A 72,089-nucleotide genomic window follows, 5' to 3' on the forward strand; every position below is an offset into this window, starting at 1 on the left:
TATATATATATATATATATATATATATATATATATATATACATATATATATATAGCTTATTCAATCCTTACCTTGTCTACTTCCTCCTTAAAGTAAATATCAAGCAGCTTAAATGCGCAAAAACATTATGCCTTGTAATGGATTTAAATTAGTGTAATTTTGTTTTTGTTTTAATTTATGTTGATTGGATGTTTTTATAATAGCCACAAAATTCAATGAGCAGCTTGTTTTCATGTGTGACCATTTTTGTTGAATGTTTGAGCTTGTTGAATTTAATTTTTTTTTCTGCTTCATGACTAGGGAAGGTTGTTTGGATTTGGTCAAATAAGTAATTGCTGTGCATTTTTTTCCTTGCAAGTATATATACTGTATGCATATGTGTATATATGTACTGTATGTATAAGTATATAAATGTATAAGTATATGCATGTATATGTGTATATATGTATATCTCTGTAAGTATATCTATGTATATATGTATGGACTGTATATGTATTTTTCTTGAGTCATATTGTCATCATAGTAGAGTCTACGAGTATCTCTTATGTTTGACTGCCATCTACCGGTCCCACTTATCATTACACCATTTACCATATAAAACCGGGTTGTCGTCCAGAACAGAACACACCTGAGGTCAGTATGCCACCGTGACATTCACGGCGTTAAGTTTTTGTTTTTTAAGTCATTGGTAAAAACCTTGTGCAATCATGTTAGTACAGCTGGAAAGTCTAAATGTGATCAAAGAAACAACATAATTGGCTTTTCATAGGAACAGATGACTATCTGTAACATCGGAATTTGTGGATTTGATTAGACAGGCCACATCTGAGACCGGCCAACGTTTCTGAGGGTTATTTTTTTGCCCTCGTTAATCTAGACCAGGGGTCTGCAACCCGCGGCTTTAGAGCCACACAAGAAATAATACTCCCTGTCTGTCTCTCTCTTGGATAAAAATATTTGCTAAAGAGCACGTCTCACCCTCGATTTTTTGTGCTTTCGTATTCCGCCGTTCATGTTAATAAAAAAAAAAAATACATACAGTATTAGTCATTATCCCAAGTATGAGGGCTTCAGTTGTAATACACTTTTCCACCACTTGTGGCAGTACTGACAATCACAAACAGAGGAAAGTCATAGAGAAGTGTCTTTAGCGCAAAAAAATATGACTAAAGTGGTGAAGCTATATTTTCCTTAGCACTTTACTTTTATTGACAGTTTAGTTAAGAAACGTATGTATTATTAATTTAGTTTATTTTAGCACAACATAATACATATTGTATGTATGTATATTTTTTTCTAATCAGCCTGACCTAAGCCTAAGGTTTGATTGTAGTATTAATAATAATCTTTACGATTAACACATGCTTTTACATCATTTTACAAGGTCGTAAACCAAGTAGGTTAAATATTTTATTTGATTGAATATGACCAAAATCAGGAGTAAGATTACTAATTCAGTATCCCCCGGGTCCCTCTGTAGTGGAACAGTTGGTTAAGAACCCCTGTTATATACAATGACCCTGCAGAGGGAAATTAGCCTTTAGCCACAATATACAATTAAAATGTTTATATGGTCATTAATGTGCATTTATGTACAATAACAAAAGTAGTGGACCGGCAGTTGGGGACCACTGCATATACATATACACATATATATATATATATATATATACATATACTGTACATACATATATACATGGATATACTAATACATATATACATATACATACAAATACTGATACATATATACACACATATACATACAGTATATATACATATATACACATTTACATATTAATACATGTACATACATATACTGCACATACATATGTACATACATATATACTAATACATATATACACATATACATACATATACTGATACATATATATACATACATATATACACATATACATACGGTATATATACATGTATACACATATACATATACAGTATATACATATACTTATACATATATATATACATACATATATACACATATACATACAGTATATATACATATATACACATGTACATATTAATACATGTACATACATATACTGCACATACATATGTACATACATATATACTAATACATATATACACATATACTGATACATATATATACATACATATATACACATATACATACAGTTGATATACATGTATACACATATACATATACAGTATATACATATATATACATACATATACATACAGTATGTATACGTAAGGTATATATACATACATACACATGTACATATACATACACTTACTTAAACATATAGATAATTACGTATTTACATATATACATATAGTATATTTACATATATACATATACTTAAAATCATTTTTTTCCCTCAAAACTCGACAGAGCGCCTTATAACCCGGTGCGCCTAATATACGAATTCATTTTGGTTTTTCTTACCCACCTCGAAGCCATTTTATTTGGTACACGGCGTAGGGATAAGTGTGACCAGTAGATGGCAGCCACACATAAGAGATACGTGTAGACTGCACTAGGATGGCAATATGACTCAAGTAAACAACACTGACATTTTATAAGTTCCATTGAAAATATAGAACATTACACACGGCGCTCAAAAATCTATTCAAAGAGTTTTAGTACGACTTTGCTAAGCTATGAAGCCACACCGCTTGATGGATTGTACTGCGCCTCAACATTCGAGTATTAGTATGATGTGTGTATAAGGTAAGACATATTATCTGGTGTTTTGTTTCGCAATAGTATGCAAAAGTAACTTTTCTTAACTTCTGGTACCTGCTGATCTGTATTTGGGATCTGCATGAATCCTGAAAAATTGCGCGCACGTCCGCCTTTGTAGTCCGTGCGGATTCCTCTTTCTTTTTCTCTATCTTCTTGTTATGGGACATTCATGCTCCGCTGTTGCCATTTCTAATATAAAGTAGCATAAAGTTCTTACATATATCTGTCAGTAAACTCACCATGAACGCAATCAATCAATCAATGTTTATTTATATAGCCCCAAATCACAAATGTCTCAAAGGACTGCACAAATCATTACGACTACAACATCCTCGGAAGAACCCACAAAAGGGCAAGGAAAACTCACACCCAGTGGGCAGGGAGAATTCACATCCAGTGGGACGCCAGTGACAATGCTGACTATGAGAAACCTTGGAGAGGACCTCAGATGTGGGCAACCCCCCCCCCCTCTAGGGGACCGAAAGCAATGGATGTCGAGCGGGTCTAACATGATACTGTGAAAGTTCAATCCATAGTGGCTCCAAGACAGCAGTGAGAGTCCCGTCCACAGGAAACCATCTCAAGCGGATCAGCAGCGTAGAGATGTCCCCAACCGATACAGGCGAGCGGTCCATCCTGGGTCTCGACTCTGGACAGCCAGTACTTCATCCATGGTCATCGGACCGGACCCCCTCCACAAGGGAGGGGGGGACATAGGAGAAAGAAAAGAAGCGGCAGATCAACTGGTCTAAAAAGGAGGTCTATTTAAAGGCTAGAGTATACAGATGAGGTTTAAAGCGCTAAAACATACCGGTGTAGTGAGTTGGCATTATCCACCCAAGGAACTTTAGTTATCAGAGAGTTCCGGTCGGACCGTTTTTTCACAGGCCTTGTTGTTGTTTCCGGATGAGGAGCTGCTGCTCATTGTTGATTGAAGTAAAGTCTGGATGTATGAAAGTAGTCCTGACTAGACCCGCTCCCCGGTTATAACCCGGTGCGCCCTATGGTCCGGAAAATACGGTGGTTAAGCTCCGTAACTGAGCGTCGATCAAAACTTGGCATCGTCATAAAACCAGAATCCCTGATGCGGTTCTTGCATCTTATTGTGTTGTGTGGGCGTACGCCGTCCTCAATGGTGGTTTACTTAGTCTGGGGGCAAGCAATGAGTTCTGCACAAATCCCTAATGCAGGCTTAGTGTCCAAAACAATCCCAAAGTTGTATCTCACCCCTTTGACCCGCTTTTCTCCTCATTTCCTGTCATTACTGGCTCTTATAGCGAGCTCCCTTTGAAAGTACTTCACCTGCTTCCCGAGTCTTCTTCTGCTCAGAGAGCTTAAACAGTTAGAGGGTCTCCTGTTGTAGAAATGAGGAAGAGATCAAGGGAGGAAATGCCCCGGAGACCACGGAATGTCAGCCAGATGAATTCATTTTGCATCTTTTATTGCTGCCCCGCTGTCCGGGTGTGTGTGTGTTGTTCTATTTCTACCCTTTTTGAGACATCAACAAGGAAAAGTTTCGTCCATATGAGGACCGGTGAACAAGTTAGGACTGAAATCATGGTCCTAATACGGAAAAACTATTGCATCTGATAGAAAATGTGTCATTTGCACCCCCTGGTGGAGATATCTATCAAATGTAGGGGGGTCCCAAAGAAAAATGAATAACCGTGTCGGCTCCATGTGTTTGGGGGTCATTGTCCAGTTGGAACACCCAACCTCCGGGCTAAAGAATTTGGAAGTAATCCTCTTGCCACTGACAGTTTGTTTGTGTTTTAGTCTTTCCTCTGTTTGTGTGTTTAGTATTTCCAGTTTTTAGTTCCTGTCAGCGCTCCTATTTTGTCTGTTTCATGTTTTTTTTCCCCTCGGCTGCGGCTGATTGGCACCTGGCCACACCTGGTGTCAATCAGCCCGCTTCTATTTGGGCCTGTTTCTGTCCTGCAGTCAGTTGCTGGATTATTGTCATGTCAATGTCGGTCTTGTTTTGTCAATGCAGCGTTGCGGTGAAGTGAAGCGAAGTGAATTATATTTATATAGCGCTTTTCTCTAGTGACTCAAAGCGCTTTACATAGTGAAACCCAATATCTAAGTTACATTTAAACCAGTGTGGGTGGCACTGGGAGCAGGTGGGTAAAGTGTCTTGCCCAAGGACACAACGGCAGTGACTAGGATGGCGGAAGCGGGAATCGAACCTGCAACCCTCAAGTTGCTGGCACGGCCACTCTACCAACCGAGCTATACCGCCCCACTCTAGTGGTGATAGATGACTCCAGTTAGCGGCATTGCGCATATTACAAATTGATCAAAATAAATGTAAGCTTTATTTGATTGCGGTTTTTAGCTTTCTGCCTTTTGTTCCCTGCTTCCAAGTTCGTTTTCATATTTCATGTACGACTTCTGTTTCCTGCTCGAGACCTGCTACCTAGGCCTTTTTGTTTTCGCTAGCATCCGTGCTAAGATCCGTTTACTTTGTAGTTCCCATGCTCGCTCTTTTTGTTTGTTATCCGCCCACGTGCACGCTTTTTGTTTGTGCCCTTTATTCGTTTTTGTCTCAGTGTTCTAAATTAAATCATGTTTTCCTGCAAAATGCCTCCCTTCTTTTCTGCATCTTGGGGTTTGTCTACAACAATCTCTGACATTTTGCATTTGGGGGCGGCATGGCGTAGTCGGTAGAGCGGCCGTGCCAGAAACCTGAGGGTTGCAGGTTCGCTTCCCACATATTGAAGTGTCCTTGGGCAGGACACTTCACCCTTTGCCCCCGGTGCCGCTCACACTGGTGAATGAATGATTAATTAATGATTGGTGGTGGTTGGAGGGGCAGCTGCGGTTACAGATGTAGCTTACCACCACCAGGTGTGAATGAATGATGGGTTCCCACTTCTCTGTGAGCGCTTTGAGTATCTAACAATAGAAAAGCGCGATATAAATCTAATCCATTATTATTATTATTTTCATTGGCCCATTTACTTTCTCTAAAGCACCAGTTCCATTGGCAGCAAAACAGGCCCAGAGCATAATACTACCACCACCATGCTTGACAGTATGCATGGTGTTCCTGGATTAAAGGCCTCCGAACATATTGCTGGGTATTGTGGCCAAATAGCTCATCTGACATCACATGGTAAATGGTAAAGGGTTGTACTTGTATAGCGCCGTGGAGAGGCGGAACCGACGGGCCGACAGAACAGCAGGGCACGCGGTAGCCCAGCCAAGATGGCGGCGAGGAGGCGGAGAAGTCGAGTGGGCGGCGAGGCGAGATCAGGTGTGTGGATCGCGCACCTGGACACAATCAATGTATCTCCTCTCAGTGTATAAAAGGGGAGAAGGAGGAGAGATGGGGGCGGAAGGAGGTGGAGAACACGCAGTACTGCAGCGCACGAGAGACGACGACGACGCGCCGACTGAAGGACACGGAGCAGCGAGCAGTGAGAGCGCGACGGAAGCTGAAAAACGACCCGACCGGCAGACAAGCATATTGAAAAATAAAGCGAGTCAAACCTGCTAAAGCAAGATGTCCTTCCTTGGCGGTCGGTGGAACCCGAGCGACGACGGCGCGAGTCGTTCACAAGCGCTTTTCTACCTTGTTTAAGGAACCCGAAGCGCTTCGACACTATTCACACACTGATGGCGGGAGCTGCCGTGCACGCCGCTAACCAGGACCCATCAGAAGCAAAGGTGAAGTGCCTTGCTCAAGGACACAACGGACCTGACTAGGATGCTGGAAGGTGGGGATCGAACCAACTTTGTCATGCCGTCCCCATGGACAAAGATAAGACCTTCTGGAGCAAAGGTGTCGAACTCAAATGCAGAGTGGGCCAAAATGTAAAACTGAACAAAGCGGGGCCAAAGTTGAAGAATTGAACCTTTTAATAAGGACCCAAACAAGTTTTGCATTAAATATTGAACAAGCAAGGCTTGTATAACTTTATAGTGACATGCAAAATTGAGTTTCAAATAATAATGACTACAAAATATCAATGGCATATCTAAATTTAAATACAAATTAGATGCCTCTTTTCTATTTGCAGCCTCCTGAGGAAATTTGATCAAAATAAAGTTTTCCCACAGGCTAATAATAAATGTGCAAATAAAATATTAATAAGGAACGAATCAAACATTCCAGCCTTGAAGTAGCAAGAGAAAGTGCGTGAATAAAACGTTAATTATTGCTTGGTTTGCGACACTGATTTGCTTTAACACTGAATATGGAACAAACAGCGCTTATACACTTTAATAGTGCAAAATCAACTTTCACAAAACAAAACAAAAACCTCAATAGTGTATTAAATACAATTTTAACGACAAAATGAATGCCTCTTTTTTATTTGCAGCCTTCTGAGGTAAATATCAACATTAACGTTTCCCACAGGCGAATAAATTTGAAAATAAATTAACAATGAGGTGGGCGGGGTTTGCTGGTATTGTAACATCCCGGAAGAGTAGTGCTGCAAGGGGTTCTGTTCTGTTGTGTTGCGGTGCGGATCTTCTCCCGAAATGAGTGTGTCATTCTTGTTTGGTGTGGGTTCACAGTGTGGCGCGTATTTGGGACAGTGTTAAAGTTGTTTATCCGGCCACCCTCGGTGTGACCTGTATGGCTGTTGAGCAAGTATGCCTTGCATTCACTTGTGTGTGTGTGTTCAAGCTGCATATATTATGTAAGTCGGCCGGCACGCTGTTTGTGTGGAGGAAAAAGCGGACGTGTTGTAGAGGATGTTAAAGGACCCCGATATTGTTGTGCGGGTGGAAATCGAGAGAATGGTTGCCCCGGGAGATTTCCGGGAGGGGCCCTGAACTTTGGGAGTCTCCCAGGGGTGGCAAGTATGAGTATTAGCGGTGAATGCGGTGTTACAGTATAGTACCGGCGGGCCAGCTCTAATGTTAATGTGAAATTGGCTCAAGGGCCAAATAGTGAATTGTGAAGTGAATTATATTTATATAGCGCTTTTCTCTAGTGACTCAAAACGCTTTACATAGCGAAACCCAATACTCTAAGTTACATTTAAACCAGTGTGGGTGGCACTGGGAGCAGGTGGGTAAAGTGTCTTGCCCAAGGACACAACGGCAGTGACTAGGATGGCGGAAGTGGGAATCGAACCTGCAACCCCCAAGTTGCTGGCACGGCCACTCTACCAACCGAGCTATACCGCGGGCCAGAGTTTGACACCCATGTTCTGGAGGAAAGTTGTGAAAGAAAAATGGAGCCGTTTGGCCACAATACGTTTGGAGGAGGAAAGGTGAGGCCTTTAATCCCAGGAACACTATGCACACAGCCAAGCATGGTGGTGGTAGTACTTTTGATTTGGTCTTATTTCCAATGGACGTATAATAAATTCATAAAAGAACCAAACTTCATGAATGTTTTTTTTTTTGCGACCAACAAGTATGTGCTCCGATCACTAAAAAATAAGAGTTGTAGACATGACTGGAAACTCAAGACATTATGTTCTTTACAAGTCTATGTCAATTTGGACCACCACTGTACGCTTTTAAGGCCTACTGAAATGAGATGTTCTTATTTAAACGGGGACAGCAGCTCCATTCTATGTGTCATACTTCATCATTTCGCCATATTGCCGTATTTTTGATGAAAGGATTTAGTAGAGAACATCCACGATAAAGTTGGCAATAAAAAAAGCCTTGCCTGTACCGGAAGTAGCAGAAGATGTGCGCGTGACATCACGGGTTGTGGAGCTCCTCACATCCTCACATTGTTTACAATCATGGCCACCAGCAGCGAGAGCGATTCGGACCGAGAAAGCCACGATTTCCCCATTAATTTGAGCAAAGATGAAAGATTCGTGGATGAGGAAAGTGAGAGTGAAGGACTAGGGCGGAATAGCTCGGTTGGTAGAGTGGCCGTGCCAGCAACTTGAGGGTTGCAGGTTCGATTCCCGCTTCCGCCATCCTAGTCACTGCCGTTGTGTCCTTGGGCAAGACACTTTACCCACCTGCTCCCAGTGCCACCCATACTGGTTTAAATGTAACTTAGATATTGGGTGTCACTATGTAAAGCACTTTGAGTCACTTGAGAAAAGCGCTATATAAATATAATTCGCTTCACTTCACTAGGAAAAATAAAAATAAAAAACTAGACGGCAGAGCGATTCAAATGTTATTAGACACATTTACTAGGATAATTCTGGAAAATCCCTTATCTGCTTCTTGTGTTACTAGTGTTTTAGTGAGATTATATGGTCGTACCTGTACAACCTGAAGTCCGGAGGTGTGGTGACCGCCAGTGTCTCCGAGGGAAGCCACGATTCTCGATGAGGCGTAGGCGGTCGGGCTGAGATGTTTTTTTTTTTCCTTCCTCCACGGTGGAAGCATCCGACGGTCGGGGCGGCCGATTTTAGGAGGCAAGAGAGTCCGCCGCCAAATTGCAAAAGATTCAGCGACACAGATGTCCAGAATACTGTGGAATTATGCGGTGAAAAGAGCCGACTTATTACCACCTGCCGGTTGACATGTGGCAGGGAACCATGTTCGCTTGACCGCTCTGTTCCATATTAAAGCTTCACCGTCATCTTTCGGGAATGTAAACAAGGAAACACCGGCTGTGTTTGTGTTGCTAAAGGCGGCCGCAATACACCGCTCCCCACCTACAGCTTTCTTCTTTGACGTCTCCATTATTAATTGAACAAATTGCAAAAGATTCAGCGACACAGATTTCCAGAATAGTGTGGAATTATGCGATGAAAAGAGCCGACTTATTACCACCATTTTCTCACCGAAACCTGCCGGTTGACATGTGGCAGGGAACTATGTTCGCTTGACCGCTCTGTTCCATAGTAAAGCTTCACCGTCATCTTTCGGGAATGTAAACAAGGAAACACCGGCTGTGTTTGTGTTGCTAAAGGCGGCCGCAATGCACCGCTTCCCACCTACATCTTTCTTCTTTGACGTCTCCATTATTAATTGAACAAATTGCAAAAGATTCAGCGACACAGATGTCCAGAATACTGTGGAATTATTTTATACTTATGCTGGACCAAAATGTCCTCTACAATGCGTGACGTCATGCGCACAGCGTCATCATACCGCGACGTTTTAGCATGATACTTACGCGGGAAATTTAAAATTGCAATTTATTAAACTAAAGCGGCCGTATTGGCATGTGTTGCAATGTTAATATTTCATCATTGATATATAAACTATCAGACTGCGTGGTGGGTAGTAGTGTTAGCCTTAGTTTCCCGTCCGTTCGGCACGCTGTTTTTTTGTTTGTTTCTGTCTGTTTAGTACCGTGTAGTATTTATTAAATCATCCTACCTTTACGTCTTCGTCCGGAGGGTCGTTTGCATCCCTGGGAGGACAAAATCCTGCATCACCAGGCGTCCCAAGCGTGACGAATAGAAAATGATTTATTTAAGAATAAAACAGTCTTTGACAAAAACCAAAAGAGCTAGCATGGGAGCTAGAAAACACAAAGGGCCTTAGCATGGAAACTAAGGCCCTTTGTGTGGAACGGGGGGGGCTGGAACGGGTGCGATATAAGTCAGAGAGGAGTAAATAAATGTTTTATTTAGGTCATTGGTACAGTTTTTTCCGGACCGTAGGGCGCATAAAAGGGGCCTTTGTTATGAAATTTAAAATTGCAATTTAGTAAACTAAAGCGGCCGTATTGGCATGTGTTGCAATGTTAATATTTCATCATTGATATATAAACTATCAGACTGCGTGGTGGCTAGTAGTGTTAGCCTTAGTTTCCCGTGCGTTCGGCACGGTGTTTTTTTTGTTTGTTTCTGTCTGTTTAGTACCGTGTAGTATTTATTAAATCATCCTACCTTTACGTCTTCGTCCGGAGGGTCGTTTGCATCCCTGGGAGAACAAAATCCCGCATCATCATGCGTCCCAAGCGTGACGAATAGAAAATGATTTATTTAAGAATAAAACAGACTTTGACAAAAACCAAAAGAGCTAGCATGGGAGCTAGAAAACACAAAGGGCCTTAGCATGGAAACTAAGGCCCTTTGTGTGGAACGGGGGGGGGGGGGGGGGGGGGGGGAACGGGTGCGATATAAGTCAGAGAGGATTAAATAAATGTTTTATTTAGGTCATTGGTACAGTTTTTCCCGGACCGTAGGGCGCATAAAAGGGGCCTTTGCTATGAAATTTAAAATTGCAATTTAGTAAACTAACGCGGCCGTATTGGCATGTGTTGCAATGTTAATATTTCATCATTGATATATAAACTATCAGACTGCGTGGTCGCTAGTAGTGTTAGCCTTAGTTTCCCGTCCGTTCGGCACGCTGTTTTTTTGTTTGTTTCTGTCTGTTTAGTACCGTGTAGTATTTATTAAATCATCCTACCTTTACGTCTTCGTCCGGAGGGTCGTTTGCATCCCTGGGAGAACAAAATCCTGCATCACCAGGCTCTGTTAGTTTTGGACTTCCTTAGTTCCTGGTTGCACTTCCTTGTTTGTTTTGTTACCATAGTTATGTATGATTTTCACCTGCCTCGGTTTTTTGGGACACACCTGTATCCAATCAAGAGACTTTATTTAAGCCTGCCCTTTTTATCGCTCGTCCGGGGTTTCTTGTTTGCGGCAAGCAACAGTCTCGTTTATGTTTCTTGTTCCAGACTTCTGTGATAAGTTTTAGCCTTAGCTTCCCGTGCGTTCGGCACGCTGTTTTTTTGTTTGTTTCTGCATCACCATGCGTCCCAAGCGTGACGAATAGAAAATGATTTATTTAAGAATAAAACAGACTTTGACAAAAACCAAAAGAGCTAGCATGGGAGCTAGAAAACACAAAGGGCCTTAGCATGGAAACTAAGTCAGAGAGGAGTAAATAAATGTTTTATTTAGGTCATTGGTACAGTTTTTTCCGGACCGTAGGGCGCATAAAAGGGGCCTTTGTTATGAAATTTAAAATTGCAATTTAGTAAACTAAAGCGGCCGTATTGGCATGTGTTGCAATGTTAATATTTCATCATTGATATATAAACTATCAGACTGCGTGGTCGCTAGTAGTGGCTTTCAGTAGGCCTTTACAAGAACACAGAAAACAGTTTTCATCCCACACTGTAAATTCAAACACATTGTTTTTTGTTTCCCTCAAACTATTGTTGCCAGAACCCCCCCCCCCCCCCCCCCCCACACACCCCCCGCCCCTTGCCAGAGTGCATACCTGAAGCAACGACGCTGCCCAGAGTGTTGTCGTAAAACGGGCTTTTAAATCATCGCCTTTGCTGTCAGACATGCTGTACTCAGGTAACATCAAGCAACACATTCCCCCCAAAAAATGCTTCTTTTTTTTTTCCCCCAAGACACCTGTATACCTTATGTGGATAGCGCCATCAAAGTTGCAGTCTTTAAACGCCAACGCGGAATAAATCATCAATCAGCTGTAGGTTAGGAAAAGGACACGTTCCTGCTAGTCAAATAACAAAAATATTGTCCTCATTAGATCTAGTCGGGTAAATAAACACTCAAAACCAGGGAAGTTTGCATGTAAATGGTAAATAAAAACAACAGTAGGCAGCTATGTTTTATTAATATACCGTAGCTGCGTGTGTCAAATATGAGTCATTAAAAGCCTCCCGCCTCCTGGTGGTAGAGGGCGCTAGTGATCCTTCTTGCGACTACAAGTGACAAGTGAGTGTTTATTTTTTTCCTCTCGTTTGCACTTTTAACGTGGAGGATTATATATCTAAAATAAAACCGTTTTCTAAACTGGACTTTCAATGGAAGCAGGAGGTAATAAAGGAAGATCTCCAATCGAGACAGAGAGACTTTTAAAACTGAAGAAAGATATGGAAGACTTCCATAAACAAATTATCGATGCTTTTGATCAGAAGGATTTGCGCATGGACTTCATTTATAAGTGAAGTAAAGTGATATTTATATAGCGCTTTTCTCAAGTGACTCAAAGCGTTTTACATAGTGACACCCAATATCTAAGTTACATTTAAACCAGTGTGGGTGGCACTGGGAGCAGGTGGGTAAAGTGTCTTGCCCGAGGACACAACGGCTGTAACTAGGATGGCACAAGCGGGAATCGAACCTGCAACCCTCAAGTTGCTGGCACGGCCGCTCTACCAACCGAGCCATGCCGCCCCCGTATTTATAAGTAAAGGTAAGACCATAACAACGTTCGTTTTAGTAAATGTGCTTTTCATGATGGTATCCTTACATCACACTCAAATTTTTAAGCGCAGGCCTAAATTTACCGCATGCCTTTGGTAAGTGCCGGAGAGAAAAGAGGTTTTAAATTAATTAGCGTCCTGGCGGCAATTCAAGGAAATACAGTACTTAACTTTCGAACTGGAAAACTTTATTTTTTTGCAAATATTAGCTCATTTGGAATTTGATGCCTGCGACACGTTTCCAGAAAGCTGGCACAAGTGGCAAAAAAGATTGGAGGAATGCTCATCAAACACTTATTAGGAACATCCCACAGGTGGACGGGCTAAATGGGAACAGGTGGGTGCCATGATTGGGTATAAAAAGCAGCTTCCGTGAAATGCTCAGTCAGTCACAAACAAATACGGGGCGAGGGTCACCGCTTTGTCTTTTAAGAACAACATCCCTCAACAAGCTGTTGCAAGGAATTGAGGGATTTCCGCATCTACGGTCCGTAATGTCATTAAAAGGTTCGGAGAATCTGGAGAAATCCCCGCACGTACGCGATGATATTACGGACCCTGGATACGTCAGGCGGCATTGCATCAAAAAGCGACATCAGTGTGTAAAGGATATCACCACACAGGCTCAGGAACACTTAAGAAAACCACTGTCGGTAACTAGAGTCGGTCGCTACATCTGTAAGCGCAAGTTAAAACTGTATATGCAAAACAAAAGCCATTTATCAACAACACCCAGAAACGCTGCCCAAGCTCATCTAAGATGGGTTGATTCAAAACGGAAAAGTGGTCCGGGATCTGACGAGTCCACATTGTCTTTTGAAAACTGTGGACGTCGTGTCCTCCGGACCGAATAGGAAAAGAACCAACAAAAAACATCTTTAAGTCACTTTTCAACCGTCATAAAATGATATCATAACTTTTGGGAATGATACATGGACTTACAACTTGAGGGGGTCTGTAACACTCCTACTGGCACTTTGAGACTTTGAGGAGGGTGGCAGGAACTAGTGGCGCGGGGAAGTAATCGATTTTTTAGATTTTAGATTTTTCAGACGTGGACGATTTTAAAACCATTAGTAAACTTCAATAATCGATAAGCGATTCATTAACCGTATTTTACGGACCATAAGGCACACTTAAAATCTTTTTGTTTCCTGAAAACTCGTTGGAATAATTCTTTCTAAATTAGCACAAAAAACTTTGTACTACATTGTGTTCCGGACAAGTGAAGTGAATTTTTGTGAAGTGAATTATATTTATATAGCGCTTTTCTCAAGTGACTCAAAGCGCTTAACATAGTGAAACCCAATATCTAAGTTACATTTAAACCAGTGTGGGTGGCACTGGGAGCAGGTGGGTAAAGTGTCTTGCCCAAGGACACAACGGCAGTGACTAGGATGACTGAAGCGGGAATCGAACCTGCAACCCTCAAGTTGCTGGCACGGCCACTCTACCAACCGAGCTATACCGACAAGAAGACGAAAGGCTGAAATCTACCAAGAAGAATGCTCGTAAAACTCCACTGGGACTACCAAGCTGACAGATGGCAGCCCAACTTCCAGAAGAACTCTTTTTGAAGTATTTTACAAACTCTTTTTGAACTATTTTATGGGACTCTCTTTGAACTATTTGACGAACTCTCTTCGAACTGTTCGGTAACCGAAGGCAACGCTGTTTACGACCCACTTCCCTCAGGAAGTAGCTGTGGGAAGGAGTCAAATAAAGAAGGAGGAGTACGATCCTGGGGCAGAGCGTGGTGCAGGACTGTACAGAGAGTACAGTGGCCATGTCTCTCCTCAGATCTGAGTCCAGATTTAATTCTGTCTCTGTTTGATTCTTTGCCTTTTTTCATGTTTAATAGATGTCATCAGTGTTTGAACCTGACACTCACCCGTTGGTATCTCGCTTTACAACCCTCCAACTTACGAGTGATCCACAGACCGGGGGCGCAGAAGGCTGTGGCCGACTTCCTCTCCCGCTCTCATACGGAGGGATGGGTGGGGGGTGGTTGGCGCCCCTCCTTCGGGAAGGGAGTGTGTATGGCCCGGCTTTGAAGCCCAGCTGGCAGGTGAGTAGATTGCCCAGCTGGGCCCCCTGTCTCATTTATCAGCAGCGTCCGAAGCCCGGAAGGGGGAATGCTGATGAGAGCAGGAAAAAAAAAAAACACAACCGAGAAGGAGATGCTGGCGAGACATCCCTGAACATTGCCAAATACCAAAACTAAAGACTTGTTTCAACCCCGTACTTCAGGATCACAAAGATTCCGTCGGTCCCAGGTGAACCCACCACGAAGGAGACTGTCACACATGTAAATAAGACCGCCCCAAAGCGGCTTGAAGATGATCAGTAAAACATCATCTATGCAACATTTTGACCAAAGAACCACCATTACAGGGCACCACATTTTAGTCAAACGGGGACTTTATCACCCGAAACATAAAAGCTTAGCAAACCAGCCACAATCAAGTGTATTCCCGGGGCCAGAGCACCTGACATTGAAGCTAATCTTAGGGAGCTAACTCGCAACGGGCCTAGAAAACACGTACGACAGGCTAATCGCACCAGGAGTTAGGCGAACATAGTTGTACACGTCGGCCCCAAGTCTTTTACATTTAGAAAAAAAATCATAATAAGACTCTTATGATCCGCTGCCCGGATCATATCATGGTTTATATTTTTTGGTCTTTTTGTGTTTTCTGTAGGTTTCGGACTCCTTCGGTTCCGGTTTGTGCACCTCTCAGTTTGTTTCCATGGTTACTCATTATTTTTTTACCTGCCGCTTACTCCTGACGCGCACCTGTTTTGTGATTACTGTCATTATTTAGCCTGCCTTGTTGCTTCCTAATTTGCTGCACGCAACAAGTGACGACTTTGGTTCCCGGTTCTGTTTATGCTAGCGTCCATGCTAAGGCCCTTTGTGTTTTCTAGCTCTCATGCTAGCTCTTTTGGTTTTTGTCAAAGTCTGTTTTATTCTTAAATAAATCTTTTTCTGTTTGTCACGCTTGGGACGCATGATGATGCGGGATTTTGTTCTCCCAGGGATGCAAACGACCCTCCGGACGAAAACGTAAAGGTAGGATGATTTAATAAATACTACACGGTACTAAACAGACAGAAACAAACTAAGGCTAACACTTAGCACAGAGTCTGGAACCAAAAGAACAGAGTGCAGAACGCACGGGAAGCTAAAGGCTAAAACTTATCAATAAAGTCTGGAACAAGAAACATAAACACGACTGTTGCTTACCGCAAACAAGGAACCTCGGACGAGCGATAAAAAGGGCAGGCTTAAATAAAGTCTCTTGATTGGATACAGGTGTGTCCCAAAAAACCGAGGCAGGTGAAAATCATACATAACTATGGTAACAAAACAAACAAGGAGGTGCAACCAGGAACTAAGGAAGTCCGAAACTAACAGAGCATAATACAAAAAGACTCTAAACATAATATGATCCGGGAAGTGGATCATAACAAAGGCCCCTTTTATGCGTCCTATGGTCCGGAAAAAACTGTACTAATGACCTAAATAAAACATTTATCTACTCCTCTCTGACTTCTATCGCACCCGCTCCCCCCCGTTCCACACAAAGGGCCTTAGCTCCCATGCTAAGGCCCTTTGTGTTTTCTAGCTCCCATGCTAGCTCTTTTGGTTTTTGTCAAAGTCTGTTTTATTCTTAAATAAATCATTTTCTGTCTGTCACGCTTGGGACGCATGGTGATGCAGAAACAAACAAAAAAACAGCGTGCCGAAAGCACGGGAAGCTAAGGCTAAAACTTATCACAGAAGTCTGGAACAAGAAACATAAACGAGACTGTTGCTTGCCGCAAACAAGAAACCCCGGACGAGCGATAAAAAGGGCAGGCTTAAATAAAGTCTCTTGATTGGACACAGGTGTGTCCCAAAAAACCGAGGCAGGTGAAAATCATACATAACTATGGTGACAAAACAAACAAGGGGGTGCAACCAGGAACTAAGGAAGTCCAAAACTAACAGAGCATAATACAAAAAGACTCTAAACATAATATGATCCGGGAAGTGGATCATAACAAAGGCCCCTTTTATGCGTCCTATGGTTCGGAAAAAACTGTACCAATGACCTAAATAAAACATTTATCTACTCCTCTCTGACTTCTATCGCACCCGCTCCCCCCCCCCGTTCCACACAAAGGGCCTTAGCTCCCATGCTAAGGCCCTTTGTGTTTTCTAGCTCCCATGCTAGCTCTTTTGGTTTTTGTCAAAGTCTGTTTTATTCTTAAATAAATCATTTTCTGTCCGTCACGCTTGGGACGCATGGTGATGCAGAAACAAACAAAAAAACAGCGTGCCGAACGCACGGGAAGCTAAGGCTAAAACTTATCACAGAAGTCTGGAACAAGAAACATAAACGAGACTGTTGCTTGCCGCAAACAAGAAACCCCGGACGAGCGATAAAAAGGCCAGGCTTAAATAAAGTCTCTTGATTGGATACAGGTGTGTCCCAAAAAACCGAGGCAGGTGAAAATCATACATAACTATGGTGACAAAACAAACAAGGGGGTGCAACCAGGAACTAAGGAAGTCCAAAACTAACAGAGCATAATACAAAAAGACTCTAAACATAATATGATCCGGGAAGTGGATCATAACAAAGGCCCCTTTTATGCGTCCTATGGTTCGGAAAAAACTGTACCAATGACCTAAATAAAACATTTATCTACTCCTCTCTGACTTCTATCGCACCCGCTCCCCCCCCCCCCGTTCCACACAAAGGGCCTTAGCTCCCATGCTAAGGCCCTTTGTGTTTTCTAGCTCCCATGCTAGCTCTTTTGGTTTTTGTCAAAGTCTGTTTTATTCTTAAATAAATCATTTTCTGTCCGTCACGCTTGGGACGCATGGTGATGCAGAAACAAACAAAAAAACAGCGTGCCGAACGCACGGGAAGCTAAGGCTAAAACTTATCACAGAAGTCTGGAACAAGAAACATAAACGAGACTGTTGCTTGCCGCAAACAAGAAACCCCGGACGAGCGATAAAAAGGGCAGGCTTAAATAAAGTCTCTTGATTGGATACAGGTGTGTCCCAAAAAACCGAGGCAGGTGAAAATCATACATAACTATGGTGACAAAACAAACAAGGGGGTGCAACCAGGAACTAAGGAAGTCCAAAACTAACAGAGCATAATACAAAAAGACTCTAAACATAATATGATCCGGGAAGTGGATCATAACAAAGGCCCCTTTTATGCGCCCTATGGTCCGGAAAAAACTGTACTAATGACCTAAATAAAACATTTATCTACTCCTCTCTGACTTCTATCGCACCCGCTCCCCCCCGTTCCACACAAAGGGCCTTAGCTCCCATGCTAAGGCCCTTTGTGTTTTCTAGCTCCCATGCTAGCTCTTTTGGTTTTTGTCAATGTCTGTTTTATTCTTAAATAAATCATTTTCTGTCTGTCACGCTTGGGACGCATGGTGATGCAGAAACAAACAAAAAAACAGCGTGCCGAACGCACGGGAAGCTAAAGGCTAAAACTTATCAATGAAGTCTGGAACAAGAAACATAAACACGACTGTTGCTTGCCGCAAACAAGGAACCTCGGACGAGCGATAAAAAGGGCAGGCTTAAATAAAGTCTCTTGATTGGATACAGGTGTGTCCCAAAAAACCGAGGCAGGTGAAAATCATACATAACTATGGTGACAAAACAAACAAGGGGGTGCAACCAGGAACTAAGGAAGTCCAAAACTAACAGAGCATAATACAAAAAGACTCTAAACATAATATGATCCGGGAAGTGGATCATAACAAAGGCCCCTTTTATGCGCCCTATGGTCCGGAAAAAACTGTACTAATGACCTAAATAAAACATTTATCTACTCCTCTCTGACTTCTATCGCACCCGCTCCCCCCCCGTTCCACACAAAGGGCCTTAGCTCCCATGCTAAGGCCCTTTGTGTTTTCTAGCTCCCATGCTAGCTCTTTTGGTTTTTGTCAAAGTCTGTTTTATTCTTAAATAAATCATTTTCTGTCCGTCACGCTTGGGACGCATGGTGATGCAGAAACAAACAAAAAAACAGCGTGCCGAACGCACGGGAAGCTAAGGCTAAAACTTATCACAGAAGTCTGGAACAAGAAACATAAACGAGACTGTTGCTTGCCGCAAACAAGAAACCCCGGACGAGCGATAAAAAGGGCAGGCTTAAATAAAGTCTCTTGATTGGATACAGGTGTGTCCCAAAAAACCGAGGCAGGTGAAAATCATACATAACTATGGTAACAAAACAAACAAGGGGGTGCAACCAGGAACTAAGGAAGTCCAAAACTAACAGAGCATAATACAAAAAGACTCTAAACATAATATGATCCGGGAAGTGGATCATAACAAAGGCCCCTTTTATGCGTCCTATGGTTCGGAAAAAACTGTACCAATGACCTAAATAAAACGTTTATTTACTCCTCTCTGACTATTATCGCGCCCCCGTTCCACGCCATAGTCCCCCCTGGCTATAGTCGTGTGTTGAATAAAGTCCAGACTGTGGCCATTGTTTTGTTTTTTTCCGTCTCAGACTGAGACTAAATCGTGTCTTTGAAAAGTTGTTTTTTTTTTACCATGTGACTTTTGAGTAGGGTTGCCAACGTCCCGGATTTAAAAACAACAGCACGCATCCCATAATGAGCCGGAAATGTGACCCCCGCTTTGTCCCGCATTAGGACGGAAAAAAATAAAAATAAAATAGTCAAACGTCAAGGGAATTAAGGTCCACATGAAAAAAAAAATCATGCTCCGTCACCAACCGGTCCGCAGTTTCCAGTTTCTGACTGGAAAAAGATGACAAGATAGTTATTTATTTTATTCGGGAAAATTTGCTTCCGGTGCATTTCTATTTTTCCAAAACAGGATGGGATTTTTTTTGGGGTTCTCAGTAGTATTTATAACTTCCTTTTCACACTTTTATTTTGACTTTATGGGACATGTATTTGTGACTCACATATGAACTTTAAGTGCCACCCCATTCCTAACCCATAGGGGGTTCAATATGACGTGAGTCCGCCTTTTGCAGCTATTACAGCTTCAACTCTTATGGTAAGGCTTTCCACAAGGTTGCGGAGTGTCTTTGTAGGAATTTTCCACCATTCTTCCAAAAGCCATTGGTGAAGTTGGTCTCCGTTCTGATTCATCCTCCTTTCAGGTCAGGACTCTGTGCAGGCCAGTCAAGTTCACCTACACCAGACTCTGTCGTCCGTGTCTTTATGGACCTTGCTTTGTGCAGTCGTGTTGGAAGGGGAAGGGGGGCCTGCTCCAAACTGTTCCCACAAAGTTGGGGGCATGGAATTGTCCGAAATGTTTTGGTATCCTGGAGCATTCAAAGTTCCTTTCACCGGAACTAAAGGGCCAAGCCCAAATCCTGAAAAAAAAAACAACCAACACCATAATTCCTCCTCCATCAAATGTAGCTTTTACGGGCCACCTCCAAACCCAGACTCGTCCATCAGCTTGCCAGATGGAAAAGCATGAATCATCACCCTAGAGAAGGCGTCTCCACTGCTTTAAAGTCCAGTGGCGACGTGCTTTACACCACTTGCATTGGACTTGGTGATGTATGACTTAGATGCGGTCGCTCGGCCATGGAAACCCATTCCATGAAGCTCTCTGCGTGTTGTACGTGGGCTAATTGGAAGGTCACATGCAATTTGGAGCTCTGTAGCAACTGACTGTGCAGAAAGTCTGTTACATTCATTACTTCATTCATTTTCTACCGCTTGTCCCCCTTGGGGTTGCAGGGGGTCCAGTTCATAGTGGATCTAACATAATAGTGAGAGTCCAGTCCACAGTGGATCTAAAATAATAGTGAGAGTCCATAGTGGATCTAACATAATAGTGTGAGAGTCCAGTCCATAGTGGATCTAACATAATAGTGAGAGTCCAGTCCATAGTGGATCTAACATAATAGTGTGAGAGTCCAGTCCATAGTGGATCTAACATAATAGTGAGAGTCCAGTCCATAGTGGATCTAACATAATAGTGAGAGTCCAGTCCATAGTGGATCTAACATAATAGTGAGAGTCCAGTCCATAGTGGATCTAACATAATAGTGAGAGTCAAGTCCATAGTGGCTCTAACATAATAGTGTGAGAGTCCAGTCCATAGTGGATCTAACATAATAGTGTGAGAGTCCAGTCCATAGTGGATCTAACATAATAGTGAGAGTCCAGTCCATAGTGGATCTAACATAATAGTGAGAGTCCAGTCCATAGTGGATCTAACATAATAGTGAGAGTCCAGTCCATAGTGGATCTAACATAATAGTGTGAGAGTCCAGTCCATAGTGGAGCCAACATAATAGTGAGAGTCCAGTCCATAGTGGATCTAACATAATAGTGAGAGTCCAGTCCATAGTGGATCTAACATAATAGTGAGAGTCCAGTCCATAGTGGATCTAACATAATAGTGAGAGTCCAGTCCATAGTGGATCTAACATAATAGTGAGAGTCCAGTCCATAGTGGATCTAACATAATAGTGAGAGTCCAGTCCATAGTGGCTCTAACATAATAGTGAGAGTCCAGTCCATAGTGGATCTAACATAATAGTGAGAGTCCAGTCCATAGTGGATCTAACATAATAGTGTGAGAGTCCAGTCCATAGTGGATCTAACATAATAGTGAGAGTCCAGTCCATAGTGGATCTAACATAATAGTGAGAGTCCGGTCCATAGTGGATCTAACAAAACAGTGAGAGTCCGGTCCATAATGGATCTAACATAATAGTGAGAGTCCAGTCCATAGTGGATCTAACATAGTAGTGAGAGTCCAGTCCATAGTGGATCTGACATAATAGTGAAAGTCCAGTCCATAGTGGATCTAATATAGTAGTGAGAGTCCAGTCCATAGTGGATCTAACATAATAGTGAGAGTCCAGTCCATAGTGGATCTAACATAATAGTAAGAGTCCAGTCCATAGTGGATCTAACATAATAGTGAGAGTCCGGTCCATAGTGGATCTAACAAAACAGTGAGAGTCCGGTCCATAATGGATCTAACATAATAGTGAGAGTCTAGTCCATAGTGGCTTTCCCATTCCTGCAAGTTAAAAGGTGTCCTTCAGTTCAGAATATTGCAAATTAGATTTCTTCGACTTCCTCCCAAACAAAACATGGTCGTCGGACAAACGGTTCCTAGAAATGATTAGAGAGAGGAATGTCAAGAGCTGGAAATGGTAAAAGTAGGGAGAGGACCTGGAAAAAGTTAACGATGCAAGAAAGAGAACAGGCCGTCCGGGTGAGAACAAGGTTTTTGTGGCTAAGGACCAGAGTTGATCACAGGACCGAGATCTTGTTTGCTTGTCCGGCTGCTAATGTAACATGCGTGACGCCGCGTTAGCCCGCGGCAAACATTCCCAGGTCAAAGCGTCCCTGTGTGTGTTGTTTGTGTCCGACTGAGAAGTGAGAGGGGAACTTGAGGGACCACAATAACGCCCTGTGTTCGCCTACCCCGTCCCATGATGCCGCCTGCCTTCACACTTTAATCAATCGCACCCGGACGCGACAACGGGGCAACGACAAAACCACTGGCCCCGGTAACAGCCGTGAACGCACACCAGATACGCTGCTTATTTATTTGATATATACTTTATATACACCATGAAAAAACGATACAAAAGAGAGGACAATCTGGATGTCAAACGGGTCGATACGGACTCGGAATGCTCGGTCGTTTGAGAAATGATAAGAAGGGAAGCACTGTTCGGGATGATCCGCAAACAGTTCACACGGCGCGGTCGAAGAATGCTTCAAAGTCTTCGACCGTTCTGGTATCACTTGGTGCCGATCACACCAGACGTGTAGCGTTTAACTTAGTCCGTTCTTTGCTTAATCCAACGTCTTTATTGGACGTTTCCTCAAAGGGGTGTTCGGAGGATCCCATTTATTCAGGGTATAATACGTACAATTCCAGTACTTCGTTTTTTATTAGCACGGACACTCCACTCACCTCCAGAGTCCTCCTTCAATATCCGCATTTTTATTCCTCACAGTCTTCGAACGATGCGGACGATGTTCTCGGTTCGAAGGATTCAGAAGCCCGGGACTGAGACTCTTTCGATTCGTTCTTTGGGTTTGCTTTCATTGGTGGCTTTCGGTCCTCTCAGGCCGTGGTAGACCGGTTGGTCATACGGGAGTTGCTCTGGTCGGAGGCCCGTTCCGACACCTTCAGCTTCATGCAGGACTGCTTCTCGTCCGACATCAGCATCTCGGCGGGCAGGCACCAGCAACACAGGCAGGACTGCGGGAAGTCGGATAGAGCGAGAGAATGTCAATCAAAATAAGACAAGCCACTTTCTCATTTGTCCGTATCCTGGCTGGCACAGGAAATCCATACTCTGATCATTTGGATGGGTGGCCAAATCCCCTTAGACCTAGAGCAGGGGTCGGCAACCTTTACCACTCAAAGAGCCATTTTGAGCCATTTCACAAAGTAAAGAAAACAATGGGAGAGTCAGGGATACATGGGATTCTGGGTATTTGTTCTGTCGTGTTTATGTTGTGTTATAGTGCGAAAATCTCCGGTCCCCCTTTAAGAAGGGGGACCGGAGGGTGTGTTCCAACTATCGTGGGATCACACTCCTCAGCCTTCTCGGTAAGGTTTATTCAGGTGTACTGGAGAGGAGGCTACGTCGGATAGTCGAACCTCGGATTCAGGAGGAACAGTGTGGTTTTCGTCCTGGTCGTGGAACTGTGGACCAGCTCTATACTCTGGGCAGGGTTCTTGAGGGTGCATGGGAGTTTGCCCAACCAGTCTACATGTGCTTTGTGGACTTGGAGAAGGCATTCGACCGTGTCCCTCGGGAAGTCCTGTGGGGAGTGCTCAGAGAGTATGGGGTATCGGACTGTCTTATTGTGGCGGTCCGTTCCCTGTACGATCAGTGCCAGAGCTTGGTTCGCATTGCCGGCAGTAAGTCGGACACATTTCCAGTGAGGGTTGGACTCCGCCAAGGCTGTCCTTTGTCACCCATTCTGTTCATAACTTTTATGGACAGAATTTCTAGGCGCAGTCAAGGCGTTGAGGGGTTCCGGTTTGGTAACCGCAGGATTAGGTCTCTGCTTTTTGCAGATGATGTGGTCCTGATGGCTTCATCTGACCGGGATCTTCAGCTCTCGCTGGATCGGTTCGCAGCCGAGTGTGAAGCGACCGGAATGAGAATCAGCACCTCCAAGTCCGAGTCCATGGTTCTCGCCCGGAAAAAGGTGGAGTGACATCTCCGGGTTGGGGAGGAGACCCTGCCCCAAGTGGAGGAGTTCAAGTACCTAGGAGTCTTGTTCACAAGTGAGGGAAGAGTGGATCGTGAGATCGACAGGCGGATCGGTGCGGCGTCCTCAGTAATGCGGACGTTGTACCGATCCGTTGTGGTGAAGAAGGAGCTGAGCCGGAAGGCAAAGCTCTCAATTTACCGGTCGATCTACGTTCCCATCCTCACCTATGGTCATGAGCTTTGGGTCATGACCGAAAGGATAAGATCACAGGTACAAGCGGCCAAAATGAGTTTCCTCCGCCGTGTGGCGGGTCTCTCCCTTAGAGATAGGGTGAGAAGCTCTGCCATCCGGGAGGAACTCAAAGTAAAGCCGCTGCTCCTCCACATCAAGAGGAGCCAGATGAGGTGGTTCGGGCATCTGGTCAGGATGCCACCCGAACGCCTCCCTAGGGAGGTGTTTAGGGCACGTCCAACCGGTAGGAGGCCACGGGGAAGACCCAGGACACGTTGGGAAGACTATGTCTCCCGGCTGGCCTGGGAACGCCTCGGGATCCCCCGGGAAGAGCTAGACGAAGTGGCTGGGGAGAGGGAAGTCTGGGTTTCCCTGCTTAGGCTGTTGCCCCCGCGACCCGACCTCGGATAAGCGGAAGATGATGGATGGATGGATGGATGGATATAGTGCGGATGTTCTCCCGATTTTTTGTCATTCTTGTTTGATGTGGGTTAACAGTGTGGCGCATATTAGTAAGAGTGTTAAAGTTATTTATATCACAACCCTCAGTGTGACCTGTATGGCTGTTGAGCAAGTATGCCTTGTGCGTTCGGATAGAGGTCGCATCCAAAACGTGACCGGCCGGCCGGCACGCAGATAGCATGGTGAAAATCCTGGCGCGATGACATGTAGAAAGGGTGTTAGAGGCATTGTCATCACGGCACGCCCTCAAAGTTGATGTCTTGGTGAAAATCGAAAAATGTTTACCCGGGAGGTTTCTGATAGAGACACTGAAATTTGGAAATCTATCGGACTTCTCCGGGCGGTCGGCAAGTATGCGGCTGAGCCACATCAGAGTGGTCAAAGAGCCGCGGGTTGCCAACCCCTGACCTAGAGAAACACTTTCCATTCAGCCGCAACTTACCCTGAAGCAGCTCTTGAAGCGCTTGCTGACCATGTAGAGCGCGATGGGGTTGATGCAGGAGTTGACGGACGCCATGTTGATGCCGATGTAGTCCAACACCAAGAAGAAGCTGGGCATCGCACAAACGGTCGTGGCCGTTAGTCCAGCAGTTCGGTCAAACACCACGGTTCGTGACGTACCTGAGCAGTTCGCATCGGTTGGGATCCTTCTCGTCGTAGATGGTGAGTTTCAGAATCCGGCTGAGGTGGAGAGGGAGCCAGCACAGAGCGAATACCAGAACCAGGCAGAAGACGGTCTTGGCCACCTCTCGTCTCTGCGCTCAAACACACATAAATCACTACGAGACCGAGCGATTGTCTATGCCTTTTTGATACGGAGTACCATGGGGAATTCTCCTTCACAAAGAACTCTGTTGAAAATATATTTTATTAGCTATAAAAGATTTATTGATGGAAAGGGGAAGTGTCATGTTAGGGTTGACTTAAAGGGGACAATTTTGGGGGAATTTTGCCTATCATTCACAATCCTTATGTGAGACAAAAACACGTCTTTACTTAGCAGAGAAGCCCAGACTTTCCTTTCCCCAGCCACTTCGTCCAGCTTCTCCCGGTGGATCATAGTCTTCCCAACGTCTCCTGGGTCTTCCCTGTGGCCTCCTACTGGTCGGACGTGCCCCAAACACCTCCCTCGGGAGGCGTTCGGGTGGCATCCTGACCAGATGCCCGAACCACCTCATCTGGCTCCTCTCCATGTGGAGGAGCAGCGGCTTTACTTTGAGTTCCTCCCGGATGGCAGAGCTTCTCACCCTATCTCTAAGGGAGAGACCCGCCATCTGGCGGAGGAAACTCAATTTGGTCGCTTGTACCCGTCATAACCCAAAGCTCATGACCATAGGTGAGGACGGGAACGTAGATTGACCAGTAAATTGAGAGCTTTGCCTTCCGGCTCAGCTCCTTCTTTACCACAACGGATCGATACAGCGTCCGCATTACTGAAGACGCCGCACCGATCCGCCTGTCGATCTCACGATCCACTCTTCCCCCACTCGTGAACAAGACTCTGAGGTACTTAAGCTCCTCCACTTGGGGCAGGGTCTCCTCCCCAACCCGGAGATGGCTCTCCACCCTTTTCCGGGAGAGAACCATGGACTCGGACTTGGAGGAGCTGATTCTCATCCCAGTCGCTTCACACTCGGCTGCGAACCGATCCAGTGAGAGCTGAAGATCCTAGCCAGATGAAGCCATCAGGACCGCAGACCCCCTAACCAAACCGGATCTCCTCAACGCCCTTGACTGCGCCTAGAAATTCTGTCCGTAAAAGTTAGGGATTATATTTATATAGCGCTTTTCTCTAGTGACTCAAACCACTTTACATAGTGAAACCTATGATCTAAGTTACATTTTTAAACCAGTGCAGGTGGCACTGGGAGAAAATGGGTGAAGTGTCTTGCCCAAGGACACAACAGCTGTGACTAGGACCTGGAACCCCTTAGGTTGCTGGCACGGCCGCTCTACCAACCGAGATAGGCCATCCCGTAACAATCACTTACTGTACAACGTCTGCTTTCACTGAAGGGATGTTTATATCTTTCAGCACGAGACTTGTGTTCCCAGGTTACATCTACATATATCCATATTTTAGAGTTTTTTCTTTGTCTGGTCATATTTTAAGCAGCTAATGTTTTTCCATTTGTTCTCTTTCTGTTTGTCAGCAAGTAAACTGTGTGTGTTAGCCTTGAAGCTTTGGAATGTAGGAAATTGGAGTACTCCCGAAATATCTTATCTTTAGTTGAACAAGGAACCTGTATGTCCCATCTGGGGAGGGTGGGGGCAGTTTGCGGATTCAAGAAGTAATCTCTTCCCGTTTGAATGTTAGATCAATTTGGGCAATGCGATTGAAAGGTTGTATATAGATTGGTCTCCCAAAGCTTTGGTAATAAAATATCAAAATAAGCAACTCTGCCTGGGATTCATTTATAACCAGCTTATGTGTCATCTAAAGAATCTGGGGGGCGACCGGCAGAAGCCCGGATCGGAACACAACAGCGTGTATTCCTCCTGACGCATTCTTACTTATCCACGTGGACCTGACGTTGGCTGAGAGCCAGTGGGCAGCCTACGACGGAGTGGCTCTTCCTCGTTGCTTTGTTGGGGGTCCGTTTTGTGCGCAATATCTAAATCTACATACAGCCTGTCCAATCCTATCCCATGTCTTTGACCCCGGGTCAAAAGGTTCGGGGACCCCTGGTGGAAGCCGTCACAGACATACCTGTTTGAGGTGGTCACTGAGCGCAATCTGGACCCCATTCTTCTTCCTCAGCATCTCGCAGGTCATCAGGGTGTAGAAAATGGCGGTGCAGACCAACGGCAGGCAGAAATATGCGCTGAACAGCCACCAGTCTTTCACCGACTTGTAAAACTGCGGGGAATAAAAACGGCGATAAATCCTGATTCGGGTGTGTCTCACAGACACGGTCCATTGAACGACTCATTTATCAAGTGGACATCGGTAGAAAAGTCCAATTTCAAGCGATAACAGACACCGGGTGCGGTATTTCACGCCAGCGAAGACAGTGATCGCTCCCCAGACTCGTTTTCTGTGAACTCTGATTCACCTCCCCCCGGACCACGTGATACCACCGCGCACATCTGTACCCCCCCCACCCCCCACCCCCCCACATTCGCCAGCTGTGTCAACAGACCTGGCCGGATCAACAGTTACAAACTCACCCTCATGAAGTCGGTTTTCTGCATGGGGTGCAACAAGCAGATCCTCAGCTGCTCCCCCTTGTAGTCCATGGTGATCATGTCGAAGGCCACCGCCTCGGGCACGGCCAGGGTGACGGACAGGATCCAGATGAGCGCGATTTCGATGGCCATCCACTTCGGAACTCCGATCCCTTTGATACGGCTCCAGGAGGTCACGGCCCGGTACCTGAAGAGTGGATCATGTGACTTAGACCTGCGATATGGCGGCCTGGAATCTACATCACGACTTATATTTCAGCTTCCTGGGTTGCATATATATATATGTGTGTATTTATATATACATATATATATATGTTAATATATATATATGCCTTCATTATAGCACTTATATAAGACTTTTAAAGTCATTTTGATAGTAGGCTAATATAACTATTATAGACACTTGCATCATGTGTTGCCCTCATTATAACACTTATATAAGACATGTAAAGTAATTTTGATAGTAGGCTAATATAGCTACTTATATCCTATGTTGCCTTCATTATAACACTTATATAAGACTTTTAAAGTCATTTTGATAGTAGGCTAATATCGCTAATATAGACACTTACATCATGTGTTGCCTTCATTATCACACTTTTAAAGTCCTTTTGATAATAGGCTAATAAACCTAAAATAGACACTAACATCATGTATTCCCTTCATTGTAACACTTATATAAGACTTTTAAAGTCATTTTAATAGTAGGCTAATATAGCTAATATAGACACTTACATCATGTGTTGCCTTCATTATAACACTTATATAAGACTTTTAAAATCATTTTAATAGTAGGCTAATATCGCTAATATAGACACTTACATCATGTGTTGCCTTCATTATAAAACTTTTAAAGTAATTTTGATAGTAGGCTAATATAGACACTTACATCATGTGTTGCCTTCATTATGACACTTACAGTGTATAACACTTTTTAAGTCATTTTGAGAGTAGGCTAATATAGACACTTACATCATGTGTTGCCTTCATTATAACACTTATATAAGACTTTTAAAATCATTTTAATAGTAGGCTAATATCGCTAATATAGACACTTACATCATGTGTTGCCTTCATTATAAAACTTTTAAAGTGATTTTGATAGTAGGCTAATATAGACACTTACATCATGTGTTGCCTTCATTATGACACTTACAGTGTATAACACTTTTTAAGTCATTTTGAGAGTAGGCTAATATAGACACTTACATCATGTGTTGCCTTCATTATAACACTTATATAAGACTTTTAAAGTCATTTTGATAATAGGCTATTATAGCCGATATAGACACTTACATCATGTGTTGCCTTCATTATAAAATTTATATAAGACTTTCAAAGTCATTTTGATAGTAGGCTAATATAGGTAAGATAGACACTTACATCATGTGTTGCCTTCATTGTAACACTTATATAAGACTTTTAAAGTCATTTTAATAGTAGGCTAATATAGCTAATATAGACACTTACATCATGTGTTGCCTTCATTATAACACTTATATAAGACTTTTAAAATCATTTTAATAGTAGGCTAATATCGCTAATATAGACACTTACATCATGTGTTGCCTTCATTATAAAACTTTTAAAGTAATTTTGATAGTAGGCTAATATAGACACTTACATCATGTGTTGCCTTCATTATGACACTTACAGTGTATAACACTTTTTAAGTCATTTTGAGAGTAGGCTAATATAGACACTTACATCATGTGTTGCCTTCATTATAACACTTATATAAGACTTTTAAAGTCATTTTGATAATAGGCTATTATAGCCGATATAGACACTTACATCATGTGTTGCCTTCATTATAAAATTTATATAAGACTTTCAAAGTCATTTTGATAGTAGGCTAATATAGGTAAGATAGACACTTACATTATGTGTTGCCTTCATTATGACACTTACAGTATATAACACTTTTTAAGTCATTTTGATAGTAGGCTAGTATAGCTAATATAGACACTTACATCATGTGTTGTCTTCATTATAAGACTTATATAAGACTTTTAAAGTCATTTTGATAGTAGGCTAATATCGCTAATAAAGACACTTACATCATGTGTTGCTTTCATTATGATACTTACAGTATGTAACACTTTTTAAGTCATTTTGATAGTAGGCTAACAAGACACTTACATCATGTGTTGCCTTCATTATAACACTTATATAAGACTCTTAAAGTAATTTTGATAGTAGGCTAATATCGCTAACATAGACACTTACATCATGTGTTGCCTTCATTATAAGACTTTCAAAGTCATTTTGATAGTAGGGTAATATAGACACTTACATCATGTGTTGCCTTCATAATAACACTTATAAAATTATTTTTACAGTAATTTTGATTGTAGGCTGTTAAAGCTAATATAGACTCCTACATCATGTGTTGTCTTCACTGTAACACTTTTAAAGTCATTTTGATAGTAGGCTAATATAGCTAAGATAGACACTTACATCATGTGTTGCCTTCATAATAACACTTATAAAATTATTTTAAAGTAATTTTGATAGTAGGCTATTAAAGCTAATACAGACACTTACATCATGTGTTGCTATCATTATAAGACTTTTAAAGTCATTTTGATAGTAGGCTAAAATAGACACTAACATCAGGTGTTGCCTTCATTATAACACGATAACACTTATAAAATTATTTTAAAGTAATTTTGATAGTAGGCTATTGAAGCTAATTTAGACACTTACATCATGTGTTGCCTTCATCATAACACTTATTTAAGAATTTTTAAGTCATTTTCATAGTAGTCCAATATAGACACTTACATCATGTGTTGCCTTCATATAAGACTTTTAAAGAAATTTTGATAGTAGGCTAATATAGCTAATATAGACACTTATATCATGTGTTGCCTTCATAATAACACTTATATAAGGCGTTTAAAGTCATTTTGATAGTAGGCTAATATAGCTAATATAGACACTTATATCACATGTTGCCTTCATTATAACACTTATATAAGGCTTTTAAAGTCATTTTGATAGTAGGCTAATATAGAATGTGTTGAAAAGGTGGACTTGCCTGTCGATACTGAGCGCGCACAGACTGAGCACCGTGATCCCCACCGAGGCTTTCTGGACAAAGGGCACCACCTTGCAAAGAGCCACGCCGAAAGGCCAATCCTCCGCCAGGAGCTGGAGGGAGAGAGAGTTCTAAAATGCAACTGATTGATTGGTTTATGCGGACATCACTCTGATCAAGAAAACCCCACCCTTGTTTTTGTCAGACATCAAAGTTCCTCTGGATGTCGGACACAACTGTGTGCCTGGAATGTGAATCTTATGTTCCTTGCACAATCCCACCAGCTATTATTTTAACCACCTTCTCACACACACACACACACACACACACACACACACACACACACACACACACACACACACACACAAAATATTCTCCTAATAACATGCCAGAGACACAATGGGATAGAAGGGGCTCTGGAAGTAATAACACCACGAAAAAGGTATGCACACTAAAAAAAAAAAAAAATGCTGGGTTATTGTGATAACCCAATTTATGGGTTGTGAAGTTTTTTTTTTTGTGAAGAGCGATCCAATATTTGGGTTATAAGGATATTGTTTTGACTAAGTTTCTGTTGGGGTGGGTTAAAATAACTCAAATAAGGGGTTTGTCCTTTCCTGAACCAGCAGTTGGGTTGAAATTGGGTTATTTTTTTTAAACTTTTGGGTTAAAAAATTCAACCCAATAGTTGGGTTACGAATCGACCAATATTGAGTGAGTATAATTCAACTTTTGGGTTAAATAATTCAACCCATTAGTTTGGTTGGGAATAACCCAACATTGTTTCCATAACTCAACTTTCTGGTAAAATAATTCAACCCAAAAGTTGGGTTAAAAGAATTAACCCAAAATGTTGAGTTGAAATAACTCAAATAAGGGGTTCGTCCTTTCCTTTTCTCAGCCAGCAGTTGCGTTAAAATTGGGATATATTTTAACCCAACATTATCTAGTGTGCACAAACTTAAACATGCTGGGTTATTGTGATAACCCAATTTATGGGTTGCGATTTTTGGGTTTAATTTTGGAGTTATTTTTATGAAGAGCAATCAACTCCATTTCTGGGTTTTCAACCCAAAAATGTTGGGTTAAAATAACTCAGTTAAGGGGTTTGTCATTTCCTGAACCAGCAGTTGGGTTAAAATTGGGTTATTTTTTTAACTTTTGGGTTAAAAAATTCAACCCAATAGTTGGGTTACGAATCGACCAATATTGAGTGAGTATAATTCAACTTTTGGGTTAAATAATTCAACCCATTAGTTTGGTTGGGAATAACCCAACATTGTTTCCATAACTCAACATTCTGGTTAAATAATTCAACCCAAAAGTTGGGTTAAAAGAATTAACCCAAAATGTTGAGTTGAAATAACTCAAATAAGGGGTTCGTCCTTTCCTTTTCTCAGCCAGCAGTTGCGTTAAAATTGGGATATACTTTACCCCAACATTATCTAGTGTGCACAAACTTAAACATGCTGGGTTATTGTGATAACCCAATTTATGGGTTGCGATTTTTGGGTTTAATTTTGGAGTTATTTTTATGAAGAGCAATCAACTCCATTTCTGGGTTTTGAACCCAAAAATGTTGGGTTAAAATAACTCAGTTAAGGGGTTTGTCATTTCCTGAACCAGCAGTTGGGTTAAAATTGGGTTATTTTTTTAACTTTTGGGTTAAAAAATTCAACCCAATAGTTGGGTTACAAATCGACCGACATTGAGTGAGTATAACTCAACTTTTGGGTTAAATAATTCAACCCATTAGTTTGGTTGGGAATAACCCAACATTAAGTTACCATAGCTCAACTTTCTGGTTAATAATTCAACCCAAAAGTTGGGTTGAAAACATTAACCCAAAATGTTGAGTTAAAAAAACTCAAATAAGGGGTTCATCCTTTTCTGAACCAGCAGTTGAGTTAAAATATGGTTATTGTTTTTAACCCAACATTTCTAAAAAAAAAAAAAATGCCGGGTTATTTTGATAACCCAATTTATGGGTTGTGAGTTTTGGGTTTATTTTGGAGTTATTTTTTATGAAGAGCAATCCATTTTGGGGGTTATAAGAGTATTATTTTAACAAAAATTCTGGGTTTTCAAAACTATGAACCATTTTTGGGTTGTTTTTCATTAACACATTTTTAGGTAAAGTATTTTATTAATTTATTAAAAGGGTACTTTTAGTTGGGTTTGGAATAACCCAACATTGTACCGAGCTTAACTCAGCGTTTGTGTTACATAAATTCAACCGAATAGTTGGGTTACGAATCAACCAACATTGAGTTAGCATTACTCAAATTTGTGTTAAATAATTCAACCCATTAGTTTGGTTGGGAATAACCCAACATTAAGTTACCATAACTCAACTTTCTGGTTAAATAATTCAACTCAAAAGTTGGGTTGAAAACATTAACCCAAAATGTTGAGTTAAGATAACTCAAATAAGGGGTTCGTCCTTTTCTGAACCAGCAGTTGGGTTAAAATTGGGTTATTGTTTTTTAACTCAACATTTAAAAAAAAAAAATGCTGGGTTATTTTGATAACCCAATTTATGGGTTGTGAGTTTTTTTTTTTATGAATAGCGATCCAGTTTTTAGGTTATAAGGGTATTGTCTTAACTCCATTTTAGGGGTTTCAACCCAAAATGTAGGGTTAAAATAACTCAATTAAGGGGTTTGTCCTTTTCTGAACCAGCAGTAGGGTTAAAATTTGGTTATTTTTTTAAACTTTTGGGTTACATTTTTTGTAACCCAATAGTTGGGTTACGAATCGACCAATATTGAGCGAGTATAACTCAACTTTTGTGTTCAATAATTCAACCCATTAGTTTGGTTGGGAATAACCCAACATTAAGTTACCATAACTCAACTTTCTGGTTAAATAATTCAACCCAAAAGTTGGGTTGAAAGCATTAACCCAAAATGTTGAGTTGAAATAACTCAAATGAGGTGTTCATCCTTTTCTGAGCCAGCAGTTGCGTTAAAATTGGGATATATTTTACCCCAACATTTTTTAGTGTGCACAAACTTAAACTGGGTTATTGTGATAACCTAATTTATGGGTTGTGATTTTTGTGTTTAATTTTGGAGTTATTTTTATGAAGAGCAATCAACTCAATTTCTGTGTTTTTAAAAAACTATGAAACATTTCTGGGTAAAAAGCTTTTTTTTAATTAAAAATGTGCTTTTATTTGGTTTTGAAATAACCCAACATTGTAGTGAGCATAACTCAACTTTTGGGTTAAACAATTCAACCCAAAAGTTGGGTTGAAAACATTAACCCAAAAAGTTGAGTTACAGTATCGCAAATAAGGGGGTTGTCCTTTTCTGAGCCAGCAGTTAGTTTAAAATTGGGATATATTTTACCCCAACATTATTTAGTGTGTATTTTGATAACCCATAAATTGGGTTGCTAGGTTTGGGTTAAATTTTGGAGTTATTTTTATGAAGAGCAATCAATTTTTTGGGTTATCAGGGTATCATTTCAACTCAATTTCTGTGTTTTTGAAAAACTATGAACCATTTTTGAGTAAAAGGCTTTTTTTTTTTTTAAATAAAAAAATGTACTTTTAGTTGGTTTTGGAATAACCCAACATTGTAGTGAGCATAACTCAGCTTTTGTGTTAAATAATTCAACCTATTAGTTTAGTTGGGAATAACCCAACATTAAGTTACCATAACTCAACTTTCTGGTTAAATAATTCAACCCAAAAGTTGGGTTGAAAACATTAACCCAAAATGTTGAGTTAAAATAACTCAAATAAGGAGTTTGTCCTTTTCTGAACCAGCAGTTGGGTTAAAATCGGGTTATTTTGATAACCCAATTTATGAGTTGCGAGTTTTGGGTTAAATTTTGGAGTTATTTCTCTGAAGAACAATCCATTTTTTGGGGTTATAAGGGTGTTATTTTAACAACATTTCTGGGTTTTCAAAACTATCAACCATTTTTGGGTTGTTTTTAGTTGGGAAGGAGTAGCACAAACCAGCATTTCTAACCAGCATGTCCAACCAACTTTTGGGTCAAGGACCGCTAAAGTGCGCAACCCAATAGTTGGGTTGGGAATAACCCAACATTGTTGTCAGCATAACTCAGCTGTTGTGTTAAAATAAATTCAACCCAAAAGTTGGGTTATGAATCAACCAACATTGAGTTAGCATAACTCCACTTTTGAGTTAAATAACTCAACCCAAATAGTTTGGTTGTGAATAACCCATAATTTTGGTTAAATAATTCAACTCAAAATTTGGGTTGAAAAAAACTAACCCAAAATGTTGAGTTAAAATAACTCATATGAGGGGTTTGTTCTTATCTGAACCAGCAGTTGTGTTAAAATTGGATTATTTCTTAACCCAAAATGTTTTCGTGTGCACACAGGAAAAAATGCTGGGTTATTTTGATAACCCAATTTATGGGTTGCGATTTTTGGGTTAAATTTTGGAGTTATTTTTATGAAGAGCAATCATTTTTTGGGGGTCATGAGGGTATTATTCTAACAAAATTTCTAGGTTTTCAAAACCATGAACCATTTCTGGGTCGTTAACCCAACATTTTGTAGTGTGCAGAGTCTCCCCCCCTGTCATGACTGCGTACGGGTGTTGTTGTCACGTGACGAGGTCAACCGTTACCTTGTAGACGTTAATGGGAATGCCGATGATGATGTGCAACAGGTCGCCCAGAGCCAGGCTGGCGATGAGGATGTTCGGCCCGTTCCGCATGCACCTGTTCTTATAGATGATCCTCAGAAGCGTGGAGTTCCCGATGATGCCCACCACAAAGACCAGGCAGGAGACCACCGTGTTGATGTACTTGAAGGTGTCTCGGATTTCCGTGGGCGCGCTGCACATGGGCGGCATTCTGCGGCGCGGCATGGTGACGTTGGGCCTCACCGGACCCAGAACGTCCCGCTCCACCAGCCCGCGTCTCGGCGTGGCGGTCGGGGGATCGGCGGGCGTCTGTTTCTGGGATCCTAGCTGCCCACGGGCGAGCAGGACATGGAGCCCCAGAAGGACAAAGCCCAGGTAGTAGAACGTCGTCTTCATCCTGGCCCTTAGTCGGAAATGTGTTGATCCTCTGTGAAAATACCTGGAACGGAGACAGCACAATACAGTGCATGGTTATTTTTGATGTAAAGAAGGGGTGTCAATACAATGTGTGATTATTTTTGATGTAAAGAAGGGGTGTCAAACCTCGGGCATTAGAAGCCACACGTTATGGCGGACTACATCAAATGTTGTGACGGACCACAATAACTACATTAAATGATGTGGGGGGCCAGATCTGGCCCCCGGGTCTTGAGTTGGACATGGGCTGTAGACCCAGTGTCCTCTACTGTAGACATTTTATTTTGGTCTGTTTACTTTTTTGGAGTTACAAAGCACTTTTTGTCTGCTGTTTTTAAGGATTTTCCACATTTAGAAAAAATACCAACCTTTTGACAAAGAAAATCCATTTTTTTTACAAAAAATTCCAGATTTTTTGACGGAAAAAAAATCCCAATTTTTTGACAGAAAAGGTCCCGACTTTTTGACGAAAAAAATCCAGACTTTTTAACTTTTAGAAAAAATTCTGACATTTTGACAGAAAACACCCCAACATTTTTATGGAAAAACTCCCAACTTTTTGACAGAAAAAAATCCCGACTTTTTGACAAACAAGTCTCAACTTTTCGACCGAAAAAAATCCTGAATTTTTGACAGAAAAAGTCCTGATTTTTTGGCGAAAAAAATTCCAACTTTTTGACGGAAAAAATCTCGACTTTTTGACAGAAAAAAAAATCCAGACTTTTTGACAAAAAAAAAAATCCAGATTTTTTTTGACAGAACAAATTTTGACGGTAAAAAAATCCCAATTTTTTGGACAGAAAAAGTCCTGACTTTTCGACGGAAAAAATCCAGACTTTTTAACTTTTAGAAAAAATTCAGGCTTTTTGACAGAAAACACCCCAACTTTTTTAAGGAAAAAATCCCAATTTTTTCAGAGAAAAAAAATCCAGATTTTTGAGAGAAAAAAATCCAGATTTTTTTGACAAACAAATCTCAATTTTTCGACAGAAAAAAATCCTGAATTTTTGACAGAAAAATTCCTGATTTTTTGAGAAAAAAAATCCAACTTTTTGACAGAAAAAATCTTGACTTTTTGACAGAAAAAAAATCCAGCCTTTTTAACAGACAAAAAAAAATCCCAATTTTTTGGCAGAAAAAATCCAGAATTTTTGACAGAACAAATCCCGAAATTTGACGGAAAAACAAAAAAATCCAGATTTTTTGACAGAAAAAAACGTCCCATTTTTTTGACGGAAGAAAATCCAGACTTTTAGAAAAAATTCTGACTTTTTGACAGAAAACACCCCAACTTTTTTAAGGAAAAAATCCAGACTTTTTCACAGCAAAAAAAAATCCAGATTTTTGAGAGAAAAAAATCCCGACTTTTTGACAAACAAATCTCCCCTTATTGACAGAAATAAAACAAAACTTTTTGATAAACAAAATCCAGACTTTTTGACCACAAAAATCCCAATTTGATCAGATCTGGTCCCAGGGTCTTGAGTTGGACACGGGCTGTAGACATTTTATTTTGGTCTGTTTACTTTTTCGGAGTTACAAAGCACTTTTTTCTGCTGTTTTTAAGAATTTTCCGCAAAAAAAATAAACATAGTAAATACTCATCTGTATGATAGCACTCTTGAGTTTTTAGGAACCCGCAGGAAAAATGTGAGTTTCTCTCAAGTTTTTTTGAACTGAACTCAAAAAAAGAGAGGACCTACGATTGAACCTTGAGGAACACCACTTGTATAAATAAAGACTTTTTTAAGGTGGCAGACCACCTTAAATGTTGTGACGGACCACAATAACCACATCAAATGATGCGGGGGGCCAGATTTGGCCCCCGGGTCTTGAGTTGGACACTGGCTGTAGACCCAGCATCCTTTACAGTAGACATTTTATTTCTGTCTGTTTACTTTTGTGGAGTTACAAAGCACTTTTGTCTGCTGTTTTTAAGGATTTTCCGCAAAAAAAACCCTAGTCAAAGATAATTCCTATGATAGCACTCTTGAGTTTTTAAGAACCCGCAGCAAAAATGTGAGTTTCTCTCAAGTTTTTTTAACTGAACCCGAAAAAAAGGAGGACCTAAGATTGAACCTTGAGGAACACCACTAGTGAAAATAACACGTTTTTACGAGTTTGCTGCAAAAAATGTTTGTGTCCCAAGTTTAACGAGCCAAAAGTTGGTCAGTAATCAATAGATTATAGATGAATACATAAATGAGGTAAATAAATGTAGCGATTGGAGTTAAGACTGTCATACAATCGGGATTTTTTTCTGTCAAAAAGTTGGGATGTTTTCTGTTAAAAAAGTCTGGATTTTTTTCCGTCAAAAAATTGGGAGTTTTTTTTTTTTAAAAACTCTGGATTTTTTTCTGTCCCAAAAAAAATCTGATTTTTTTTTTCAGTCCAAAAAACCTGGATGTTTTTGGGTCAAGAAAATCTTTTGTTTTCTATCAAAAAAAAAATCTGGATTTTTTTTCTATGAAAAAGTTGGGATTTTTTTCTGTCAAACAATCATGATTGTTTTCTGTCAAAAACTTGGAATGTTTTATGCCGGGATTTTTTTTTCTGTCAAAAAATTGGGATTTGTTTGTGCAAAAAATCTGGATTTTTTTTTTTCCGTCAAAAAACCAGGATTCTTTTCTTTAAAAAGTCGGGATGTTTTCCATTAAAACGTCGGAATTTTTTGTAAATGTCAAAAACTCAGGATTTTTTCCGTCAAAAAGCAGAGACTTTTTCCGTCAAAAAAAAACTGTATTTTTCATGTCAAAATTTCGGGATTTGTTCTGTAAAATTAGGATTTTTTTTCTGTCAAAAAATTTGGGATTTTTTTCTGTCCAAAAAATCTGGATTTTTTTCTAAATGTCAAAAAGGTGGGATTTTTTTTCTGTCAAAAAATTGGGATTTGTTTGTCCAAAAAATCTGGATTTTTTTTTTTCCGTCAAAAAACCAGGATTCTTTTCTTAAAAAAGTCGGGATGTTTTCCATTAAAACGTCGGAATTTTTTGTAAATGTCAAAAACCCAGGATTTTTTCCGTCAAAAAGCAGAGACTTTTTCCGTCAAAAAAAACCCTGTATTTTTCATGTCAAAATTTCGGGATTTGTTCTGTAAAATTAGGATTTTTTTTCTGTCAAAAAATGTGGGATTTTTTTCTGTCAAAAAAATCTGGATTTTTTTCTAAATGTCAAAAAGGTGGGATTTTTTTTCTGTCAAAAAGTCGGGACTTTTTCTTTCAAAACGTCGGGTCTTTTTCTTTCAAAGAGTCTAGGTTTTTTTTAAATGTCACAAAATCTGGATTATTTCTGTCAAAAAATCGGGACTTTTTCCTTCAAAAAGTCAAGGTATTTTTAAATGTCAAAAAAATCTGGATTATTTCTGTCAAAAAGTCAGATTTTTTTCTAAATGTCAAAAAGCCAGGACTTTTTCTGTTAAAAAATCTGGATTTTTTTTTCGGTCGAAATTTGCAGATTTTATTTTTTTTTTTAGATTAGGATTTTTTTCTGTCCAAAAATTTGGATTTTTTTTCTGTCAAAACATTGGGATTTTTTTCCCGTCCAAAAATCTGGATTAAAAACGTCTAAAAACGTCCTATTTACCCCTCTAGTGTAAATAAGACGTTTTTAGAAGTTTGCTGCAAAAAAATTCTGTCTCCCAAGTTTAACGAGCCAAAAGTTGACCAGTAATCAATAGATTATAGATGAATACAAAAATGACGTGAATAAATGTAGCGATTGGAGTTAAACTGAATGCAAAAAATTAAAAGTATAGCATTTTAAAAGTAAAAAAAAATATGCTTAAAGTAATGTTCATATTGTTGTTATGGAAAATTTTTCTGACAGTTTCCGCATCCCACGGGGATTCTTCTTTTGTGTTTCTGCACCCGCAGTTCCCACACAAGGTGGCAACATTGTTTGTCAACACTGTCTGCTCTCATTTTCTCGCACAATTTACCCTCTGAAGTTCTGTGTACCTCCACTCTGTCCTCCTCCTGTCTAGGGGACAACAAAAACAGGCCCCCTAAAGGGAAACCTTTTTAAATTATAGTCAGATCCATTCTAAAGATGCCTACTGTAAGTGATTTTTAATTTTTATTTTCTCCATAAAACATGTTTATTGTTTAGTTCGAGTGTTGTTTAAACCAAAAGGTAAGCACATGTTTCTTATAAATGGATGTTGTTGACTATTGTTTGTGCAAGAGCAATGACAATAAAGTTCCTTGAAATATAGAATCCTTCAATAATTCAACCCAGTTTTGATTGGTTCTCCCAGAAAGGCATTAAAGGGCGAAACGAGAACACACGTGTTGTTTTTTGTTGTTGTTTTTAATGCATTCTAAATCGTAAAATACAGCAACTAGGAGGTGGCTAACAATGCAGCTGACGGGAGTAGACTATTCCGCCCGTAAAGCCCTCTAAAAACATCCAAAAACTACCAAACAGCACCCCATTTACATCTTGCGACCTGAATATTGACCAAGTTTTAGGCATTTTGTTATTGCATGTGCTAGCGCAGATAAACTATTTTAGGATTCTAGCTTAGGCTGCCATATTGACAAGTTGAGCCGGTGAGCTGCTGCATGGCCTGTGCGTTGGTGAGAGTTAATTATTCATTACAAATCATGCCTGTCACCAGTAGAAGTAGTCCTTGACATAAACTGAGACCTTGGTCAACTGGCGAGAAAGACGCAAAAAAAAAAACATGTCTTTAAACATGCGTTTAGTTATGATTTATTCTTCATCTAAAAGGGAAGATATAAACATCCTAGTGAGAGCAGACAATGTACAGTAAGTGATTAATGCTCTATGTTCGTAGTGGAGCGTTTTAAGTCTCGTTTTAAGACTCATTTTTATTCTCTGGCTTTTAACACTACATTTGTTGTCCTCTGTGTTTTAAAATTTCCATTTCTATTTACTGTTCTAATTGGTTTCACCCTTAGAATCGTTTTTAATCATATTGTTTTTATATTGGTTTTACATCTATTTGTTTTTATTTTTTATGTTTTTATTCAGTCATTGGTGGATCTCACGATAGTATTTGACTGTTGTTTTTAATATTGTTTGGAAACATTTTGTTGTTGAAATGTGCTATATAAATAACGTGGATTGGATTGGATTGATTCTTTTTTAGCACTTATCAATACCGCTACTTGAAAGCTGGATCGGCTTCTAAAACTTGTCGACCGTCCTCATTATGTTCGGGCTCAAAAATGTAAGGTTTTGTTACAAAGTTTGCTTGAAATTAGCAAAGTACGCAAATACTACATTTTAATCGGAATGTTACTACATTACATACATACCTACAGAATGTACGGTACATGTCAACATTTCGGAATGTGTTTTCTTTATTTTCATGACTATTTTTATTGTAGATTGCCACTAGAGGCATTTCTCTCTCTCTCTCTAAACTGTCAACAAAATTAAAGCGCAAACAAAAACACAGCTTTCATCATTTTAGTTATAATTTTTGTGCTTAAGAAAAAACAAATGAGTTGTGTTCAAACGTTTGGCCCCAAAGACACGTCAACTTTTTAACTACGACTGTATGTCCTAAGATTTTAGTTCCTAGAATGAGTGTTCATCAGAAGCTTGGATGTCATCGGTAATTCTTTAATTTAGTAATTTAATAACGATGCTCCGATTGATTGAGTCACATGTCCTCCACTTACCTAACTCTCCAAACGTCTGAGTGGCAGTAGTTCCAAGGCACAGGAAAAGATGTCCAAAGTGGAAGAAGACTGCATTTGGAGTGACAGCACAGTCATCTCCCACCAGACCGCCGCGCCATTCCTGCTTGTTTAATATCCAAGTTCAGCTCCGGGTCTTGGCCCCATGAAGCCCTCTCACCCTTTCCGGTCCAGGACTAGTCTCCGTGTGGAGCCTCAAGAGTCGGCTGGCTGCGATCCCTGCCTCGACCACTCCTTGTTTTTATCTCTGGGAGGGCGGAGCAAAGGCCTGGAGGATGCTCACAAGTTACTTTGCCATAAAACTGAAACTTAAAAACCTCAGTTATTATTATTTTTTTTTAAATTCTATTATCATCCCAGAACCATTTTTCAAGCTCAAAACAGCTTGGTTGTTTTATTAATTTGTCACACAATACATAATCTATGCAACCCACCTTTTTTTTTTCCGGACCATAAGGCGAACTATTATATTTTTCTTTTTCGACAGAAAAAAATCCAAATTTTTTTTTGACAGAAAAAGACCCGACTTTTAGAAAGAAAAATTCCCGACTTTTTGACCCAAAAAATTCAGAATTTTTTGCATTTAGAAAAAAATCCAGATTTTTTTACAGAAAAAAATCCCAATGTTTTGAAGGAAAAAATAATCCTAATTATTTCACAAAAAAAAACAAAAACAAATTTTTGGAAAAAAAAAAAAATCCTGACTTTTTGACAAAAACCATCCAGATTTTTTTTGACAGAAAAAGACCCGACTTTTTGAAAGAAAAATTCCCGACTTTTTGACCCAAAAAATTCAGGATTTTTTGCATTTAGAAAAAAATCCAGATTTTTTGACGGAAAAAATATCCAAATTTTGGAACGGAAAAAAAAAATGTACATTTTTTGACAAAGAAAAAATCCCCAAATTTTGACCGAAAAAAATCCAGATTTTTTGACAGAAAAAGTACTGACTTTTTAAAGGAAAAAAATCTTGACTTTTTGACAAAAATAATCCAGATTTTTTTTTGACAGAAAAAGACCCGATTTTTTGGAAGAAAAAGTCCCGACTTTTTGACCAAAACAATTCTGAATTTTTTGCATTTAGAAAAAAAATCCAGATTTTTTGACGGAAAAAAATCCCAATGTTTTAACAGAAAAATATCCCAATTTTTGGCCGGAAAAAAAATGCAAAATTTTTGACAAAAAAAAAAAATCCCCAAATTTTGACCGAAAAAAATCCAGATTTTTTGACCGAAAAAAATCCAGATTTTTTTGACCGAAAAAGTCCTGACTTTTTAAAGGAAAAAATCCTGACTTTTTGACAAAAATACTCCAGATTTTTATTGACAGAAAAAGATCCGACTTTTTGAAAGAAAAGTCCTGACTTTTTTACCAAAAAAATTCCGAATTTTTTGCATTTGGAAAAAAATCCAGAATTTTGACGGAAAAAAATCCCAATGTTTTAACAGAAAAAATATCCCAATTTTTGGCCAGAAAAAAAAAAGATAATATTTTGACAAAAAAAAATCCCCAAATTTTGACGGAAAAAATCCAGATTGTTTGACAGAAAAAGTCCTGACTTTTTAAAGGAAAAAATCCTGACTTTTTGACGAAAATAATCCACATTTTTTTTGACAGAAAAAGACCCGACTTTTTGAAAGAAAAAGTCCCCACTTTTTGACGAAAAAAATTCAGAATTTTTTGCATTTAGAAAAAAATCCAGATTTTTGGATGGTAAAAAAATCCCAATGTTTTGACAGAAAAAATATCCAAATTTTTGGACAGAAAAAAAATGCACATTTTTTGACAGAAAAAAAAAAATCCCCAAATTTTGACCGAAAAAAATCCAGATTTTTTTGACCTTTTGAAAAAGTCCTGACTTTTTGGAACGAAAAAATCCTGACTTTTTGACAAAAACAATCAAGATTTTTTTTGACAGAAAAAGACCTGACTTTTTGAAAGAAAAATTCCCGACTTTTTGACCAAAAAAATTCCGAATTTTTTGCATTTAGAAAAAAATCCAGATTTTTTGACGGAAAAAATATCCAAATTTTGGAACGGAAATTTTTTTTTTATTTTTTGACAAAGATAAAATCCCCAAATTTTGACCGAAAAAATCCAGATGTTTTGACAGAAAAAGTCCTGACTTTTTAAAGGAAAAAAATCCTGACTTTTTGACAAAAATAATCCAGATTTTTTTTTACAGAAAAAGACCCGACTTTTTGGAAAAAAAAGTCCCGACTTTTTGACAAAAACAATTCTGAATTTTTTGCATTTAGAAAAAAAATCCACATTTTTTGACAGAAAAAAATCCCAATGTTTTAACAGAAAAAATATCCCAATTTTTGGCCAGAAAAAAAATGCTAATTTTTTGACAAAAAAAAAAAATCCCCAAATTTTGACCGAAAAATATCCAGATTTCTTGACCGAAAAAGTCCTGACTTTTTAAAGGAAAAAATCCTGACTTTTTGACAAAAATAATCCAGATTTTTATTGACAGAAAAAGACCCGACTTTTTTACAAAAAAAATTCTAAATTTTTTGCATTTAGAAAAAAAATCCAGATTTTTTGACGGAAAAAAATCCCAATGTTTTAACAGAAAAATTATCCCAATTTTTGGCCAGAAAAAAATGCTAATTTTTTGACAAAAAAAAATCCCCAAATTTTGACGGAAAAAAATCCAGATTTTTTGACAGAAAAAGTCCTGACTTTTTAAAAGGAAAAATCCTGATTTTTTGACAAAAACAATCCAGATTTTTTTTTTGACAGAAAAAGACCCGACTTTTTGAAAGAAAAAGTCCCGACTTTTTGACAAAAAAAATTCCGAATATTTTGCATTTAGAAAAAAATCCAGATTTTTTGAAGGAAAAAAATCCCATTGTTTTGACGGAAAAAAAAATCTCCAAATTTTGACCGAAAAAAATCCAGATTTATTGACCAAAAAAGTCCTGATTTTTTAAAGGAAAAAATCCTGACTCTGTGACATTTAAAAAAAAAAATCTGACTTTTTGACAGAAATAATTCAGATTTTTTGACATTTAAAGAGAACCCCCGACTTTTTGAAAGAAAAAGTCCCAACTTTTTGAAAGAAAAAGTCTCGACTTTTTGACAGAAATAATCCAGATTTTTTTGGACATTAAAAAATAAAAATACATTTTGAAAGAAAAAGTCCCGACTTTTTGACGGAAAAAAATTCAGAATTTTTTTTTTTAATTTAGAAAAAATCCTGACTTTTTGACCAAAAAAATCCTGATATTTTGACCAAAAAACCCCCAGATTTTTTAACAGAAAAAGTTCTGACTTTTTAAAGGAAAAAATCCCAACTTTTTCAAATTTTGAAAAAATCCTGACTTTTTGACCAAAAAAAATCCTGATTTTTGACCCCCATAAAAATCCAGAATTTTTGACAGAAAAGTTCTGACTTTTTAAAGGAAAAAAAAATTCAGACTTTTTGAAATTCTGAAAAAAATCTGAGTTTTTGACAGATATAATCCAGATTTTTTGATATTTAAAAAAACCCAGACTTTTTGAAAGAAAAAGTCCCGACTTTTTGAAAGAAAAGATCTCGATTTTTGACAGAATAGTCCAGATTTTTTTACATTTAAAAAACCCCCCGACTTTTTTCAAGAAAAAGTTCCAACTTTTCGACAGAAAAAAACCCCAACTTTATGACATTTAGAAAAAATCCTGACTTTTTGACAATTTATTTATTTTTATTTTTTTTTACGCCCAAAAAAAATCCAGATTTTGGGACGGAAAAAAATACCAATGTTTTGACAGAAAAAGTATCTAAATTTTTGTACAGAAAAAAAGCAAATTATTTGACAAAAAAAAAAAAAATCCCCAAATTTTGTCGGAAAAAAATCCAGATTTTTGGACGGAAAAAGTCCTGACTTTTTTTAAAAGAAAAAATCCCAATTTTTTGACAGAAAAAAATCCCGATTGTATGAGAAGAAAAAAATCCCAAAAGTTTGACAAAACATTTTTTTGATTATCAGACAGAAAAAAATCCAGACTTTTAACAGAAAAAGTCCTTATTTTTTGACAGAAAAAATATCAAATTTACGACCCCCCAAAAAAAATCCTAATTTTTTTGACCCAAAAAAAAAATCCCTTTTTTTTTGGACCAAAATAATTCATATTTTTTTGACTGAAAAATTCCCGAGTTTTTGACAGAAATAAAATCAAAAATTTTGGACGAGAAATTATCCAAAAATGTTGACGGAAAAAAAATATGATTATTTGACAGAAAAAGTCGTGCCTTTTTCAAGGATAAAAATCACGACTTTTGGACACTTAGAAAAAATCACGACTTTTTGACAGGAAACTCCCAAGTTCTTGAGAGAAAAATACGGATTTTTTAACAGGAAAAAATCCAGACTTTTTGACAGAAAAAAATCACGACTTCTTGAAAGAAAATATCCAGACTTATTTAAAAAAAAATGCCCAACTTGTTGACACTTTAAAAAAATCCAGACTTTTTGAAAGAAAAAATCCAGACTTTTTGACATTTAGAAAAAAAACAGACTTTTTAATGAAAAAAAAAATCCAGACTTTTTGACAATTACATAAAAATCTTGACTTTTTGACACTTAGATAAGGATCCTGAGTTTTTGACATTTAGAAAAAATCCAGACTTTTTGACGGAAAAAAAATCCAGACTTTTTGAAACTTGGAAATAAATCCAGACTTTTTGACACTTAGAAAAAAATCCAGACTTTTTGACACATAGAAAAAAATCCAGACTTTTTGACACATAGAAAAAAATCCAGACTTTTTGACACTTGGAAAAAAATCCAGACTTTTTGACACATAGAAAAAAATCCAGACTTTTTGACACTTGAAAAAAATCCAGACTTTTTGACATTTAGAAAAAAAATCCTGACTTTTTGATGAAAACAAAAATCCAGACTTTTTGACAATTAGATAAAAATCCAGACTTTTTGACACTTAGAAAACGATCCTGAGTTTTGACATTTAGAAAAAATCCAGACTTTTTGACGAAAAAAAAAATTAAAAAAAATACAGACTTTTTGACACTTGGAAAAAAAATCCTGACTTTTTGATGAAAACAAAAATCCAGACTTTTGATACTTTAAACAAAATCCAGACTTATTGATAATTAGATAAAAATCCAGACTTTTTGACACTTAGAAAAGGATCCTGAGTTTTTGACATTTAGAAAAAATCCAGCCTTTTTGACGAAAAAAAAAATCCAGACTTTTTGACACTTGGAAAAAAATCCAGACTTTTTGAAAATTAGATAAAAATCCTGACTTTTTGACACTTGGAAAAGAATCCTGAGTTTTGACATTTAGAAAAAATCCAGACTTTTTGACGAAAAAAAAAAAATCCAGACTTTTTGACACTTGGAAAAAAATCCAGAGTTTTTGACACTTGGAAAAAAAATCCGGAATTTTTGACGAAAAAAAAAATCCAGACTTTTTGACAATTAGATAAAAATCCAGACTTTTTGACACTTAGAAAAGGATCCTGAGTTTTTGACATTTAGAAGAAATCCAGACTTTTTGACGAAAAAAAAAAATCCAGACTTTTTGACACTTAGAAAAGGATCCTGAGTTTTTGACATTTAGAAGAAATCCAGACTTTTTGACGAAAAAAAAAAATCCAGACTTTTTGACACTTGGAAAAAAATCCTGACTTTTTGCCCCAAAAAAAATCCAGACTTTTTTTCACATTTCTCCTTAAACCGTTGGGAGTGTCACTCGATACAGTCGAATAAATCTCTTCCCTCTTTGACCGTGCGCCCTGTTTCCGCATGTGCTCCAACTTGGAGGCCCTTTTCAGGCGCTGAAGGCCATGTGATGAAATCAGTTGATGAACCTTGTGAGCTGCAGCCGTTAAAGCTGCTGCACTCGGGACCTTTGCTCTCTTCGCCAATGAAAAAAAGCACTTCATGTCATCGCCATCCATCACACTGGGAGACTCAAAAGCTTTTTTTTTTAGGGGTTATTCCACTTTTGTAGCCATGCTGAGTCCCCCCAACCTTAAACACATAAACAAAAAGGGTCTCTTATAACGTCTACATTGTAGTTGAAAGGGAAAAGTCCCCACTTTACCATTGGAAACTGTTTTTTGTTGTTGTTAGCGCTTCCATAGCGAGTCTACTGACAGAAGTAAGTCAGAACTGTACACTACTTGGTATTAGAGAATGAATGGATAGAGGAAAAAAAGGTGCTTATTGACTACAATGGCGGACGTGCGCAAATTTTCAGGTTTTATACAGTTCCCAAATACACATCAGCAGTAAGAAAAGTTTCAATCAATCTATCAATCAAAAAAAAATCCAGATTTTTTTGACATTTAGAAAAAAATCCGGATTTTTGGACAGAAAAAAAATCCCGATTTTTTGACAGAACAAATCCCGGAATTTTGACAGAAAAAAATCCCAATTTTTTGACAGAAAAAATCCCGACTTTTTGACGAAAAAAAAAAATCCCATTTTTTTGACGGAAAAAGTCCAGACCTTTGACATTTAGAAAAAATACCAACCTTTTGACAAAGAAAATCTATTTTTTTTTACAGAAGAATTCAGATTTGTTGACGGAAAAAAAAAATCTAGACTTTTTGACGGGAAAAAAATCCCAATTTTTTGACAGAACAAATCACGGAATTTTGACAGAAAAAAAAAATCCAGATTTTTGAGAGACAAAAATCCTGACTTTTTTGACAAACAAATCTCAACCTTTTGACAGAAAAAAATCCTGACTTTTTGACGGAAAATATCCAGATTTTTTGACCAGAAAAATCCAGACTTTTTGACAGAAAAAAAATCCAGACTTTTTGTCAAACAAATCTCTATTTTTTGACACAAAAAATCCTGAGTTTTTGACGGGAAAAAATCCAGATTTTTCGACCAAAAAAATCCAGACTTTTTGACAAAGGAAAATCCCAATTTTTTGACGGAACAAATCTCAACCTTTTGACAGAAAAAAATCCTGACTTTTTGACGGAAAATATCCAGATTTTTTGACAGAAAAATCCAGACTTTTTGACAGAAAAAAATCCAGACTTTTTGTCAAACAAATCTCTATTTTTTGACACAAAAAATCCTGAGTTTTTGACGGGAAAAAATCCCGATTTTTCGACCAAAAAAATCCAGACTTTTTGACAAAGGAAAATCCCAATTTTTTGACGGAACAAATCCCAAAATTTTAACAGAAAAAAAAACTGAATTTTGAGAGAAAAGTCCCGACTTTTTGAAGGAAAAAATCCCAACTTTTTTACTTTTACACAGAAAACACCCCAACTTTTTTAAGGAAAAAATCCCAACTTTTTGACGGAAAAAAATATCCAGCTTTTTGACAGAAAAAATCCCGACTTTTTGACGGAAAAAAAATTCCAGATTTTTTGTACAGAAAAAACATGACTTTTTGACCCCCCCCCAAAAAAAAATCCCGATTTTTTTTGTTACAAACAAATTACAATTTGACGGAAAAAAAAATCCTGACTTTTTGACAGAAAAAACATGACTTTTTGACCCCCCCCAAAAAATCCAGATTTTTTTTCACAAAAAAATCTAAATTTTTTGACAGAAAAAAAATCCCAATTTTTTGACAGAAAAAAATCACGACTTTTTGACCAAAAAAATCCCAACTTTTTGACAGAAAAAAATCCCGATTTTCTGACAGAAAATATCCAGATTTTTTGACAGAAAAAACATGACTTTTTGACAAAAAAAAAAAATCCAGATTTTTGTTTGACGAACAAATTACAATTTGACGGAAAAAAAAATCCCGACTTTTTGACGGAAAAAACATGACTTTTTGACCCCCCTGAAAAATCCATATTTTTTGGACAAAAATAATCTAAATTTTTTGACAGAAAAAAAATCCCAATTTTTTGACAGAAAAAAATCACGACTTTTTGACCACAAAAATCCCAACTTTTTGACAGAAAAAAGTCCCGATTTTCTGACAGAAAATATCCAGATTTTTTGACAGAAAAAACATGTCTTTTTGACAAAAAAAAAAAATTCCTGATTTTTGTTTGACGAACAAATTACAATTTGACGGAAAAAAAAATCCCGACTTTTTGACGGAAAAAACATGACTTTTTGACGCCCCTAAAAAATCCATATTTTTTGGACAAAAATAATCTAAATTTTTTGACAGAAAAAAAATCCCAACTTTTTGACAGAAAAAAATCCAGATTTTCTGACAGAAAATATCCAGATTTTTTGACGGAAAAAACATGAATTTTGGACAGAAAAAACACGAATTTTTGACGAAAAAAAATCTCGATTTTTTGACGGAACAAATCCCGAAATTTTGACAGAAAAAAATCACGACTTCTTGACCACAAAAATCCCAACTTTTTGACAGAAAAAAGTCCCGATTTTCTGACAGAAAATATCCAGATTTTTTGACAGAAAAAACATGTCTTTTTGACAAAAAAAAAAAAATCCTGATTTTTGTTTGACGAACAAATTACAATTTGACGGAAAAAAAAAATCCCGACTTTTTGACGGAAAAAACATGACTTTTTGACCCCCCTAAAAAATCCATATTTTTTGGACAAAAATAATCTAAATTTTTTGACAGAAAAAAAATCCCAACTTTTTGACAGAAAAAAATCCAGATTTTCTGACAGAAAATATCCAGATTTTTTGACAGAAAAAACATGACTTTTTGACCCCCCAAAAAAAAATCCAGATTTTTGTTTGACGAACAAATTACAATTTGACGGAAAAAAAAATCCCGACTTTTTGACGAAAAAAACATGACTTTTTGACCCCCCTAAAAAATCCATATTTTTTGGACAAAAATAATCTAAATTTTTTGACAGAAAAAAAATCCCAACTTTTTGACAGAAAAAAATCCAGATTTTCTGACAGAAAATATCCAGATTTTTTGACAGAAAAAACATGACTTTTTGACCAAAAAAAAAAAAATCCAGATTTTTGTTTGACGAACAAATTACAATTTGACGGAAAAAAAAAATCCCGACTTTTGGACGGAAAAAACATGACTTTTTGACCCCCCTAAAAAATCCATATTTTTTGGACAAAAATAATCTAAATATTTTGACAGAAAAAAAATCTTAACTTTTTGACAGAAAAAAATCCAGATTTTCTGACAGAAAATATCCAGATTTTTTGACGGAAAAAACATGAATTTTGGACAGAATAAAATCTCGATTTTCTGACAGAAAATCCATCCATCCATTTTCTACCGCTTATTCCCTTTCGGGGTCGCGGGGGGCGCTGGCGCCTATCTCAGCTACAATCGGGCGGAAGGCGGGGTACACCCTGGACAAGTCGTCACCTCATCACAGGGCCAACACAGATAGACAGACAACATTCACACACTAGGGACCATTTAGTGTTGCCAATCAACCTATCCCCAGGTGCATGTCTTTGGAGGTGGGAGGGGCTTATCCCCAGGTGCATGTCTTTGGAGGTGGGGGGGCCTATCCCCAGGTGCATGTCTTTGGAGGTGGGAGGGGCCTATCCCCAGGTGCATGTCTTTGGAAGTGGGAGGGGCCTATCCCCAGGTGCATGTCTTTGGAGGTGGGAGGGGCCTATCCCCAGGTGCATGTCTTTGGAGGTGGGAGGGGCCTATCCCCAGGTGCATGTCTTTGGAAGTGGGAGGGGCCTATCCCCAGGTGCATGTCTTTGGAGGTGGGAGGGGCCTATCCCCAGGTGCATGTCTTTGGAGGTGGGAGGGGCCTATCCCCAGGTGCATGTCTTTGGAAGTGGGAGGGGCCTATCCCCAGGTGCATGTCTTTGGAGGTGGGAGGGGCTTATCCCCAGGTGCATGTCTTTGGAGGTGGGAGGAAGCCGGAGTACCCGGAGGGAACCCACGCAGTCACGGGGAGAACATGCAAACTCCACACAGAAAGATCCCGAGCCTGGATTTGAACCCAGGACTGCAGGAACTTCGTATTGTGAGGCAGACGCACTAACCCCTCTGCCACCGTGAAGCCCCTCTGACAGAAAATATCCAGATTTTTTGACAGAAAAAACATGAATTTTTGACAGAAAAATACCCAGATTTTTTGAACAGAAAAACCACAAATTTTTGACAGAAAAAACACGAATTTTTGACGAAAAAAAATCTCGATTTTTTGACAGAACAAATCCCGAAATTTTGACAGAAAAAAAATCCAGATTTTTTGGGGCCAGAAAAAAAATCCAGATTTTTGACGGTTATTTCTTTTTTCTCCTAAAGTACATTTTGAGATGGTCCGCCGACAAAGAGCGGTCTTGTTTTGGTTTTATTGCCTGGGTGGCTGTGACCCCGGGAGCTCCAACATGCAGCGGGACATCATTTACGGCAGAAGTCTGCCCACGGGCGTTAATCAGCAACACATGGAGTCCTTTTGAGAGAAGACCTGGCCTTTGCACTGCAGAAGTGAGTGGTGTCTTCATGGAGACTAATTAGCTGCTCCGTTATTGCCTGCGTAAAAAGAAGAATGGACCCTGTGAGCTCCCACATCTTTAAATGCTCCATCACCCCCTCACTTCCAATAAAGGTCTCTCATAACAGGTCACGCTTCTCCAACTACCAGTCGGGGAAATTATATTTTAAATTGTAGAAGAAAAAAAAAATATTTTGCATGAATTAACTGTAGTCAAAAGTGTAGACACACGTGTAAAGGATATCATGTCATGGCCGTCTTGAGTTTCCAATCATTTCTTATTTTTTAGTGATCGGAGCACATACTTGTTGCTCACAAAAAAAAACATTCATGAAGTTTGGTTCTTTTATGAATTTATTATGGCTCTACTGACACATGGACAAAGATAAGACACTTACAGCCACACTTATATTAGACTTTTAAAGTCATTTTGATAGTAGGCTAATATAGCTAATATGGACACTTACGTCATGTGTTGTCTTCATTATTAACACTCATATAATACTTTTAAAGTCATTTTGATAGTAGGCTAATATAGCTAATATAGACACTTACATCATGTGTTGCTTTCATAATAACACTTATATAAGACTTTTAAAGTCATTTTGAAAGTAGGCTAATATAGCTAATATAGACACTTATGTCAAGTGTTGTCTTTGTTATAACTCTTATATAAGACTTTTAAAGTCATTTTGATAGTAGGCTAATATAGCTAATATAGACACTTACATCATGTGTTGTCTTCATTATAACACTTATATAATACTTTTAAAGTAATTTTGATAGTAGGCTATTATAGCTAATATAGACACTTACATCATGTGTTGCTTTCATAATAACACTTATATAAGACTTTTAAAGTCATTTTGATAGTAGGCTAATATAGCTAATATAGACACTTACATCATGTGTTGCCTTCATTATAACACTTATATAAGACTTTTAAAGTCATTTTGATAGTAGGCCAATATAGCTAATACAGACACTTACGTCATGTGTTGCTGTCATTATAACACTTATATAGGACTTTTAAAGTCATTTTGATAGTAGGCTATTATAGCTAATATAGACACACATGTCATATGCTGTCTTCGTTATAGCCCTTATATAAGACTTTAAAAGTCATTTTGATAGTAGGCTAATATAGCTAATATTGACACTTATGTCAAGTGTTGTCTTCGTTATAACTCTTATATAAGACTTTTAAAGTCATTTTGATAGTAGGCTAATATAGCTAATATAGACACTTACGTCATGTGTTGCTGTCATTATAACACTTATATAAGACTTTTAAAGTCATTTTTTTTTGGGTCAAAAAGTCATGTTTTTTCTGTCAAAAAATCTGGATATTTTCTGTCAGAAAATCGAGATTTTTTTCTGTCAAAAAGTTGGGATTTTTGTGGTCAAAAAGTCGTGATTTTTTTCTGTCCAAAAATTGGGATTTTTGTTTTCTGTCAAAAAATTTAGATTTTTTTGTGAAAAAAAATCTGGATTTTTTGGGGGGGGGTCAAAAGTCATGTTTTTTCTGTCAAAAAGTCAGGATTTTTTTTTTTCCGTTAAATTGTAATTTGTTTGTAACAAAAAAAATCGGGATTTTTTTTTTTGGGGGGTCAAAAAGTCATGTTTTTTCTGTCCAAAAGATCAGGAATTTTTTTTCCGTCAAAAAGTCGGGATTTTTTCTGTCAAAAAGTCGGGAGGTTTTTTTGTCAAAAAGTTTTAAAGTCATTTTGATAGTAGGCTAATATAGACACTTACGTCATGTGTTGCCTTCATTATAACACTTGTACGAGATTTTTGAATTAATTTTGATAGTAGGCTAATATAGCTAATATAGACACATCATGTGTTGCCTTCGTAATAACTTATATAAGACTTTTAAAGTCATTATTATAGTAGGCTAATATAGCTAATATAGACACTTATATCATGTGTTGTCTTCAATATAACAACTATATAAGTAATTTTGATAGTCGGCTAGTATAGCTAACATAAACACTTACATCATGTGTTGCCTTCATAATAACACTTATATAAGACTTTTAAAGTCATTTTGATAGTAGGCTAATATAACTATTATAGACACTTGCATCCTGTATTGTCTTCATTATAACACTTTGTTTATTTGACTGTCTTAGCAGTTACAGAAACATGTAAAGAAGCTGAAAAAACTCATGTCCCACCAAAAATATATTTTCAATTTCTAGTCAAAATATGTAAACACACTTAATGCGAGTCACAATCCCCTGAATGCTACTTTTTATTTATTTCCAGTGAGACATAAGAACTTGTTGTTAGGCAATAGTTCTTCTGAGGGAAAACAAAACTGCTGTTAAGAATCACAAGTTTGTCATAAGACACACAACTTCACAATACTGCTAAGTACAGCTAATGTCACCTTTGGATCGTCTTTAAAGCTAAAATCTAATCACCAAGACAATTTTGACCTTTGTGCTCATTACCGACCAAAATGACTTGTATTATTATTATTTTTAACTCTTTTCTAAGAGAGACATATTTTCCGTTGGAAGCCATGTTAAACAGCAACACGCTAAACCCGTGGTCCCCAAACTATGGCGTCCAAAAATACGGTCTGCGGGTAGTCCTGAGTAAAAACGATAAGACCTTCATCCAGTGAGGGTTGGACTCCGCCACGGCTGCCCTTTGTCACCGATTCTGTTCATAGCTTTTATGGACAAGATTTCTAGGCGCAGTCAAGGCATTGAGTGGTGGCTTCCAGATTAGGTCCCTGCTTTTTGCATGATGTGGCTTCATCCGGCCAGGATCTTCAGCTCTCACTGTATCAGTTCGCAGCCAAGTGTGAAGCGACTGGAATGAGAATCAGCACTTCCAAGCCCGACTCCATGGTTCTCGCCCGGAAAAGGGTGGAGTGCCATTTCCGGGTTGGGGCAAAGACCCTTTCCCAAGTGGAGTAGTTCAAGTACCTGGGAGTCTTGTTCATGAGTGGGGGAAGAGTGGATCGTAAGATCGGTACGGCGTCTTCAGTAAAGCGAACGCTGTATCGATCCGTTGTGGTGAAGAAGGAGCTGAGCCGGAAGGCAAAGCTCTGAATTTACCGGTCGATCTATGGTCATGAGCTTTGGGGTATGACCGAAAGGACAAGATCACGGGTACAAGCGGCCGAAATGAGTTTCCTCCGCCGGGTGGCTGGAGATAGGGTGAGAAGCTCTGCCATCCGGGAGGAACTCCAAGTTAAGCCTCTGCTCCTCCACATGGAGAGGAGCATCTGGTCAGGATGCCACCCCAACACCCAGGGCACGTCCGATCGGTAGGCGGCCACGGGGAAGACCCAGGACACGTTGGGAAGACTATGACGCCCGGCTAGCCTGGGAACACCTCGGGATCCCCCAGGAAGAGCTGGACGAAGGGGCTGGGGAGAGGAAAGTTTGGGCTTCCATGCTTAGGCTGCCGCCCTTGCGATCAGACCTCACAATATGATCCGCTGCCCGGATCATATTGTGATTGGGATTTTCTGGGTCTGTTTGTGTTTTCTGTTAGTTTGGCCACCATAGTTACTCAATACTTTCACCTGCCTCTTGCTTTTGACGCGCACCTGCCTAATGATTACTGCCTGGATTTAAGCCTGCCTTCTTTGTTCATTCGTTCTTGCTTCCTAGTTTGTGTGACGACTTTGATTCCCGATTCTGTATTCCTGTTCGCTACCAGCTAGCTTCCACGCTGAGCCTTTGTTATTTCTCTAGCTCCCATGCTAGCTCTTTTGTTTTTTTTTCTAGCTCCCATGCTAGCTCTTTTGTTTTTTTTTCTAGCTCCCATGCTAGTTCTGTTCGTTTTGACGAAGTCTGTTTTATTTGTTAATAAATCATTTGTTTCTTACCTTCACGCTGTGTCCAAGGCTGGACTGCATCTTTGAGAGAACGACTCCGCATCACAATGCGACCCCATTCGTTACACCGGGAACACCATTTCCGGATAAGATCACATTTCCCGCGGTCTTGTTCGGCTCCTTTTGACTCGGGTTTGCTGACATTCAGTGGCATCCTAGAGAGATTTATGAAAGGTCGGTTCCCAGCCTCGCCCTGTTTAGCGGAGACAAAGTCTGTGGGCTTTTCTGTAATTACATGACGGATCCTAGACTTTGTATTCTGCAAATTCCTGGAATTTTTGCAAGGAGAACGATGTTTGTGAGCAGTCGACATTATTTCTTGTAATGTGTTCAATTCACTGAATTATCAGTCACTACATAATTGATGTTTATTTGGGCTTTCTGCAGCATTCCAACTTTTCCACGGACAGGAATCAGGATGCGTATGTGCCACATGTGTTCTCTCGCCACTCTTCCCCTTTTTCTTCCCGTCTGGTCCTCTTTTATCTCTTCCGCCCTCTAACCAAGTCCACGTTTCTCCCTGCCTTCCTTCGCCTGCCGAGAGACAACAATGGCAACGTGTCTCCTGAGATGAACAATATCTGCATTGAAAGAAAGCCTCAGGGTCTCTCTCCCGTGTATTTGTACATGGTAACCACCCAGGGGTTGGTTATACGTACATGTCCTTTAAAACGGACTTTACAACAATGTTGCAAAATGTTTAATTGAGACGACGAAAAAATATATATGTATATTTTTTTATCTTTTTTCTTAAACCAATTAAGAATTATTACAAATAAGTATCGCGATTCATTTGAAATATATATATTAAAAAAAAATTATATATATATATATATATATATATATATATATATATATATATATATATATATATATATAAAACAACCGTTAAATTAAAGTTAATGTGAAAATAACAATATTATTATATTGAAAAATTATTGCTGCCTCATTAAAACCATACTAAAAAAATATATGAAGATATATTTTTTTAATCAATTAAAAACAATTTCTTAAGAAATAATAAGAATCGCGATTCATTCGAAAAATGTAAATAATAATAATAATAATATTCATAAATCAACCGTTCAATTAAAGTTATGTTAAAATAACAACGTTATTAATGATATTGAAAAATAATGGCTGCCTCATTAAAACCATAGTAAAAAAAATAAATATATATATATTTTTTTTTTTAATCAATTTTTTTAGTTTTTTTTACCGATTAAGAATCATTATATGTATAACATATATAAAATAAAATGAATTTTCTTTAATCAATTTTTCAATTTTTTTTAATCGATTAAGAATCTTTACAAATAAGAATCGTGATTCAACAATAATAATAATATTTATGAAAAAAAAGTTAAATTAAAGTTAACGTTAAAATAACAATATTATTAATTATATTGAAAAATGATGGCTCCCTCATTAAAAACATACTAAAAAAAAATATATATATATATTTTGGTGACTTCTTTGGTTGATAAATGGACATTAAGGAACATTAAATAAAAGTAAAACTTGAATCCCAAAACCAGATTTAGTTCTTTAAAAATATAAACGGCTAAATGATGCCAACATTTAACGATCAACATCGATACGAATGGCCTAATCAAATCCTAAATAACACTGCACCGGCGCCACTTAAACACTTTGTCCAGTTTTCATCTGCTGTGACAACTGGAAGCAAACATACCCAGATGTAAAACCTCTTTTGCACAATCAGCCTTTTCATATAAAGCCAGAAAGGAATGGAACGACCTCGCAACAAACTTGAAAAGTCAAACAGATTACCGATCATTCACAGTTGAATCTTTTTTTTAAAAGTGGCTTTGAAGCAATCAAAGCCGTGTCTGTTAAAATCATGCTCGTTTTACAAATGATGACGGATGTGAACGAGAGCATGTATTGACTAGTTATGATGTAGATGATAGGTGTGCTACAAGTATGTGTCAATGACAGCAAAACAGGCCCAGAGCATAATACTACCACCACCATGCTTGACGGTATACATGGTGTTCCTGGGATTAAAGGCCTTGCATGTTCTCCTCCAAACATATTGCTGGGTATTGTCGCCAAAACAGCTCAATTTTTGTTTCATCAGACATCCCGTGGACAAAGATAAGACCTTCTGGAGGAAAGTTCTGTGGTCAGATGAAACAAAAATTTACCTTTTTTTGCTGCAATCACTCTATAACAAAAAAATAAGAGTTGTAGAAATTACTAGAAACTCAAGACAGCCATGACCTTATGTTCTTCACAAGTGTATGTAAACTTTTGACCATGACTGTATCTGTCTTTGAGCTTAATTAATGTCTCTGTGCATCGTCCCTTCAAATAAAGACTAAACTACAACTATAATTAAGATAGTCGCGGAATTAGGAGGTGGTTTAGGTTATGCATTTCAAAATAAAATGTGACATTTTTGTTGAGTAAAAAAAAAAAAATCAGTCCAAAGCTGGAGTACTCGGGGAGGGGGTCCAGACTGAGACCAGGGAAGGAAGAAAAAACCTCAATAGCCATATCGCACACAAACAAGTTACAAAGAATACACAAGACTTGCAACAGAGTCAATTTGAAAAATCCCTTCTTTTTCGGGAACACCCTAATTTTGATAGATCCCACCAACAGGGGGTCCAAATGAGACATGTTCTATTAGATGCAATGGTTTTCCATATTGGAACCATGATTTCGGTCCTAACTTGTTCACCGGTCCTCATATGGACGAAACTTTTCCTTGTTGATGTCTCAAGAAGGGTAGAAACAAACACACACACACACACACACACACACACACACACACACACACACACACACACACAGGTATTAAAACGAAAGGGCGGAAAGTTACATTTCATGCTGTTGCCTCCACAAGATGGTGACATTTGACGCCGGTTTATCGCCCATGTGACCACCTCAGCAGGAACCTTTCTGCCTGTCGTCTTCTCCCCGCATCACCGTCAACTCGGCCTCCTGGATGATATCACCACGTTTTTATTCTATGGTGCTTTAGAACCAAATTTTTTTTTTTAACGAACTTTTCGGTTTTTACGATCTTTTAGATATGCCTCTGTGTGCAAACCACGTCTCGGTGTATGAACGTTTCATTCATTCATTTCCAGTCCGCGGAGAGGCGACGCCGCGGTCTAAATCAGGTGCGTGGATCGCGCACCGGCACACAATTGACTTATCTCCTCACACTGTATAAAAGGGGAGAAGGAGGAGAGATCGAGGCAGAAGGAGGAGAGTCCGCAGCAGATGCAGCGCAAGAGCAACAGAGGGAAGACGGCGACGACGAAAGCGACCGAAGAGCGAGCAGCAGAGGAGCTGAAAAGCAACCCAACAAGAGACAGCTTTATTTGGAAAAAAATAAAAAGAGTCAAACCTGCTCAAAGCAATGTCCTTCCTGAGTGGTCCATGGAACCCGAACGACGGCAGCAAGGAACTGTCACACAGTCATTTTGTGCTTGCTCGCACTTAAGAGATTCAGAAAGCCCGCTCCGTACCCTAGCAAGTTTTTTAATTGTGATGAGAGACTAACCCGCGTTCAGCGGCGCCTCTTCCAAGCGAACATACCCACCCATTCCCCCGCTGTCTGCTCCTTTCTCTCCTCTCGTGAGCTACTTCTTTACCGATGTTAAAGGAATGTTTATTATCGTAGACATGTGGTCGTTAAAGTGAAGGGGTTTTGTGATTTCTGATCGTTTGTGAGGGCACCGGGCTTGTACGCTATACCGGTACGAACAAAGAACGGCTGTACTAATGAGTTAAAACGGTACTAAAACGACATTAAAAAGTTTTTTCCATCTGCCTTTTCCAATAGAGGGGGCTTGATCATTTTGCAATGCAGTCTGCTGAAAATGATGGAAAGCGACGGACGCTGTGGTCAAAGTTGGACTTGCCACCAGACGCATTTGTAAAGACATTCCACACTCTACTGCCTTGTGGCGGCAAAAGTGGATGGTGTTTTGGATGGTTTGGATTGACCATACCCAAAACCAGTGAAGTGTAAATGGTAAATAAAAACAAAAAACAATGATTTGCAAATATTTTTCACCTTATATTCAATTAAATAGGCTGCAAAGACAAGATATTTAACATTCGAACTGGTAAACTTAGTTATTCTTCGCGAATATCAGCTCATTTGGAATTTTATACCCGCGACATGTTTCAAAAAAGCTGGCACGAGTGGCAAAAAAGACTGAGGAAGTTGAGGAATGCTCATCAAACACTTATTTGGAACATCCCACAGGTGAACGGGCTAATTGGGAACATAAAAGCAGCTTCCGTGAAATGCTCGGTCATTCACAAACAAGGACCGGGGCGAGGGTCACCACTTTGTCGATAAATGTCTGAGAAAATTTAAGAATTTCTCAAACAGCTATTGCAAGGAATTTAGGGACTTCACCATCCACGGTCCGAAATATCATCAAAAGGTTGAGATAATCTGGAGAAATCACTGCACGTAAGCCATGATATCACGGACCTTGGATCCCTCGGGCGGTACTGCATCAAAAAGCGACATCGGTGTGTAAAGAATATCACCACATGGGCTCAGGAGCACTTCAGAAAGCCATTCCCAGTAACTACAGTTTGTCGCTACATCTGTAAATTCAAGTTAAAACTCTACTACGCAAAGCCAAAGCCATTTATCAACAACACCCAGAAACGTGTCTGCGCTCATCTAAGATGGTTCCAACTGGTTGCTACTTTATACTAGAAATTGCACTAGCGGAGGATGAATGCCCCACAACAAGAGGATCGAGGAAAAGAAGGAGCTAATTGACTACTCCCACACATTAGCTGGACCTATGCAGATCCCAAATACAGATCAGCAGGTACCAGAAGGTAAGAAAAGATGGTTTTGCGCAATATCGCGAAACAAAATGCCGGATAATATGTCTCCTAATAGGTACTATTTTGGGATCATTACACACACACCGTAATAGTACCCTTATGTTGAAGCATGGTACATCTGACTACCGTCGCCGTAATGCTCCGCGTTCCTTCAGGTGTGGCTTCGTAGCTTACCAAAGTCGGACTAAAAACATTTTGACAGATTTTATTCGCAATGAAACATCAACGTTTGGGTGTCGCTTGCTCGCGTCGCTTATTGAACAGGCGTCAACTTGCAGTCCACGCTTGTCTCTGATGTGTGACTGCCATCTACTGGTCACATTTCGTAGCCCCCGGTGCCACCCACACTGGTTTAAATGTAACTTAGATATCGGGTTTCACTAGGTGAAAGCGCTTTGAGTCACTAAGGGAGAAAAGCGCTATATAAATATAAATGATTTCACAAATAAAATTGCTTCGGGGTTGGTATGCACAACCAGAATCTTAGGTTTATAAGGGTTAATTTTTTTGTTATTCACGGGTGGTCTCGGAGAGTAACCGCCGATAATAGCGGGGATCTACCGCGTATCGACCTAAACGTGTCTGTGGAGAGGCGGAGCCGACGGTCCGACAGGGCACAAGATGGCGGCAAGGAGGCGGAGAATACAAGCGAGCGGCGAGGCGGGGCGTGCCGGGAGCGACGCCGCAAGCGAGATCAGGTGCGTGGATCACACACCGAGACACAATTAATGTATCTCCTAACGATGTATAAAAGGGGAGGCAGAAGGAGTGGGAGAGCCTGCAGCAACGGATGAAGAGCGGAAGCCAGAGAGAGCGAGACGGCGACGACGAAGACGCGGCCGACTAAAGAGCGAGACGGAGGAGCGACGACGGCGCAAAAAGATTTTCTTTATTTGAAAAAAATAAACAAGAATCAAACCGGATCGAACAAGCATGTCCTTCCTGGGTGGTCCATGGAACCCGCACGACAGTGATGTACTGTCAACAGTGTCCTAAAACCGGAATAACCAACCGTTGTCCAGGATCCTATGGTGTACTCTCAGTAGGTTTTATACATGAGGTTGTGTTTAGGTCACATCACCATGACAACTGAACCAACACACCGGATCCTTCGAGTCCGAGAAGCTGCTATCCCTTGCTGCAGAGCCACGGTATTTTTCTGCCCGCGGCAAAACTGTGTCCGCTCAACCTGGTATCCTGAGATCGGTTTGAGGTCTGGGATCATTCGGTACCCTCGGGAGGACGGAGCGATAGGATCTCCCGTAACGGTCGTGGTCAAAAGTTTACGTACATTTGTAAAGAACATAATGTCACGGCCTTCTTGAGTTTCCAATCATTTCTACGACTACATTTTTTTGTGATTGAAGCACACACTTGTTGGTCACAGTGGAGAGGCGCAGCCTGCGAACGAGCAGCGGGGCAGTGATGGCGGCAAGGAGGCGAAATTACCACCAGAAACAAAAGTCTATCAGTTTTTCTTTTTAGTCCGTCCCACTTCAGGCCATTGTCAACAACACCCGGCAAAAATATCTTGGAGGATATTCATTCAGTTTAAATTTAAAAAAAATGGCAGTTTTTTTTAACAAACTTTTTGCAAGACATGAACCATCAAATCCATTTTCTACTGCTTGTCCCTAGTCAGACCAGAACAAAAATGTACAAGAATAAAAAATATATTAGTACAACATTTTGCCAGAATTAAGTCGGACAAAGCCGGGAGCAACGCCACAATCGAGTTCAGGTGCATGGATGGCGCACTTACAGACAATCAATAAATCTTCTCTGGCTGTATAAAAGATCAGCAGCGGAGGGGGGTTGAGTCCGCAGCAGTAGCTGGAGCAACAGGAAGCAAGACACGAGAGACGGAGACGCGGCCGACTAAAGCGCGGACCGGAGAGCGAGCAGCGGGAGCGGCGACGGCGCAAAAGACATCTTTTATTGCAAAATAAACGAGAGTCAAACCTGCTGATCAAGAATGTCCTTCCTGGGTGGTCCATTGAACCCGCACGACGCCTTAAGTCTGTCACATTCACACAAAAAAAACATTCATGAAGTGAAAATGTGAGCAAATCGGGTGTACACAAAGTGCTTGAACACAGACTTGTATTGTGGCAAGATAACCCGAAAAGGTCACGCTCCCATACGAAGCATGCATTCAGTTTCTTCCGCCTGAAGCTTTTGCTCACATCAACTTTTTTTTTTTTTTTTTCCCGGAGCGAAAAAAGGTCAGATTCCCAAAACGTGATCAGCCTAAATGGTGTTATTGAAGCATATACGTACGGTCATGGCGTGTACCGCTCAAGGACACGGCGTATTCTCGGCTTGACTATCGCTGGTCTGTAAGGCTGGCCGTGGAGCCGAGACCGACATAAATGTGTTTATGTGGAACAAACAGTCTGCACACTCACTTTTGGCAACATCCTTACATTGCAGCTCCACTTTTCACATAACATGTGATAATATTGTTTCTTCGCTATATAAGCAGGGGCGGCTGTTATCTGGCCAGCATGCTAAAAGCGAGCGTTTCAGTTTGGCGTTGGCGTTTACACGAAATTTCCACCGAAAAATGCATTTCCCCGAAAGGGACAAGCGGTAGAAAATGGATGGATTGATGGCTAGGTGGCATACATTCGGTGATTTAACCCCCAATTCAAACTCTTGATGCTGAGTGCCAAGCACGGAGGTAACGGGTCCCGTTTTTTTTTTATAGTCTTTGGTATGACCCAACCTAGCATCTAGCATTTTTTAGCATGCTAGATTATTTGAGTCAATTTAGCAGATGTTTTTCCAGTAATGCTAAATGTAAGCATGCTATTGTTAGCATAGCACTGTTACTCGTTTAGTTCATTTTGCTCAAATTTTCTGTTATCTGTCCAGCATGCTAACAGCTAGCGTTTCAGTTTGGCGTTTACATGAAATTTTTACCGAAAAATAGCATTTTGTAGTTTTTAAAAAAAAATCTATGTTGTACTGGTTTTTAGAGGTGAAAACTATAAAAAAAAATTCAGTCTGTGGCCGTCAGTGGGGAAAGTTTGGGCACGCCTGCTTTATTCGATCTAATCAAGTGATCAATAACCTGAATGATGTCAGCTAAGCTATCGCATTTTGTCGAATTCTGCTCTTCTCATATTGGACTCAGGTAAAAAAATGAAAATAGTCCGTCTCAGAGCTCAAATGGTACGCAAACACGACTTGCCCAAAAAATAGCAGCAAGGAAAAAATATGAATGATTTCCAAATGTTAGTACGGAATAAGAATTACCACCAGAAACAAAAGTCTATCGGTTTTTCCTTTAGTCCGTCTCACCCCTAGCCATTGTCAACAACACCCGGCAAAAATGACTTGGAAAAATAGCACCAAGGAATAAATATTAATGATTTCCAAATGTTGGTACGGAATAAAAATTACCACCAGAAACAAAAGTCTATCAGTTTTTCTTTTAGCCCGTCTCACCCCAGGCCATTGTCAACAACACCCGGCAAAAATGTCTTGGAGGATATTCATTCAGTTTAAATTTTTAAAAAATGGCAATTTTTTTTAACAAAGTTTTTGCGAGAAATAAACCATCCTATCCATTTTCTACCGCTTGTCCCTAGTCAGACCAGAACAAAAATGTACAAGAATAAAAAATATATTAGTACAACATTTTGCCAGAATTAAGTCGGACAAAGCCGTCAGAATTTTACAAGGGAAAAAAAATCGTACAGTGGAACCTCGTTTTACAAACTTAATTGGTTCTCCAACATGGATCGTAAATCGAAAAGTTTGTATCGTGAAGCAGAATTCACTATAAGAACACTGTAAACACAATCTTCGACAAAAGTGAAGTGAATTAAATTTATATAGCGCTTTTCTCTAGTGACTCAAAGTGCTTTACATAGTGAAACCCGATATCTATGTTCCATTTAAACCAGTGTGGGTGGCACCGGGAGCAGGTGGGTAAAGTGTCTTGCCCAAGGACACAACGGCAGAAGTAGGGAATCGAACCTGGAACCCTCAAGTTGCTGGCACGGCCGCTCTACCAACCGAGCTATGCAGCCCCAAGTCTCCATTTTAGTAAATAAACTCACACTTTGAAGAGTCTATAATGGATATGAATATATATGGCAAACAAACATTACACGGGTTATTGGATGAACAAGCTATCTACACAAAACAACAGCAAGTTGAACTGTCGACGGGAGCGCACACAAAAGTCATTTTGCTGCCTTCAAAAAAATGTTCACCACCATGTTGCTGCAAGGATAAAACCCGTTGCTGAACATTTGTGGCACGCAACAAGGGAGATCTGATATCCATCCAGCCCTCCATTTTTTCCTACTGCTTATCACTTTCGTTTGTTTACTAGCAATAAGACCCAGCTGGGCCTTGTTATCTAATCACCTGTCGCAAGGACCGGCCTCGAAGACAGCGACTGGTGAGTGGATGGCCCAGCTGGGCCTTGTTATCTAATCACCTGTCGCCTTTATTAGCAGCAGCCTCCATCTTCTTGTTATGGGAGATTGTTGCAATTTCTAATATAAAGTAGTGTAAAGTTCTTACTTATGTCTGTCAGTAAACTCGCCATGAAAGCGCTAAAACATACCGGTGTGGTGAGTTGACATTATTCACCCAAGGAACTTTAGTTATTAGAGAGTTCCGGTCGGACGGTTTTTCGTGGGACACGTGAGAAGAATGCTGCTCATTTTCGCTTTAAGTCTGAATGTCATTGTGGAGGGGGAGTGGCCTGCGGGCCTTCCACAGGACGGGGTGTGCAAGGACCAGCCTCGAAGACAGCGACAGGTGAGTGGATGGCCCAGCTGGGCCTTGTTATCTAATCACCTGTCGCCTTTATTAGCAGCAGCCTCCATCTTCTTGTTATGGGAGATTGTTGCAGTTTCTAATATAAAGTAGTGTAAAGTTCTTACTTATGTCTGTCGGTAAACTCGCCATGAAAGCGCTAAAACATACCGGTGTGGTGAGTTGGCATTATTCACCCAAGGAACTTTAGTTATTAGAGAGTTCCGGTCGGACGGTTTTTCGTGGGACACGTGAGAAGAATGCTGCTCATTTTCGCTTTAAGTCTGAATGTCATTGTGGAGGGGGAGTGGCCTGCGGGCCTTCCACGGGACGGGGTGTGCAAGGACCGGCCTCGAAGACAGCGACAGGTGAGTGGATGGCCCAGCTGGGCCTTGTTATCTAATCACCTGTTGCCTTTATTAGCAGCAGCCTCCATCTTCTTGTTATGGGAGATTGTTGCAATTTCTAATATAAAGTAGCGTAAAGTTGTTACTTATGTCTGTCAGTAAACTCGCCATGAAAGTGCTACATTATTCACCCAAGGAACTTTAGTTATTAGAGAGTTCCGGTCGGACGTTTTTTCATGGGACACATTTCCGGCGTTATGAGAAGAATGCTGCTCATTCTCAGTTTAGGTCTGAATGTCATTGTGGAGGGGGTGGGGGGCGTGGCCTGCGGGCCTGCCGCGGAACTGGGTGAGCAAGGACCCGCCTCGAAGACAGCGACAGGTGAGTGGATGGCCCAGGTGGACATTGTTATCTAATCACCTGTCACCTTTATTAGCAGCAGCCTCTATATTCTTGTTAAGGGAGATTCATCCTCCCCTGTTGCCATTTCTAATATGAAGTAGTGTAAAGTTCTTACTTATGTCTGTCAGTAAACTCGCCGTGAAAGCGCTAAAACATACCGGTGTGGTGAGTTGGCATTATTCACCCAAGGAACTTTAGTTATTAGAGAGTTCCGGTCGGACGTTTTTTCGTGGGACACATTTCCGGCGTTATGTTAAGAATGCTGCTCATTTTCGGTTTAAGTCTGAACGTCATTGTGGAGGAGGGAGGGGGAGTGGCCTGCGGGCCTGCCAAGGGACGGGGCGTGCAAGGACCGGCCTCGAAGACAGCGACAGGTGAGTGGATGGCCCAGCTGGGCCTTATTATCTCATCACCTGTTGCCTTTATTAGCAGCAGCCTCCATCTTCTTGTTATGGGAGATTGTTGCAATTTCTAATATAAAGTAGTGTAAAGTTCTTACTTATGTCTGTCAGTAAACTCGCCATGAAAGCGCTAAAACATACCGGTGTGGTGAGTTGACATTATTCACCCAAGGAACTTTAGTTGTTAGAGAGTTCCGGTCGGACGGTTTTTCGTGGGACACGTGAGAAGAATGCTGCTCATTTTCGCTTTAAGTCTGAATGTCATTGTGGAGGGGGAGTGGCCTGCGGGCCTTCCACGGGACGGGGTGTGCAAGGACCGGCCTCGAAGACAGCGACAGGTGAGTGGATGGCCCAGCTGGGCCTTGTTATCTAATCACCTGTCGCCTTTATTAGCAGCAGCCTCCATCTTCTTGTTATGGGAGATTGTTGCAATTTCTAATATAAAGTAGTGTAAAGTTCTTACTTATGTCTGTCAGTAAACTCGCCATGAAAGCGCTAAAACATACCGGTGTGGTGAGTTGACATTATTCACTCAAGGAACTTTAGTTATTAGAGAGTTCCGGTCGGACGGTTTTTCGTGGGACACGTGAGAAGAATGCTGCTCATTTTCGCTTTAAGTCTGAATGTCATTGTGGAGGGGGAGTGGCCTGCGGGCCTTCCACGGGACGGGGTGTGCAAGGACCGGCCTCGAAGACAGCGACAGGTGAGTGGATGGCCCAGCTGGGCCTTGTTATCTAATCACCTGTTGCCTTTATTAGCAGCAGCCTCCATCTTCTTGTTATGGGAGATTGTTGCAATTTCTAATATAAAGTAGCGTCAAGTTGTTACTTATATCTGTCAGTCAACTCGCCATGAAAGTGCTACATTATTCACCCAAGGAACTTTAGTTATTAGAGAGTTCCGGTCGGACGTTTTTTCATGGGACACATTTCCGGCGTTATGAGAAGAATGCTGCTCATTCTCAGTTTAGGTCTGAATGTCATTGTGGAGGGGGTGGGGGGCGTGGCCTGCGGGCCTGCCGCGGAACTGGGTGAGCAAGGACCCGCCTCGAAGACAGCGACAGGTGAGTGGATGGCCCGGGTGGACATTGTTATCTAATCACCTGTCGCCTTTATTAGCAGCAGCCTGGACGAGACACGGAGATGGAGTTGGAATGGGAGCCAGAAAGAGGCACGGCCAAAGAAAAATACATTTTCCTGTAAAGCAAAAGGCTCTCAATATTTATGTGTGGTGGTCCGAGGAACCCAGTTTGCTCCATCTTTCGATACTTCTTCCACTCCAGTCCTTGCACGCTACACCGCTACGACAAAGATGACAGGGAGAAAACGCTGTCGAAGGAGAGCCACGTAAATAAGATTTTTCGGTATATTTGTTAATCATAATGCTAACCATGACAGTTTTGAAGTAATCCTGGACCAAATAGATACAAATAAATGATCAAAATAATACTTGCACATGCTTTTAGCCACACTGTTTTTGTAGACATCAAGTCTAGTGATTAGTTCATTTGGAATGTTTAAAAAAAAGCTGGCACAAGTGGCAAAAAAGACTTGAGGAATGCTCATCAAACATCCCACGGGTGAACAGGCCTATTGGAAAGCCATTTATCAACAACACCCAGAAACGCTGCCGGCTTATTATTCACTTAAATTGTTTTGGGGGGGGGGCCACTTCCAGAGAGCTAAGGACCAGCGGGACGGACTTCTCTCTTCACTACTCTTATTTTGGATATTGCTGACAAAAAAAAAAAAAGCTAGTCAAATATGTCAAATATCCGGGGTTGTTAAACCTTTTTGACCTCAGTGCCAAACTTTTGCCCGAACAGTTTAAAAACATTTCTCAACGAAATTTAGGGATTTCACCATCTACGGTCCGTAGTATCATAAAAAGGTTCAGAGAATCTGGAAAAATCAGTGCACATAAGCGGCAAGGGTGAAACCCAACATTGAATGCCCGTAACCTTCGATCCCTCAGGCGGCACAGCGTCAAAAAGCGACATCCGCGTGTAAAGGATATCACCACGTGGGCTCAGGAACACTTCAGAAAACCGCCGTCAGTAACTACAGTTTGTCACTACATCTGTACGTGCAAGTTAAATGGGTTGTACTTGTATAGCGCTTTTCTACCTTCAAGGTACTCAAAGCGCTTTGACACTACTTCCACATTTACCCATTCACACACTGATGGAGGGAGCTGCCATGCAAGGCGCCAACCAGCACCCATCAGGAGCAAGGGTGAAGTGTCTTGCTCAGGACACAACGGACGTGACGAGGTTGGTACTAGGTGGGGATTGAACCAGGGACGCTCGGGTTGCGCACGGCCACTCTCCCCACCGCGCCACGCCGTTAAAACTCTTCTACGCAAAGCGAAAGCCATTTATCAACAACACCCAGAAACGCCGCCGGCTTCGTCGAGCTTATTTAAGATGCAAAGTGGAAAAGTGTTCTGTGGTCTGACAAGTCCATATTTCAAATTGTTTTTTGAAACTGTGGACGTCGTGTCAAAGAGTAAAAGAACCTAGATTGTTATAGGTGCAAAGTTCAAAAAGTCAGCATCTGTGATGGTATGGGGGTGTATTAGTGCCTAAAGGCATGGGTAACTTACACATCTGTGTAACATACAGGTTTTGGAGCAACATATGTTGCCATCCAAGCAACGTTATCATGGACGCCCCTGCTTATTACAGCAAGACAATGCCAAGCCACGTGTTACAACTACATGGCTTCGTAGTGAAAGAGTGCGGGTACTAGACCGGCCTGCCTGTAGTCCAGACCTGTCTCCTACTGAAAATGTGTGAAGCCTAAAATACCACAACGGAGACCCCGGACTGTTGAACAACTTAAGCTGTAAGAGTTCCACTTGGAGAGCTTCGAAAATTGGTCCCCTCAGTTCCCAAAACATATGATTTAGTTACTCAAAACTTAATTGAAATGATGGGGAATGACTTCCAGATTCATTTGCAGGAGCAAACAAAAAAACATTTCATCCAGGGGCAACAGGTGTGCTATTTTAATAAATGTTTTTTCAAATGAACTGTCACTATCCAGGAAAAGTTTTTATTTATGTATTTTTTTTTTTTTTACTCATGCACATGTTTGAATGTGTGCTCTTCCAGTTCTCTCCTAATAAAAGGTCATCATTCATCTGTTTGAAGATAAGAAAACAACACACAAAAGGGGGCTTGTATCAAAGAAAGCACAACAGTCGTTTTGCACTCACGCAATGAACAGTGCATGACTTTTATCTCTTTTTTTTTTAAAGTGTAAAAAATTATGTTTTTTTGATGTTTTTTTGTTTTTTTTTTAACTGTGGTGTTTTTCAAGGTGTCTGTGCAAGGATCAGGGTCGGCTTTTCATTATAGAAAAACACCAAGGCCCGAGTGGTGGGCGGCTAAAATCTATTGGCGCTTTAAGTCCGATGTGAAGTGAATTATATTTATATAGCGCTTTTTCTCTAGTGACTCAAAGCGCTTTACATAGTGAAACCCAATATCTAAGTTACATTCAAACCAGTGTGGGTGGCACCGGGAGCAGGTGGGTAGTGTGTCTTGCCCAAGGACACAACAGCAGTGACTAGGTTGGCAGAGGTGGGAATTGAACCTGCAACCCTCAAGTTGCTGGCACGGCCACTCTACCAACCGAGCTAAACCGCCCCAAGTCCGATCCTCTTAGAAGGACTATTCTGTCATTTCATCGTGTACAGTGAGGTCAGGGCTCGCACATTTTGGTGTTTGCTACATTCCAAAAAGTTACATTCCAAAAAGTCATATATATATATATATATAAGATTATTATACTAATATGATAACTGGTGGACTATTTCTTGGATTCAGTACTGTGAAAGTCGGAGGACACCAGTAATTCTTTTTAATTAAAATACCCAATATATATATATATATATATATATATATATACATATATATTGGATGGAAGATTTAAATTATACATTCCATTCTTCTGCTGCTCCCTATGCTCTGTTCCGCATTTTTCAGCACACCTTCAACACATCCACAGGTCCTTGGTCTCACCGTTAAGACGGCCGTGTGAATTAAAAGTTAGGGTAAAAATGTCAGCTGTGTGGGATTATTTTACCCTAAAAAAAAAAGAAAAAAGATGAAGAGGTGGAGTGCAAAACAGGCCACAATAAAGTCAAGCGTGGTGGTAATAATGGGCTTCACGGTGGCAGAGGGGTTAGTGCGTCTGCCTCACAATACAAAGTTCCTGCAGTCCTGGGTTCAAATCCAGGCTCGGGATCTTTCTGTGTGGAGTTTGCATGTTCTCCCCGTGAATGCGTGGGTTCCCTCCGGGTACTCCGGCTTCCTCCCACCTCCAAAGACATGCACCTGGGGATAGGTTGATTGGCAACACTAAATTGGCCCTAGTGTGTGAATGTGAGTGTGAATGTTGTCTGTCTATCTGTGTTGGCCCTGCGATGAGGTGGCGACTTGTCCAGGGTGTACCCTGCCTTCCGCCCGATTGTAGCTGAGATAGGCGCCAGCGCCCCCCGCGACCCCAAAAGGGAATAAGCGGTAGAAATGGACAAATGGATATATATGTATATATATATATATATATATATATATATATATATATATATATATATACATATATATATCCATACAGTATGATACATGCTGCCTGAGGATTTTGCCGTATTCTTTTTAAATCACCCTGAAAAGGCGTATTAATAACAACAAGAATATGTTATTGCAATGTTGAAGCAATATTTTTTAATGATAATTATTATAATAATACATTATTATTTGTATTATTATTATTATTATTATTACAATGCCCCACTACTGTCCCCATCAGTACAAGACACTTAAAAAAGTGATCCAATTTTAGTTATTCGTAATCATTTTATTCATTACTGCAGTGTTTTTCAACCAGTGTGCCGTGGGAAATTATGCAACTTCACCTAATTGGCCAAAACATTTTATTATTATTTTTTGCAAATGAACAATTATAAGGGTAACCACGTAATACTCCATGTCAGTAGGTGACAGCTGGTAGTTAATTACTTTATAAAAGTTGTAATATGCCGGGTGGGACGTGGAAGATTTGTTGTGATCCCGATATGCAGACCACAGCGGGAGGCAGCGTGCAGGTAAAATAAATAAAATATATTTAATGCTTAAACCAAAAATGAACAAAAGGGAAAGGGAAAAGGCACTGGCTATGCAAAACGAAAGTAAAACTTAACCGGGTACAAAGTAAACAGAAAACTAAATGCTGGACGACAGCAAAAACTTACGGCGTCCGTACAAAACATGACAATCAACAGTGTCTTGCTTGCTAAGATAGAAAGCAGGTGCGGGGAATAGCGCTCAAAAGTAAGACACCAACAAAACAGGAAGGGCCACCAAAATAACAGCGCAAGACAAGAACTAAAGCACG

General features: G+C 39.8%; 1 protein-coding gene across 1 annotated transcript; it reads right to left on the bottom strand.

The window, feature by feature from the left end:
• Positions 1 to 22,399: 22,399 nt before the first annotated feature.
• ednrba (endothelin receptor Ba) lies at positions 22,400 to 42,225 on the bottom strand. Its single transcript, XM_061891326.1, has 8 exons — positions 41,663 to 42,225; positions 35,577 to 36,033; positions 30,964 to 31,076; positions 27,903 to 28,107; positions 27,442 to 27,591; positions 25,353 to 25,486; positions 25,174 to 25,282; positions 22,400 to 23,070 (listed from the first exon to the last, which is right to left on the bottom strand). The coding sequence occupies exons 2-8, from the start codon at positions 35,988 to 35,990 to the stop codon at positions 22,933 to 22,935; spliced, it is 1,263 nt and encodes a 420-aa protein (XP_061747310.1). The 5' UTR covers positions 35,991 to 36,033; positions 41,663 to 42,225; the 3' UTR covers positions 22,400 to 22,932.
• Between the last annotated feature and the right edge of the window lie 29,864 nt (positions 42,226 to 72,089).

The sequence above is a fragment of the Nerophis ophidion genome, linkage group LG02 (assembly GCF_033978795.1).
Source record: "Nerophis ophidion isolate RoL-2023_Sa linkage group LG02, RoL_Noph_v1.0, whole genome shotgun sequence".
Taxonomy (NCBI): domain Eukaryota; kingdom Metazoa; phylum Chordata; class Actinopteri; order Syngnathiformes; family Syngnathidae; genus Nerophis; species Nerophis ophidion.

Coding starts and splice junctions, on each gene's coding strand:
- ednrba (XM_061891326.1), bottom strand. CDS start 35,990: ATGAAGACGACGTTCTACTACCTGGGCTTTGTCCTTCTGGGGCTCCAT. Junction 27,592..27,902: donor AGAAAACCGACTTCATGAGG/GTGAGTTTGTAA, acceptor TATTCCCCGCAG/TTTTACAAGTCGGTGAAAGA. Junction 25,283..25,352: donor AACCGATGCGAACTGCTCAG/GTACGTCACGAA, acceptor TGCGATGCCCAG/CTTCTTCTTGGTGTTGGACT.